This window comes from Cariama cristata, unplaced genomic scaffold (genome assembly GCF_000690535.1).
Source record: "Cariama cristata isolate BGI_N322 unplaced genomic scaffold, ASM69053v1 scaffold3991, whole genome shotgun sequence".
Classification (NCBI taxonomy): domain Eukaryota; kingdom Metazoa; phylum Chordata; class Aves; order Cariamiformes; family Cariamidae; genus Cariama; species Cariama cristata.
The window spans coordinates 15,465-87,553 of NW_009600871.1; the positions used below are offsets into that span (position 1 = coordinate 15,465).

A 72,089-nucleotide genomic window follows, 5' to 3' on the forward strand; every position below is an offset into this window, starting at 1 on the left:
GCTCAGAGAGATGCAGAAGTGCCCAGAAAAGCTGTAGCTGTTTAGATTGTATCTCTATTAGTAAATTAAACTCTGGCTGGCTCACAACAGCCTGTATCACCCTTGTGAACCCTTTTAGCCCCCGACCCGAAGGGGCTGCAGGCTCTGCTGCGAGCGCTACGGCAGGGAGTATTGGTACGCCTGCCTTTTACCGACTCCTGAGAACGCCCCGCGGAAAGCACGCTGCCGCAACAAGTGGGATGGGAAGGGACTTGCTGCAGATAAAACAGGAGCACATATTACTGATGAGCTTTTCTCCCAGTGCTGCGGCCCACAGACAAGCTGGGGATCTACTGAAATTATGTAGGCTCCTAAGGCGTCTATGGGGAAGCTACACTGGGCAGCTGAGACTGCGGTCTGTGTGGATCCATCTGACTCCTACAAACACTGGGAGGTATCAGAGGTGGGCAGTCCTGGCATGGCACTCATGCAAATATCCCAGTATTTGCTCTGGGCTCTGCAAACCTTTGGCACCAAACGCTGTGCTGGGGCGGCTGTACCTGCGGTTGTGTCGGAGGGCTGCTCTCACCACCTCGGCCGGAGCCCTGCCAGCAGACAGCGGAGCCCGCGCCCTCGCTCTGCAGCCCGATCGCCCGCACCTCTCTTGCCACCTTCTCTGAGCTGGCATCTCTGCTCGCCACTGTGGCAGGACGTAGCTGGGTCGCCTTGGGCTGCCTTTCCTGGTCGGGCTCATTTTTCAGCAAATGATCCCTGGGAAAAAAAAAAATCAGAAAGTGTTGATCAGAAAGAAAATTTCCCAATGGCTTGGAACCAGCAATATTTCTCATGAAAATGTATTTTAATTTAAAAAACAAACCACCATCTGCAGCTTTTGCTCTCCATTCTGAAGCACAGCACAAAAATCTATAGCTCATATCCCACACTGGAAACACATTTGCATTCAGAAGAGTATTTATAACCACCTCTGCTTCATTCGAATCATCTAGGTTTAAGCAGTACTTAACCTGACAAGTCTTACTGTCATGACTGAACTGGTTTTCTAGCACCCATTAAGTCCATCCTATCTTTGCTTTATCTCCAGATCTTCAGAGTGCATTAAGAGGTCAGCGGCACATTAAGAACACGATCCGTGTCATTTATCCTTAATGTGTCTCATTCTACAGGACATCCCATAGACATAGATAGAATAAATACTGTCAAGATCAACTTGTGTTTGCAAACTGTTTTTCAGCCTGTCACCTTATAAAATAGCTTTGTAAATGTAACACACGTAACACAGCAGCCAACAGTCTCTCAGCTGGCAGATGGTTCCATGTGAAAAAAAGCACAAAATTGCCAAGTGACAGTTTTACACGCACCAAAATTTCTGGGAAAATTCTGAATGATTTTGTGTAGCTTCATGAAGTCCTTTAATGTCCCCCACCAGGATGAGTTGGGGATTTCCAGCACCTCCAGGCTTGGACATAAAACTGTGGAAATTTTTACCTCCCCAAAATCACTTGTTTACAGGGAAGTTTGGACGCAGCCACCTCTGTGGCTCTCAAGCTCCCTGCCAGGTTCCTTTAGAGATTCAGAAGGCTCCATTCTTTTTATTTTCCCCAAATACGTAGTTTACCCTTGACTCTGTAGAACAAGGGTGCGACATAGAGGAAAGCTGGCAGCAGCGCTGTGTATCCTGGCCCTGGTCACCTTCAGTGAGTCAGAGTTACGAAAGGGTAACGGCTCCATGACTCCAGGCGTTATTTTCACAGCTGCCAGCCAGCTGAGGACAACGGGAGCCCATCCTGCTCACCATGGTGGGAGCTCATCTTTCTCACCTCTCTTGCAATGCATCTGCAGCACTCCAGCGTTTTGCTCTCCTGGGCTTGGTGAAGAAGTTTTTGGACATCAAGCATCCGAAGAAAGAGAGACTGTTTGGAAATGAGGCTAAATGGGAAGGAGAGGAGTGTCCGGATGAGGGAGGGGAAAGGTTAGAGAAGTATAGAGGAGTTGCAATGGAACACCTTGGTACAAATGGGATTGCGTGCAAGGTGAAGTACAGGCATCACGCAAGTCAGACAACTCTTCGTTCACCCTGCTTTGGGGATGGTCTTTCCACCAAACTGCATCTCAGCGTACGTGCTAATTTGAGACGCAAAGTCTCAGGATTCCATGCCCTACATCTTCTATTCTCACCGGTGAAATCTGTGTGGAGAAAGAAATACATAAGTCAGGCAATAATTAGATTTGAAGTAGAAGCTCAAACAACAATCTCCTAAAGCCAAAGTTCAGAACAAACTTCCTAAGCATGGAAGTGGATTATGCAATATTGAGGGCTGCAGGCTTATTTTTGTTTTAAAAACAAGACCATAAATTACAAGTTCCTGCTCCCAGTCCATGTGATAAGCACAGTTTTCCTCTTACATCTTGAGCTCTCAGAAACAGGTTCCTGTGATTCATCTCCATGCCAAAACAGCAGGTTTTAAAACCTTCTAATAGGCAAAATTAGTAAATCAGTGTCAGCCTGGTCCTGGGACACATTTCTCAACAATTTCTGGCTGTACCTGCACTCTCACAGTATCCAGGACGAGGCTCTGGAGGCCACTTTCTCTGCCACCATGTTTTCTAGCTCTTCAAGTCCCCTCCAGGGCACTCAGATATTGGGGGATGTACTTCTGGATGCACAGCCATCCCTCATGTTGTCTGCATGACCCATATGCTAGAGAGCCCGCTCCTGCCAGTTGCCAAGGGCTGCCAAGACACACGCCATAAGGCTGCACAGCTTGGCCCACACTATGTCAGGTCTCTCACCAGCACCTCCACCAACAGCATGTCTTCAGAAATACAGCACTACCCATAATAGCCTCATTTATAATGCTGGCACCGATGCAAACCCATAGCTCACTTTCATCCCAAAAGCAGCATGGAGTCCCGAGATGTCTTCTCTAGTCATTAAAAAATGGAAAGAGTAGTCACAGGTCCACACTTTTCAAATGGCTCCCCACAACAGCCAGGTCTAGTGAGAGACCTCAGCTTGAACGTGCCTGTTGGGTTACAGGTGGCCTGCAGCTCTGCCCCAGGCGGGAGGGATACAGGTGACATCGTAGCCTGTAGCAAAGCCAAAGCAGCACTGACCACCAGCTGGGGGGGTCAGCCTGCCCCAGGGACAAGGCGTAAGGCTCCATCCTCGCTGCAGCCTTTCACCAGGAGCCCTTGAAAAGCAGGACTCACCTCCGACCCAGGAGGAAGAGACAGGACGGACTTCCAAATCCAAAGATCTCTCTGGAGATTAGACATTAGGAGGCATTTCCTCACAGAAATGGTTGTTAGGCATTGGAATGGGCTGCCCAGGAAGGTGGTGGAGTCACCAACCCTGGAGGTGTTTAAGAAAAGATCAGACGTGGCACTTAGTGCCATGGTGGTGGTAGGGCAAAGGTTTGTCTCAATCCCAGAGGTGTCTTCCAACCAAATCGATTCTGTGATTCTGCAAGATGACAGCAGAGAAGCATCCAGCTTATCCACAGAAGTATTGGCAGACTCTGCCTAAAGACTAGTCTAGCCTAGACTAAAGACTAGCCTTTGATGTTCTCTGTGAGTAGTATGAGAAAGCACAGATCTAGTGAGTGGCCTCAGGAGCCCTCATGGCTCAGAGCAGCAGGACATGAATGCCACCTCCAACAGGAGATCCAGACGTGCCTTTTACACCTGGCTACCACAACAACTCATCCCCTGAGCATCCAGGTAGTCCCTCTATATCCCACACCTAAGGAAGGAGGGACCTTGGGCTTGACCCACAGGGCATGGGGTAGGGTGGCCACACACAAGGTCCTGGGATGTGGGGTCAGGCATCCTGCCCCTCAGCAGCTGACCCTGCAAGGAGGCAAAGGATTTGAAGGTCCCAGCACAGCAGCACTAGAAGATGACTGAGGGCCATAAGGCGTGTTGGGGTTGTTTTCTGATTTGCCTTTTGTGGCAACCTCCTTTGTAGCACGGGTTGGTCTTTTCTAAACTAAAGGTATCCGAGAGAGATCTGAGAGAGCTGAAGGGAAAGGTTCCCAAGCAGAAATAATGCAGTTAGTCAGGAAGAAGATGAGACCATCATTTTACAGACTTTTGCCTGTAACACAAAATTGAAACTACTTTCTTAACTTTGTTTCACTGGTTTCCACCACAGAAGCAGATTTCAGCTTAGCCTTTCAAAATGCTTTCTACCGCTTCCCCGGTGCTTCCTGATTTGCTGAAGATATTTTGTGTAAGATGCTTCCTCGATCAAGTTGTCATTACTAGACATAGATGAATTTCACCGCTTACTGCCTTATTTCAAACCAGTGCCACATGCTAGGGTAGTTCCAGATATTTTTTTAAATTACATCTATTTTCTGAATCCTTATCCAATCAGTCCATGGCTTTAGCATGAGACATCAGTAGTCACACTGACTGCAGCAGATACTGAATTGACACAGGTTTTCTGTGAGACGTTGCATAAATCTCTTAGCATGCTTAAGGTTGAGTTTTGCTTTTGACTTAGACATGTAACCCACTTTTGTCGTAAAGGGATACATGTATCTTTAATAAGCAGAGCATAAACGTCTTAAAGTTCCTCTAAATTTCTGCTTCTAAGTTTCTACCAAAAAAAAAAAAAAAAGGGTGTCAAGTTTTGTTCGAACATGCTAGAGAAATTCCAAAAACCATCCGCAGGGTGATGTGCAGTTTCTTCAGTGCCTTTAACACAAATTCTTCCCTTTTAGTCCAAATATGTACCTTCAGGGGAATTCTGACACACTACAATAATTCTTCGTTTGCAGGCAGCACAAAAGCATGGCTAGTCTGTGCTTTTTTCATTGTGCATCCAACCCGAGAAACCAAGTAGCACACTTTAAAAAGTCATTTTGCCGTGTTAAAATCATTTGGTGGAACTAGAAGATGGTGCATTTTCTAAAATGCTCAAGCCTGGGAGCGAGCAGGGCAGACACATGAGCAGACAAGAGCCATGGTGAGGGGAGGACAGAGGGAGGGAGTTGTCTGAACAGTGATTCCCAATGAGCCATAAAAGCTGTGCACCAAAATGAAAAAAATTAGTGCATAAGACATTAACAGAAACCAAGAAAGAACAGTGTAATGACCCTCATAGAAACCATCATCTGGATAGTCCGAATGACATTTTCTCTGTGAGTGGGTGATACGTTCTAAATGTATCTCTTCCTTAGCTGGAAGGGGCAGGTCAGACCAGCATAATTGATGGTTATCCTGCTGAGACAGACGAAAAAGTATAATCATTGCAGTTTTATTTAAGCTCTGAGAAAGGTCTGGCAAGTTAAATCACACTGTAGTTTTAAATAAATTACCTTCTTCTGAAAGAGCTCTGTGGAAAGTAGAGAAATCATTCGTCACTGTTACTTCAACCTTATGTTGGTTTAATTTCAGGGCATTGCATGAACACAAGATGAGTAGTGCAGGGCTGCTTGGGTGTTTTTATTTGGCGCTAAATTGCTGGGTATAGCATCTCTTCATTATACCTACCTGAACGGGGCTATTTTGGACTAAATTCTTCTTGCAAGCCTGCATATAAACATTTCTTAAAGCAGCTCTGAAAAAAAGGACTTCTGTGCCCAAAGTGCAACTTAGGTAGAATTTAGACCTGTGAATGTACCCGTACCTCACTTCAGTGACTCCACAGGTACCCCGCAAGAGGGTACTGGCTACCGGCCGTCCCCCCAGCCCTCTTCTGAGTCAGGCACCTCACGGAGCAGAGCAGGCACCATTTGAAACATGATGTGGCAGCCACAACAACCAAAGCTTTTGTAGTAAGGAGCAAGTCATGAGAACCCTTAATCGGGGATAACTGTATCAGGGCTCTCCATGACCTCAGAGAGTTTGAACCCTTCATCACCAAAGAGGTCCCCCATCATCAGGCTCCAGGTTACAAGAGACTGGGATATCCCCCACTCTTCATGATGAAGCAGGGCCCTCGTGCAACCAGGAACACCAAACGTGGGGTCAGAAAGAAAGCAAGTCAGAAGGGGCCTGACTTGCTGCTTCTTGCTGCTTGCTTGAGTCTCTGGCTTTGCTCCTAGAAGAAGCATGCGTTTCACAGTAGCTCGCTACTGCGTAAAAAGCAGTGAGTCCAGGAGAGGGAAGGTCCTAGGACCCTACCTCCCCCTCCCCATCTGAATGTCCAAAGCACAGGGCTGCCGCCAGGCTCCGTGGCCATCTTCACAGCTCTTGCCATCCCGGACGCACAGTGGTCTAGTTTCAGTAGAGAGGGGAGAACATGCCCAGGCATTCTTGGTACCCTCAGGGATGGCAACCTCGCTCTTAAAAAATCTCTTCCATCACTTTGTAGAGGGCCTCTGCTCTCTCCAGGGCCATTTTGAACTCCTGGGGCTTCTCCAAGCAGAGGCCACAAGCTCTGACCACCTGTGAGCTAACACAGCTGTGCAAGGGTAGCCAGGGTCTTTCAGGCCACACAGGGAAAACTTCCATGTTTTGTTTGTTAGGGGCAATAGGCCTACACCCATTTTAGGCAGCTGACAGACCACCCAGTAGGATAAAGAGCCCAACCGGCCTGTAGTCACCACGGGCTGATGCTAGTAAGCCAAGCCAGTCCTCTGACCTTTGAGAATCAGGGCCAGTAGCTATCTCTGCACAGCAGTACGGTGGAAACCAGTACGCATTCCAGAAACGGAGCGGTGTCCAAGCCCTCAGCACCCACCTCCGAAGCCAAAGGTCTAAAAGGCAAGGGGAAACTGCAGCGGCCATCCCCTTGCTGTCGAAGGGGTCACCACCGTGGGGGTGGAGGACCACCGGTGACCGGGAGTGGGATTTGTGTGGCCACAGAAAGCAGCTGGCAAACAGTCTGTAGCTGCTGCTTAGGTGGTAAAGGAAATTACTGTAAATGAATAGCCCCGACTGTAATCCTAATGCTAGCTGTGTATGTTAATGCAAAGACTCCGTAAGGTAAAAGCACGAGCTGTCCCCAGGCTCAGAAACACATTCAGCAGTGGCTTGGTTGGTCACTTTGTTAAAGGCACAACTGCCTGACGTGCGAGGTCTGATTCTCCTTACAGCTCCTCCACCACAACAGAAAGGCCTGCAGCCGTAAAAGCCTGAGTTTCCCTGTCAGCTCTTTCTGAGGCACTGGGTAATTCAGCAGAGTGCACCACAGAATCATAGAATCATTATGGTTGGAAGAGACCTCAAAGATCATCAAGTCCAACCGTGTACCTGATGCCACCATGTCTACTAAACCACGTCTTGAACCATGGTGCTCTGAGGCTCAGCACCGCCTCCAGGAAGCATTTTTGGGTTCTCAGTCCTGGTACCACTGGCCTCTGGCTGTCTAGCCAAGATGTGGGGTTTGCAACCGCAGCAAAGGCCCCTCTGAAAGCCGAGGAACGTTGAAGAACACACACGGCACGGGAAACCTTGAGGTTCCTATTGACAATTCCCACAAACAGTGTGGGCAATTAATTTCTTTTCTTCTCTTTGACAGCATGAAGTATATCACATCCTATGACCATCAGCTCTTGTTTATCCAAACCCGTTTACTCACACCTACACCAAGCCCACTTGATTTTCCCATAAAGGGCACATATTTAACTCAACCCACAGTGCTTAGAGGTCACGTTGTTAACTCCACGCTACTTGCTCAGACAGATAGCTTTCAAACAAAGTCCACGTCTGTTTTTTTCTGGTGCCAGTGCTGCTGCAATATTACAGCCCCTTGAGAGGGGGAACAAAACCACACACTATCGCGGTACAAAGAGAGTACACAAATTAATTTCTGCGGCACAGGAGATTACAGGAGATAAACTGCTTACTCCTGCAGAGACGAAGCACGTGGCAGCAGCAAAGAATTTCAGTTTGCACGTGGAACGGACAGCAGTGCCTGACACCAAAAATCAAGGACTCACAACCTACACTTCCATCAGAAAATGTTACAGTTCGCCATACAGTGACAATTTGTATGGATTTAAACCATCTGTTTGTTTGTAGCATGTAGCAGTTCTCTCGGATCTTTATAAAAGTCAAGCTGCTAATAGGTCAGTACAAAAATCTTACTTTATAAACAGAAAGAATAGTTTGCTAACTCTGTTCCCTGACATTCAAGCTTTTTCAAGTATTTGTGGTAGGGGAAAAGTAATCAACATTCCTTCAAATAGAAATTTGATTTTAAAAGGTAAAATAGGATCTGCACTGGGAAACACTGAAGGAGGTGCTTTTTACTACATTTGTACTTGACTTAGCTGGGTTTTAAGCACATGTTAATATAATGCATATACTTAACTGCTTTCCTGGCGTAAGGGTAACTTCTGTTACCGCAGTCTGAAGGATGCAAATGGGAAAGCCCACCCTGATAAACAAAGGTCCAGCATACAGTTTAGGAGATTTAATACCGAATGGTCACTAGTTACCAGTACTGACTAGGACTGCAAATATTGCATTAAAGGCAATGTGATAAAGAGAAATCTGAGCAAAACTCATACTCCAGACTAACCCAAAGTAGAAACTTTGGGGTTTGTTTTAGTGGGATCTATTCATTTGGTAAAGGAACAATAGCTTTGTGTTTAAAAGCAAAGCATCATGCTTGATCTACAGACAAAACATCCCCAAACCTCCCAGTGGATCTACACGGACTAAAAAGCCTGTCGTATGCATGGGTTGGAGCCCTGCTTTCTCTTTCCTTCCCAGAGAAACAAAAAACCCCACTGTTTTATTCCAGGCTGTTGCTCCCTTTACCAGTTTGAAGCAGCGGATGCAATGCTAGCACACAGTCTAGGAGATCTCATACGGCTTAAATCAGGTGACTCCCTGGGCCCCAAACACAATGAGTGCACACAGCCTTCCCACAGCGGAAAGCTCGGAGCCTCTAAGCCGGACCCTTAATGGTGGGCAGTGTAAATCCTCCTGTGCTTTCCCCCGTGTGACAGCCCCAGTTCGGAAGGCCAGGACCCCCCCTGAGAGTGTTGCCACCAGTGCTGTGTCACAGGATGTCTATGCTTTTTTCCTGGCATGCCAGTGCCTAATGTAGAAATTAATATAGTGGCAAAAATAAGTTTCTTTACTATTATAACTTATTTCCATCAGGATACTAGTATAAACTGCACCAGCAGAAGTACAGAGTCCAAAATAAGATGCTTCAGTGTGTAGCTATGACACCAAATCTGTTAAGTAAATCTAACCACCTTGTCTAAATGCCTCTGTTAACTCTCTTATTGATAAAATATCTGTTATTGCAGGCTAAGGAGTCTGCTGAACTCATTTGCTCCCGGCAGGCTTTACATATGAAGTCCTTTTAGATTTCTTCACCTCTTTCTGCAGGAAGTTCATAATATTTTAGGAAAAAAAGCCCTTGAAAAGCAATGCCACCAGCAGCCTGGGTAGAGACTGCAATTGCAGCCAAGCCTGGGGTAGTGCCACCCAAGAGGACTGGGACGGCTCCCGGGACGGCTGCCCTTGGCTTGGGGACGGCAGGGCCTCCCGAAAGCAATGCGAAGTCTTGCGCTGCACTGGTGGTACAGGTGGTTATCCATTTTGTGAGACATGAAAAGTGAAGTAGTATCGGACTCTCTCCACAAAGCACACAGCAACCCACCCGTGAAGCTAGCTTTTACGTGGATCCTCTACCATCTCAGATCTTTTCTGCTCTAACCTGGAGATGAAAATACCTCAGCACTGAGCCACATACTGTCAGGACAAATTCTCACAGCTCTCTTTTTGACTTTAAATAAAGATGCCGCTGCTGAATTTAAGGGCTGCAGATTTTAGGAATGCTCATAGTAAGATGCATCTTCCAAAGCCTAAGTCAGTGCCAGTACAGTCTTTAATGGTGCATGGTGGTTCTGCAAATGACTCGCAACTCTTATTCTATCTCTTCTTTTTCTGGGATTGACCTGAAGTGAGAACTTATTGCAGGGGGGCAATATTTTGATACCTCTGATGTGGTGATGGGTTGAGACATAGAAGTGAAGAAAAAAGCATCTGAGCTAGGTTCCTCTGAACATTCTTCTGCAGCTTCTTACTGTTTCCTTTAGCAGCTTCACAGCAGAAACACCCTGCAGTAAGTGCTTAAAATGGCTTTTTCTTCCAGGAGATGGGTGAGGTTTTTTTCACGGAAACTAACAGTGAGAGCAGAATATCACCACGTAACTCTGCTTTTGCCGCTATGGCTTGTACAGTCTTGGGTCACCCCACCTGCACTGTCCATCCTTTTGCAGAAAGACCCAGTCACCATCTTGAGCCACTTTCCACACCCCCAGGATTCAGTTCGGTATCTTCTGAGCAACCTCTGTTGCTTTCAGCTTTAGCAGCCTAGCAGCAGGACTGTTTGAGGGAGATCACTAAGGAAAGACACAGTTCTATTAGGAAGTGATGCTGTTAGTATGTCCTGGCATTTGGAGTTCTCTAATTGTAGCACGGAAGCAAAAATCAGAGGTACAGCTGGCCCATGTGAAAACAGTTATCAATTATATAGGTCTAGAACTGGCTGAATTCAGTTTAGTCTAGCATGCCATTTTAGTCATCCTTACTTAAGAAGCATGTGGCTTGCTTAAAAAAGAAGAGTAATTAAAATAAAAAATGTGGAAACATTCTATACGAAGACAGATTGCAGATTTTTTTCTCTCTCCTGTATCCGCCTTGTCAGCCTACATTTCTGGGGCGGCCAAAGCCCCGGTTCTGAGTACACGAACTGCTATGTGAAATCTGCCACTGTCATTTTTCCAGGAGGCAGACATCTTGCTTTTCCTGATCATTTGTAGCTTTAACATTCCATGTATTTTCTTCCTTGATAGCAAGTTACTTTTTATTTTAGCACAAATATTTCCATTTGTAAGCATGCAATCAGTTTCTTTGAAGTCCAAGTTTATTTTGATCCTCGAGTTTTTCCTGTACAACACACAAATATTTTCTCCCTCTCAGAATTTTTGCTCTGATATTTGTCAAGCATCTTGTAGTATTTTAATGACTGAGATTAATTATGAGCGCCCAACCCAGGATTCCCTCAACAATCCTCAAATAACTGCAAAAGTAGCATGGGAGGTGACGCTCAGGAGGAGCTGAGAGGGGTTATCTCTGGTAAGTTTGTGTTCATGTAGTCTGGTCAAGAGCTTCGGGAATGGCAGGGATCAGGAATCACATATGCAGATCCAGAAGAAAACATTGTCCAGATGTTCTGACCGAGTCCTCATTAAGAGGACTCCGGTGCTCGCACACACGCACATCGTCAGAAAAGGAAAGAAACTGGTAATTTGGCAAACAGATGATGGCACGATTGCAAGATACTTTACGCAATGCCCTTCAGGAGTGAACGGACTTATGTTGCCCGTATCTTTATGAGATTACACAGTGCGGTTTGATGTGCAGATAATACGATTCTGTGATATGTCTTAGAAGAGCAATGAATGAACTAGAATAGTTGTCGGAGCATGTCCATACCTATCGTGCCCTCTCCTGCCGCTGGCTTCAGAAATAAGTACGTGGAATGAAACCTCAGTTTCTTGAGGCAAAAGGCAAATCTTGGACAGAAGTAAAAAATTAGTCCATGGGAGTGCCACAGCCCAAACACCATCTCCTCTGGGGACATCAGCTGCTCTACAAAGCATGAGAAGAGGATACAGCATGTGAGGACTGTAAAAGGTCGAAGAAGAGCACACAGTCCCTCTCCCCCCACCATTCCAGTGTCATCTGCAATACCTCCGAATGCAGCCTGATGTACTTTTCTTTTCCTTTTCAGTGCTCCTTAGTGACACATCCAGATTTTTCTTTACTCACCATGAAGGCCACCGTCGTTGCAACCTTCTTAGGTAAGTACAGCTGATGTGCTGCAATCAGTAGTTTGTGGGTTTGTACTCTCCTGACCAGTGGCTGCTGGCTTCTTCTCTTCCCTTCGGACTCCATGGCTGATGAAACTCTCAATGGCAGGTGGAGTAAACTTTGGCACAGCTTTTCAGAAACGGGCTACCCAAACTTCTTGACTTTGATACAGAAACAACATTCATTACCTGCAGAGATCTCTAAGTACATGGACAGCTGCATGCAGTCCATACTGGGCCTGAAAAATGTCTGTAATGTAAAGATTCCCTCCAAAGAAAAATCAGCTGTTTCTTACATGGGAGCGTCCCTTCCCAATTTTTCTCTGTGTTCTTGCTCTTTCCAAGAACAAGAAAGTGCCAAAGGAAAAAGGCTATAAATGTCTCTTATTTTCTTTCCCCTGGCAGTCAGATGTGATCTTGCTTTTGGGGAATGTGTAGAGACTCCAGAATTGGCAGTAAATCTTACATGAACACCCTAGATGATCAAGCATTATTTCTTGGTGTACTTTACTTACACATCTCCCTCTGATGGAGATCCAGCCATCACATAGCCTAACAATGCTGTATGACTTTAATTGTGATATTCCCAAGCAATATTTCCTCTAGCTGGGAACCTCAAGTCTGGCAGGATACCCATTCTTAGTTCAAATTCATAGCTATCTATGTAGTTCTTCTGTCTTTACTGAGAGGCCAAAGTACTTTCTCCACATTAAATTATGCCACAACATGGCATGTAGTTGGGACTTTGCACTTTATTTTCCACTGGTTCTCTCCTTTTTTTCTAACTACAGTTTTGCATTGTTACACAACTGCACCAGTGACAAAAGGCCCCAATCCTGCCTCTGTGCACTGTCACTTCAGACACTGTGAGACCGATTTTTCTTTTGAGCAAGTTCTAGGAGTGATTAAGTCTGCAAACTCTCTGCAACCAGTCTAGGGGGAGAAGAGCATAAAAGAAGGAAAGACAACTGCTGTTGCACATTCTAGTAAGATTAATTTAACAAATGATGAGAGACTCAGCCAACACATCATAGAGCATTTCAATTCCCTCTGAAAGCTCAGAGAAGAGAAAGGTGAATAGGAAAGTCAAGAGATTTGTAATGAAGTTATTAATTACCCATAATATACTGCTCATAAAATAAGCACAGAGAATGAAGAGGTTTTGCATGTCATGCATTTAGCAAGTAAACCTAACAAGGTAAGCTACATGCATATATTGTGATGCATGTTTTAACATAACAGCGTATGTCTCTTTTTACTACTACACTTTTCAAATCATAATTCTACTTACTGAAGAAAATCAGTGCCCTTGCTGGGACAGGATACTGGGACATGACACACTAGAACCTCATATGATCCGTAATGCTGCCCAGTATCCCATATCCGCTACCACCAGTCAGCGAAATGCCACAACACACGATTCCAGGATAACCTCCCCGCCGGACTATTAAGAAGGATCTTTCTCTCCCTAACTTCCCAGGTGCTTTATGCACAGAGCATGTTGTTTCACTGACATCTCTATCACACCCATTACAAAGAGTTTCCACCGCTTGTGGAAATACTGGGGCTTTTCGTGGTTTTCTGGACCACATGGACTCAATGGCGTCTTTTGATGTTGAGTTCCACAGTCGAATGTGTGAGCTGAACTGATCTCTAATACCCTTCAAAAAACTGCCCCACAGTGGATGCCATCTTGAGAAGTTAACCAACAAGTAGAAACCTAGCTGTGGCTGAGAATATTCCTATTTCATTCCTTCAACCTGTTGATTCCAATTTGCACAGGAGCTTGCGGTGACTGATGTTATTAGTCCCCCTTTTTCCTGATACTATGTTTTCTTTGTTTTAGGTGTGTTCCTTGTATATACATATGCAGCTAAGGAAGCCACAAAGAAGACAAAAAAGGCTAAGCTATGTCTTCAACCTATTGATTCCAATCTGGGAAATCTCACGCACAGGAGCTTGCGGTGACTGATGATGATAGTCCCCCTTTTTCCTGATACTATGTTTTCTTTGTTTTAGGTGTGTTCCTTGTATATACATATGCAGCTAAGGAAGCCACAAAGAAGACAAAAAAGGCTAAGCTATGTAAGTGGCCCCAGTAGAATTCTTGGCTGTTTTACAGCAGGCATGTCTGATGCACGAAAAAAGTGCAAAGTTATATCCTGCTAACTCTTCACAATTGTCTGCGAGTCAGTGGGAGGGTATGTCAACTAACAGGTTGTTTTACAAAATCAAATCACTAAGCAAAGTGTGTGCTACTGAACACGTGTACAGGGGAAATTGTGTACTTCACTATTAAAATGTGCCTTCATACACACAAGGATCTCAAAGCAAGAGAGAGAGAGACATCAATATGTGCAATGGACCTGCGGTAACACAAAACATATATAGCTGATTAGCATGAGACGAGACAAGTGGTGCATGTCCTATGCACTAGGATGTATAACTTTCAGCTAGACTGCTGTAAAAGCATTTCTGTCCACAGATTATGTTGCTCATTTATTTGACAAACACACCTGCTGCCAGGCTGTGAGCTCACACTTAAACACCTTGTTCAAAGTAAATTGTACCCTGCAAATAGCTTTAAAAATTAAGAACAAGATAAGGGGCTGTGGCTGCAGCCTGGCGTTATGGATGGCACGGAGCTACGTGAGCACAGTGGGAGGCTTGGGAAGCATCCTGCCTCGTGTGTGCACCATCCTTCCCGGTCCTGACCCACAGCCATCTCTTCCCCTACCCTCTCCTTCCCACATGTTCCGCACAGCCTGGGTGACTATATTTCTTTCTCTCTCCAGAAAAATGTCATAATGGATATTTCCTTCAGAGTAGCAAACACTGAAGATCAGAAATATCCTCAGGCTTCTTTATGCCATCCTTAGTTACAGCCACATCCCTCGGTATAGGGGTTATTATGTGTTATATTGTAGATGCAGAACGCATAGACATGTCTCGTATCGCAAAACCATTGATACGAAGGCGTGAGAGGAGGGCATCCCTGTCACTCAGCTACTCATTATTTCATTACAAGATCACTCAGCTATGAAAACACTCAGTCTGACTTTACCAAGATTTTGCACTCACAGATGTACCCCAGATCGATTGCGATGTCAAGGCGGGGAAGATAATCAATCCGGAATTCATTGCAAAATGCCCTCCTGGATGTCAAGATGTGAAATACCGTGTTTATGGCACAGACATTTATGCTTCCTTTTCCAGTGTGTGCAATGCTGCAATTCACAGGTGAGTGAGTTTAAACGAGCAAGGCACTCAGACAAAACCGACATTTCAGTGTAGGGAGCTCTCAGCTTTTCAGACCCTTTAAAGTTCCCACTGCCTTGTAGGTTTGATTGCAGGCTGCTGTTCTAGTAGAAAACCTGCGAGAAAGACCACGTGTGGTGCAATGGATCCAGTCTTATAAAGTGCTGTCAATCCTGGATTCCTGTTGAAATCGGTTGTGTTTGATGATGTTGCTCAACCTTTGGAGAAGTGTGTTGAGATTTGCAGATCTCTCCTTCATGCATAGCAAATTACTATTGTACTATTATTATTCAACTGGAAGATAGGGATGGAGCTGCTGTTACTAATAAAGCTTCAGAAAAAAAATACGCATATCATCAGTGATGAATACATATAACTCTCATACTTCTGGGATTGGTTTTGGTTCTCCAGATTTGAATTTAACTGTCCTTGACATCAAAGGCTGAGTAATGTGCTTTCCTGCCACAGAAAAGGACACTGGACAAGAAAATGTATAATACAAATTTTATAGCACAAATTTTGCTGAGTTCTATTAGCCATGCAAAAATATGCATAAAATTTTAATGGAGAAAAACTTCACAACCAAAACACACCATCATTATAGGCAGGACACAGAGGCAGGATGCATTCAGCCGAAAATGCAGTAAGGACTTGTAAAGCCTGATTGACAACCTCACTTCATTCGGAGTTATTTGAGCTATTGCAGTGTTTTAAGTTCTATGAAATAGCTGGGATCTTGAGTAAAGCGGAATAGTTCAGGCTTTGGGACTTTATACCTTACGCTGATGTGCCAGTGTGCATAGGGCTGCCACCTCCCGGCTGCAGCTCTGTCTACTAGCCCCTTGCTAGTAGGGGGTGGTGGTCTTCAAGGTCCCTTCCAACCAAACCATTCTGTGATGATATGATGTGATATGATATATGATATGATATGACATGACTGCCAGGTGACTGGCTTTCAAAAGACAAATTCGTCCTTCAGATACTAGCGCACAATGGACATTTTTTGTCTCTGCACACAGAGCTTGTCTCAAAGGGAAGTTACAAAATATGGATAGCGACTGCCATTTCCCCCATAGTTCAAGTGCTGGCTGCCTGTACCGCAGTGAGGGTTTCAGTTTTCCTCATTTGCCAGCTGCATTTGGCTTTGTTAGCATATACGTTGCATTTCTGCAGACAGTAATTTCCTTTCCTTACACTTGTTTTACCAGCAGCTTCTTGCAATCATCGGAGAAAGCTACAGCTCTAACACACTCTTCACCACAGTTTGCTGCCCATTACCTGTTTTTCCTGCACGGTGTCGTTACTGCCAGTCCTGTCACCCCTCTAGTCACAGTCGCTGCCTGGTTTGCCTGCTTTCCTCACGGTGCCACAGCAGGTTGCATACACGGAAGGATTTCTGTTTGTCTTGTTCCATCCTATGTCAAACACCAGCTAATGTGCACCGCCCATGGAGCCCGCCAGGTTTCCTACAGCTTCCAGCACTATCGGGTTCAGTTTACTCCAGGTTGAGGTCAGAACAGGCTTAGTTTTTTGCAGATAACACATACTGGAAGTCAAAGAAAACATTAAATTTTTAGGAGGTTTGCCTCAAATTTGTATTTCTGTCACATGGTTGGCCTGAAAACTCCTCCGAGTACATCTCCTTGTATCTTCAGTCATTCAATCAAGCTTGCAGGAATTTTAACGAAGGCAGTAGCTTGTTCTTGTGTGCAACTAGGTCAACCTTAAACACAGGACCAGTAGATCAGTGGGAAAAGCAAACAGATCCTGACAGCACTTTGTAACAAACTGCTCTTCTCTATGTGGAAGAAGCACGAATATTTCTTAGGAACAGACTTAGTAGTTGCGTCACAGCTCCATTACAGCCCCTGGTTTCAAGGTAAAAGCGAACGCTCCATACCTCTTGCATTGCTGAAGAGTTTCAAAGTTTTTCCGGGGGAATTTCCACCTTCAGACACCGTGTTTTCCCCTTGCAGTGGTATAATCGACAACACAGGCGGGAAGATCCTCGTCCAGAAAGTCGCTGGTCACTCCGGTTACCGTGGGAGCTTCTCCAACGGGGTCCGGTCCCTGTCGCTGCCGCGCTGGAGGGAGTCCTTCCTCGTGTCAGGTAGCCGCCTGCCCTCCCTAGCTGCTCCCCGCTGCCCAACCAGTCGGGCAGCAACGGGCAGAGGAGGAAGCAGCCTTCTCATTTTCGAGATCTGTTTAGTCACCGCAGGCCCACCCCATGAATAATGCACTTGGGACAGTTTTTATTCTGGGCTTCCTATATAGCCTGCAAAGAGACACACACCCTGCCAGCAGTGTGCTCAGTCCAGGCCAGCGTGGGTCTGAGCCCGCTGCGGGAGGTGACAGGTGGTCTGGAGTGATGCGCTGAGGGCACCTTAACTCCTGCTATTGATGTGTAAAATCTGAGGCTCGGTACCGGTACCGGCGGGGAGGTCTTCCTGCTGCACTTGCTCTCCAGCCTGGTGAGTAGTGCTGCCAAGGGAACTAACGGGCCTTTTGGCCATTTGAAGCATCCTCAGCCTGCACCGGAGTTCACCTCTTCTGAAGCGACTTCTGACTTCTGTCAACCCATCTCAAGCCACACATAGCCACATTGTATTTATGCAAACCCTCTATTGAGCAATTCTATGGGTGCATCCCAAGTATGTTATAAATTCTCCCCACCCCTGATAGCTAATTTTGATATCATCTACTCAGTTGAGGTAAATCCATCTTAATTTAATGCTCATGCCTTTTTTCTCCCCATAGTATCTACAGCAGCTCATTTGCATTCACTGACAAAATTCACAGATTTTTTTTTTTTTTTGGTAAATTAGATCCCCTTTCCACCAGCTTCAGATTACCTTAAACCTACTTGCATGTATTCTACCTGTGTGAAAGGAGGGCCTAATTTACATTGCTTTACGTCCCATTTCTAAATCTAACTTCTTATGGCATCCATACAGTCGGTCAGTTCTTGCTGATCCGCACTTCTGGGGGTTTAGGATAGGTACGGCCAATTGGTACCAGTTAACTACATCATTCCTGGAAAAAATCAACAGCTCAAGCAACTGAACAGCCACTAAAAACAAAGAAATGTTCTTCTCATGTGAAAATTTGTGGACAGCAAAGGAGGTCTCAGAAACTGAGCAAAATGAACTGTCATCTGGAGTTCGCATTAATATAGTTGGATGCACTTTTTACAGCATTCTGCCATGGGTACACCACATTATGGGAAGGATTTATTTTGGATGAGTAGGAATTTCCTGGAATAGCTGAATTGCTACTTGTACTTGTTGCTGGTTTTTCCCCAACGAACAGCACATAGTAACTTTGGTACTTAAAAGGGAAATAAGATTTTTTTACCTCAGCAGCTGCTCAGTTGTTATCCCATAAAACTGTAGGATCTTTTGATTTATAGTAACAAATCTTTGTTCCTAATTAATGAGACAAAAGACACAAGAGAAAGTTACAAGCACATGTAAGAGGAGATGATGAGAAATCTGGGTATGTGTAGGCATGATGAGATTTGTCCCTCATGCACTTAAATTTACACGTGCTGAGCGCTCTCACTGATGTCAGCGGAACTGCTTCGTTTATAAACTAGCTCAAGCATAAATCTAACATAATATATCACATAACATATATCAATTTCATATATAAATAGGAAGAAAGCTCTCACTATACCTACTGAAAATGTGGGAATTTTAGAATTTTAGAGAAATTTAGAAGACTAAAACCCCAGGAAGGCCGTGCTATTCATCTCAGCAGCCTGAGGCTGAATGCAGACAGATCTCACTCTCAAAAAGAGATGTATTGGGTTTTGGGTTTTTTTTACAATTATGAGTCATAAAAAAGACAGAGCTACATAAAGCATTCCCCCATAAAAATACAAAGTCACCTAAGGCATTAATTTCAGGACAGCTTTAGAGGTTGAACTGAGTCCCCTATTCTCCAGCGAATTCCCTTTCAGCAGACCAGACCTATATGCGATACGGTACCCTGGAAACGTGCCAACAGTTTATTCCTAGTTCGGATATTGTCACCAAGAGTTTGTGATGTTTAAATAGTGAATGAGCATCCGCACAAAAGAGCACAGAGGAGGAATCCTCGGGGGACCCAGGCGATGAAGTGGCGTGATTTAGGGGCGGTGGGGAAGGAGGTCTGTCCCCTGGGATTAGAGCAGCCAGCGCACCAGGAGGTATGCAAATGCGCTGGTATTCACTTTCCAGCACTGAGATGCCTTGGCACTCAGTTGAATGACTCCATTCAGTTTAGTGGGAGTTCTGCAGCTAGTGGGTTAAGAAAATAGAGTCCTAAACCTCTGGGTTTACTAGTCACAAATAAGCGTGAGAGGGTGAGCAGCCACCACCCCATAGCTTGTGCTTCAATGGCCAGAAGTTGAGGTTTTCAGCCCAGATATAAACCCATTTTTAAGTACGTTAAGCAAAGTCCAACCTAGATGTAACTTTTTCCAGACAGTGAAAAAGCCGTGTTATCACTGCCCCAGAGAGCAGGGCCACATTGAGGTCAGGCCTCAGACCTACCTCTTGGTCACACACGGGATGCAATTTGCTGTTGATCAAAAACCTCAGAGTCCAGGAGCAGCCAGCCTCCTTGTGCTAGCTCGTTTATTTGCCCAGCAGCAGGCTTCAGGTTTCCATTAGAAATCAGATTAGCACAGAAATATTCGAAATTAAAATCAGATTATTATGCTATTGCTGCATCCATGCACCAGCCATTCATATCTGACAACTCTGCCTCTGTTGGGGATAGAGAAAGGCATTTAGAAACCATCTGCAATGCTCTAACTTTTCCACCTTTCTTCCAAATTGGCAGAAGATCTCCCTAGTCCTGCTTTGGTTCCTGATCCCAATTTTAGCTCGGGCGGGAAGTGGACATGAAAACCTGCTGCCCTTCACTTAGGCCAGCTTCTGTGAGAGACCCGAGGGCAAGAAGGAGGCTCTTTCCAGCCTGTCCTTGCACGCTAACTTGCCAGCTCTGGTCTTTGGCAGATCTGTGTTGACTTCAGTGGAGCTGCTCTCAGTTTATACCACTGTAAATGAGAAAAGGAATAGCTCCTTACATCGTTGCCTTGTCAGTAACTCAAACTAACTTCTTCATCTAGAGTTTTTTAATGATACCTGAAATTTCAAAGAGGAGTAAAACAAAGGAGATGATAGAGACAGGAAAAGGGACAAAGAACAGTGCCTTTCCAGCTCCATGGCCATCCCTGCACATAGAGGATCAGTTTCCCTGGCACATACCCTTCTTCGTGGGCCACCACGGGGGAAGCAGCGCCCAGTTCCCAGGAGTGGCTCAGTCTGTAGCAGCTAATTCTGTTCAGTGCTGTTGGTCTCTGGATTAATCACCCAGGATGACAACTGACATGCTCGTAGTGCCACATAAACCTTCTTAAAGAATCCACCGAGGGAATAAAGGAAAGCAAACCTAGCATCACCATCATGACTCAGGTTTTGCAGGAGGTGGAGGTAGGTCTCACCTGAGGTGATCCAGATGCATGACACAGCACAGCATCTTGTAGAGACAGTCACCAGGGTCTGGAAGTCCTACATCCACCAGCTCCTAGAGGCCTGAGCAGTCTTCCCAAAAGGCTTCTCCGCAACACTTTTCATTCAGTGATATATGGGAATATAAAAACTGTCCCAGGAGATGGAATTGCATAGCCACATGTACCAATAGAGACAGCATCTGCTGCAGCACTGAAAAGATTTGTGGTTTAAAGCTTAACTGGGAAACGTACCTCATTGTTTTAGGACAGGACCCTCATTTTAGATCTAAATGTAGGTACCATATGTTCCCACACACGAGCACAGCCTTCTCTCACTGTTATTACTGCAAAAGACTGTTGCCAGAAATGGCATCTTGCAAAAGTGAGGTCGAGAGAAGAATGCTGTGTGCGTGACGAAATGAATCCCACATCAAACATGCTTCCAAAGTCAACTGCACAGTCAGGCACTGGAAAAGGCTGCCTAGGGAAGCTGTGGGTTTAAGTACAGGTTATACAGATGTCCTTCACGAATGGTCCCCTTATGCTTAACACCACTTGAGAGCAAAGGAATGAACTAACTGATCTCTTCAAATCCTTCCCAGGACTGGATTTAGGCATTGGTATTTTTAGTGGCATGGTTTTGAGATTCTGCCATCAGATGAAAGAAATCTTCAAGAAAATAAGTTGGGCAGTAAAGAAGTGGGGTCTGATTCTGAATGCATATGTTAGATGGGAATTCTATTGCGAGAAAACTTTGAATATTTTGTGATGCTTTCTCATTATTTTTTTTGTAGAAGGCAAGCCAAGAAAGGGTGTGACATATCCATCAACTCTTGAATATTCTTCTTCAAAAAGCACAGCTGTTAAATCAGGCAAGTAATTGTGATTGACTTTCCCTTCCATCTAGTCACAACTATCTGTTGTAACTTCTCAGTTGTGTAATACAAAGATACAATTATCCAGAGTCAGAAGTTCATGCATCCCTTAGTATCTCATCCAAATCCCTCACGGTACTTTTTTATGTTAAGCATACAGAAATTATCCCAGACAATGTCTATGTTTTGGTCCTACGATGTTTCACAGACTTCTGCTTCCAAGTGGTTTTCCCCTTGCTTTAAATCTGTTAGTGAGTATGATGATTTACTGACTGTATGAAAGCATTTAAGGTTATACATGTTGACTTTCTCCTAATGTTATTCATGTTATCTTTTGCCATATTCAGTGTTGACAGTATAATAATAAATAGGAATATAATACTAATGATACAGATGGCAACGCACAGCAGCTTTAGCTAAGGATGACAGGGTAAGGAACTACTCTGTATAACCATTTCAGTCAGCAGCCTACTCTGTAAGACTCAACTCAGTTTAAATAACATAGTTGTTTGTAGAGGTCTCTGATCAAGTCTCACACCAGGTAGTAGGTGATACTCAAGGGCACGTGAAGTGCCTCCATCACTGAAATGACACTGGTTTGTGCCTTCTGTAACAACTGTGTGATGTTCAGACTCTTCTTTGGGGGTGTGAACGAAAATAAAATGAATGTCTTGTACAACTACACACTTCCCTGACACGGCTTTTTTGCTGATTGCTGAGCCTGAGCCTTCCCGAGCGTATCCACTGTGAACTGGGGTATAACAAAATGTGCTGTATCTTCCCCATGACCTCAAAAGCCTGTCAGTGGGTGCACCCATGCAAGGCCACACAGAGGTTACTTGGAGTCCTGCTCTTCTCCTGTACATTATTGTTTAGTCCTTGAAAGCAAAGTACAGAGCTCTCTCCTCATCTTTAGGCTTTTACTTGCAGAAAGGCAATTTGAAATCTGAAAGGTGTAGTTGTTCAGACCGAATATGCATCACTCAAAGCTATGCCTTTAGTTTGCAACGCCTTGGCATTTACAATCAAATAGGTACAAATTTGTATATATCTTGACCAGGTACGCAGAAATTACTGACCCAGATACTATGCACTGCTAGAAGGCAATTAGAAATCTTGGCTTTTTCTAAGAAACATTTACAAAACCCACATCTCATCATTCCCAAATCTACCCACACTTGAAGTATCAGCCAAAACGTCTCACACCAGACCAGGGACAATCTCAGGCAGAGCAGAGCTCAGCAGGCTGCAAGCAACGATTTCTTCCACCAGTGCTAAAGCCCACATTATGTGAGAATCAGTGTAAAAATGGGGAGCATCATCAAGTCACCTCTCAGTCATGGAAACAAAATACCAGGAGTCTGTTCCTGCAGCAAACCAAAGACACAAGCGCCTTCCTTCACTTTGTTCTTGAATCAAACGCTGTGAAGAAAAACGTTAGGATCCTAGCAACAAAGACTGTGCATTCACGCTGAGAAAACCCAGGATGACCAAAGGAGCGAATAACAACTGTTACATCAAACCTAGTGCTTGAGGATGCCACTGTCTTGCTTTGCTCAGCCCTGTCCCACCAGTAGCAGAGATCTGATGGCCACAATCCGTCTTCCCCAAGCCCTGCTTGGCCCCATCAGCGCTGCCACCTCAGCCCAGCCATCTCAGCTGTACTCTGTTAGGAACAGCTTGTTCTTAAGATAAAAATCTCTGTAATATGGTGCTGGGGCCATCTTGTGATAGAGGATTTCCTACTTCTTTTTTAATTTAAAAAAAGCTAGCTTTTTCTTCTGATTTAAATTATAGAGACCACATTGTTCACTTGGATACTTAAACCCATTATCTGTAGGAGGTAACGGCAGTCCTTTGAGGATTACGCTCACTTGCTGCCTGATTAGTGAAAAATCCTGCTTCACACCTGATCAGCAGTCGGAGGCTCAATTTTGATCCTCATTCCAGGGACAAGAGAGATTCATAGTGCCTGACATTTCTTTAAATGCTGCTGGTGGTTACAGTGCTTCCCAAATGCTGGGCACAGCAAGAAAAACCTTCCCAAAATTGTAACTATTCACAGCTGGTAAAAACAATCAAAAGATGTTTTTAAAAAGAATACAATTTTGGGGAAACCATTAACCCCGGAGTAATTTCTCAAATAGGTCAATGCTGCCAAAATAGCTAGAGAAAAGAAAAAAAATGGAAGATCAAAATCCTCTGGTATTCAGTCAGACATAAAAGCAGAGGCAGATTCTTTTGCAGGGTAGCAGTAAATGAACTGTATGTAATAAATGTTCCAAGTCCTTTGATGACTTTGAGTCTTAGAAGAAAAACTTAGAAGACTAAAAAAATCTCCCTTTTCCTTCTAAGCCAATCCGTGGCATTCAGGATTTGGCCCCATGATGCTCTGACAATGTCAGGCAAGAACGAACTACATCTGAATGTGAATTAGTGACTGAAATATTGCATGTTAGTTAGTAGTCCCCAAACACCCTACACGCACGGTGACCCTGATTCTCAGGACACACCGCTACTCAGAGGAAAAATCAACAACATGGTGCATTAATCTTACGAGTATCGGTTTATTAGTGGTAAAAACCTGTATTTATTGCTCACTTCAGAAATTCTATTGACATTGGCAGGAGCTTTTGGGCAGTAAAAATGCCTAAATTTGGCACCAAAAATCTGGGGACGACTACTGTCTAGAGGCACCCAGCCATCACTTTTTCTCACTTGGAGAGAAAGCTCTGGTTAGACTGACTGACCTAATGCCAGGTGATGGGGTGCCTTCCTTTGGGGACTGATAATCTCTAAATAGGGGACTTGAAATTATTTTCTTCTGGAGCTGCCTTTCCTAATGTGTTTAATTTTGCTTCAGAGCCTAAAAAGCCAGAGCAAGACCTAAAAGCTACAAAGAGTGCAGATACCGCTAACGCACCAGAAAAAGCATTGGAACAAGGTATGGGTTAGGGACCTCGGTGCTCTTTTACAGCATCTGTTCCAGTCTAAACTGCCTGCAGATGCTTATAGGAAGCAGTTTGACACTGGTAACACATCCAGCTTCACCTCCCCAGTCCAACCTCCTCTGTACAGCCTCTGTCCCACCAAACCGATGCCGTTACGTGAGCGCCTGCAACGGTGCTTGAAGGGCACGTACCAATTCTGAGAAGAGAGGGCACCCTCACAGTTCAATTTCTGTCTGTGCTTTAGGTGACTTCAGGTGTCATTAACTTCAAAAGCTTGCAACACGGCTCTTGGCAATTTCCTATGCAGGGCATGTGCCCTGCAAACCCTTTGAAGATACTGTGAGGGAGATGGGCACCCTGCCCGCAGGAGCACTGGGAATGGCTCCACCAGAAACCCAGCCAACGTGCAGCAAGACAACATCTTTTCTCTGCTCTTACTATTCTGCTTCCTTGGGTTGCCTGCTAATACTGTTAGCTCCCAGCTTCCTTGCTCCTTGCAGCCTGGGGTATAGAGCCGGCCGACGTGCCTGCTCCCCGCTCCAGCAGCACCAGACGGCAGGGGAAGACTCCCTGTGCCCTCTGTCTTCTTTCTTTTAGTGCAGCGGCGTGGAGCAGGGCACAGCTCAGCCCAAAGAGAGCCATTCATACAGATTTTTTTCAGCTGAGTTGTTTTGTTTCTCTTCTGAGCTGTCTTTCAGCATTATCCCATTAAAACTGTCTGAGATCTGGGTTTTTCACTGCCTAGCATTAGGTGGTAATTAATCCACCAGACAGTTTCATGACGATGCTTTCCAAAAGGAGAACATCCAGCAATAAAATACCAGCTTGTGCTGTGTGGCAATGAAGAGACTGCACACCGTTCCCTATCAGCGCATGCAGTGTGTCAGGGCATCCCAGGGCTATGGGCAGGGAGGAGAGGAACAAGACTGAGGTGAACATGGAATATACTGTAGGGCGGCTTTTTGTAGATAGATGGAGAAGATAATGGTGAAGGATCTCTTTTGAGACAATGACTTCAAAGAACTGTAAGCACGTTAACAATTTTGCATAAGGATATTTAGGTTGCAAATTTTGCAACTAGAATTGTCTCTCTTCTCACAACAGATGATACACTTTAAAAGTAGTAGCAACTGTGAGATGAGTCAAAATTAGATGCAATCGGCACCTCCCAGGTGAAGCCCTAACGCTCCCTGCTCCCTGCTGTGGTTCTGACCTACTCCCCAAATCACCGTTACCTCAAAGCTGTCTTTCTGCCAAAAGCATTTCAGGGCTGTGCTGGGCAATGCGTATTTTATTCTGGTCTATGACTCAGAATGGCCATCTTTTATTACCAGATGTCAGCTGATTTCCATTTATATGGACTTTCTAACTGCTTAATTATACTGAGAAAAAAGATGATGGCAAAACAGAAACTGCAACTGCCTGGCTGAACCACTTCCTAGCTCTGAGACATCTGAGAGGTTGGTAGGTGGTCCTGGCCAAAGCAGAAAAGTGTAGGGGAAACCCTAAGGCTGCAACAGGCTGCTGTCAGCACCCTCGGGAGAGCGGTGTAATGCTGTGTTACGCAGGCACCTGTGCTACACAGCAACAAAGGCACTAACGGCTCCACAGATGAGGATGTTTCCAGACATCCTGAGGAGAACACCGGCGTCTGGGTTGCCTTAAACAGCGAGCGCTGTTAATGATGCTTCCACGCGTGTCACGCATCCAGCTGCAGTGATCGTGTCAATGTTCCTGCAGGCGACGCAGTCCGCAAAGCGTATCAGACGTCGCCGGTGCCGACATCAGCTACAGCAATGGCCACCACAACCCCAACCCCAACGACCGCGACGACAGATCCTTCCACCACAACGCCAAAGCCAACCGCAACACCTGCAACAACCAGAACCACAACACTTGCAGCTGCAGCCAAGACTAGACCTGGAGTGCATAGGGTCAGAGATACAGGTCAGTGGCACGGATGTTTGCATTGCTTTCCTCCTGACCTATAGCTTTCCTAAAATTTCAGGAAGAAGATATGTAGCTGAATATACCATGATTTAGTGGATCAAGAATTCAGTAATTCAATGTAGAAATATTAGGAATGGATAAAAAAAAAATAATTCTGGCAGATGGGCTGGAGTTAGAGTTGTGCCTTTGAGATACATACAAAATTAGTGTGTCTGACATAAACAAAAACTTGTGCAGATTCTCTGAGAGTTCATCTGCAGTAAAATTATAGCTAGTCTTTATCTTTACATATAATATATTAGCATATAAACTGATTCATGTGGGTGTAAGCTCTCCATCCCTAAATACTGTCATGATTTTCAGGTATAGGAGTCAATAAATAGTTCTTTGATTCATGTGTCTGGACTGGGAGCTCAACAAATAGGTCAAAACTCATTTTAGAATTAATTTTGTGATAACTTGCAATAAATGAAAGTTGTAATATATTTTTTGTAACAGCTTTTGGATTTTAAAGATTAAAAGACTGTGAAGGAGTTCTTACATGATTTTTGCACACCCGGTTTTCCTTAATCTTTTCTTCCCCGTTTATTCTTATTCATTAACATTGGGGGTTTTGGCTCAGCAGCTGAAAATTAAAATCTCTTATTTTTAGGTTCTAGCAGTGTCCACCCAGCGTACTCATCTGTGGTAGCTGCAGCATCAAGTAAGTATGGTGAAGTAAGTATGCCACAAGGCATGCAGTACAGTGTATTTTAAGGCAGCAATGATTCAATAACCTTTCAAGCTTCAGCAAACTCAATGACTGGATCCAAGTCTGGATTTAAACTGAAAAACAGACGCTTGGCCCGAATGTCAGAGGCGCTGATCACCCACAGTTCCGGGGAAGCCTTTCCAGTGAATATCAGCACATTTCAGCCCTGACAAATGCTGGGTTTCGCAACACTTGAGACAGAGCTTGTGCTGTTTGAATCATGTTTTCCTAGTGCTTCCTTCTGTCTTACTCTCTCAAAGGGAGATCGGATTTAGTTGTAAGATACGCAACGCCGAGGCCTGCATGGCCATCTAAACTTAGGGCTGAGAGCTCTGAAATGCCGACTTACATTAAACCAATGCTTTTTTGAAAACCTCAGGCTGTGATTCTGAGCCTGGCATAAAAGTGATGTTATCCTGGCGTGCTACTTGTGTTATCGACAGCAGAGGAGCGGCTGCACAGAGTTCTGCATCTCAATCCAAAAGCCTGCTCCCATTCCAGCCCACAGCCTGCAATGAAAGTATCGAGAGGTGTTTTCCTACACAATGTGTAATTGCTCAGCAATGCGGTCAAGTAAAGGAGAATATTTTCCACTGTTTGCAAGTTTCTGAGCATGGGGATATGATTGCTTTAGAGCGAGAAGGGAGCTGGGCCATCCTTAGGTTCTATGCTCTGCCACTATTTCCGAGTGCCTTGAGCTCAGCCTTGCTCTCACGTACATAACTGCGGCCATCCCTGCTGCCACGTAATTCAGAGCCAAGCACGTGGCAGGGCAGGTATCAGGTCTTGAGGGAAAGCATCCTTAAGTCAAATTGTGAGCCCAGAATAAGGGCGGGGCTGGAGGGTTAATCTTACTGAGTCAAATGTGCAGGTATGTGTATGGCAGGATTTACAGAAATGCCAACACAATTCAAAGGGGTTTAAATTCAGTGGGAATCTGCATCATTTGGTACCCTGCTCTACCTCTTGCAGGGCATTCGTAGTTTGCCTGCAAAAGACATCTCAAAAGTAAATAGCCTTGAAATAGAGCACAGTCAGAATGAGCACAGTTGTGGCTGCTGTTACCTCCAGTGTTTCCAAAAGTTCTCAGGGGCAAAAGAAAAGCAGGACTTGCAGATTAGAGCAGGGCAAAACTCATCCATCCTAGCTCTTGCTGTTCTTTACCCTTCACCTTCTGTTTGTCAAAGACACAGAAAAAGGAAAAGTATCTGAGACTCTGCTCCACTGCAGGACCCCTGCTTTAAAGACTTGGTGTGGCAAAACTGCCAAGTGAAAACCCACCGATGTGACTAGCATGATGTTTGACAGCCTGTTCCAATCTGCCCTACCAGCAAGTGCAGCACTTCACCAGTGCAGTATGTGGTAAAGGACGATCCTGAGGGGGAACCAGCAACGGCAGCAGGTCTTGAAAGTGGATGCAAACTCTCTCCTGCTCTGGGCACAACTTCAAGTTCAGCCACAGTCTGGTACAATGACGGCTTCTGCCTCTTTCCAACAGCAGTTAACCAAGCACACTCCCAAGGGCCACAAACTCACTTGCTCTCTTCCATCCCAGCTCTTCAAGCAATCCTTTCTTGCACAGAAGCTTGGACCCTAGATGAGGACTGGGAATAAATCCCGTGCTTCTGTGAACACCACAATCATAAGCCACATCACAATCCTCAGGTGAGGTGCTGAGATGGCAACCAAGCATCAGGCAGCGAGTGCCTGGGCATCCTCAGGCGAGGGCTGCCACGTACTCCGTGCCCAGCTGGGTTCAACGGTTGCATCCCTTTTCAGACAGGGACTCAAATCTGGGCGCTGCCTACCACCGTACACTGCACTGCTTTCATCCCTAGCTGTGACTTACTGTAGTAGTAAAAAGGAAAAAAAAGAAAAAAACAAACCAAAACAAAGCTTGGGAGACAAGGGTGGTGTCAGTGCCAGAGAAAGGACTGAAAGCTCTTCCCCTGCAGTGCCAGACCACCGGGGCTCAGACCTTCAGGAGCCACTGGGTAAGGGCTCCATCCCAGCACTAGGGACAACAGTTGGTGTTTCATTTTGATGCTGCCTTTCCCCCCCCAAGTTAACCCTGACTACTTAGTCCATCAAAGGTGCTGACCAAGTTGCAGAAGGCCAGGCGTGTTTTGTGCATGGAGTAGCTGCTTACCACCTTCTGGAATCAGTTCCCACCATTTGCAAGGTCCGCTCCAAATGGCGTTTCTCTGTGCTGCCCCCATCCTTTACTGCCTCCACACCTCCCTGCTCACTACAGGACTTGCTCCCAACCAAGGTTTTTCTACTCCACTGCTTTCATTTCTGATCCAGTTCTTGGTATTCACCTAATGACTGTCCATCCCCAGTTTGTTACAGACTTCTAGTCCTGCCTCAGCCTCCAGCTCGCACAGAGCTCTCCTTTAACGAACAGACATTCACATGCCGCAGGCATCTCAGATTTGAAGGAAGAACAAGCCTCGCAGATCACGGAACTGCAATTCCAACTTTTTCTCTTTACTCCACCACCAGGGTGTTTGCCCCAGCCACTGCACAGCTTACTGCAGGGCGGGTGGTAACACGCCTTTGGGAGGGACAGCAAGAGGGAACAGCCCCAAGGCCCAGCACGGTCAAAGAGAGCATAGAAAGAAATCCATGTTGCTAGAATGGGTGTGGAGGGTAGGGTTAATTCATTAAACAAGTGGCACAAAACACTTCCGATACCAAGCTAATCTCTCTCTTACCCTCTTGTACTCTCTTTCTACTGACCTCATAAAGAGTGTTACATACACATTCAGGCTCAGCTGCAGCAAACCTGAAACAAGGCAAGCTCTCACGCTCAGAGTTCATTTTCTTCCACCTCTTTGGCACGTACCGATCTCCCGCCTGCCCTGTACAACCCCATCCAACGCTGCTGCACAGACAGACTTTTCCCCCCACGGACTGAACACTCAGCCTGGGCTAGCTGTGGTCCATCCGGAGCCAGAGCTACAAGCTTACAGAGTTTAAAAGCCTTGCCAGTTTTGGCAGATGAGCCTGTTATTTCCTTAAACAGGATCTCTTTGGCATCTGGAGTTTACAAGGTCTCTCAGGACAGCTCCTAGAAATCCCATCAAAGGGCTTCCAGTAGCCTGTGAAGGTTCGACTTTGGGTCAAACACAAGCTGTTTGCCGTCACCTAATTTTGCAATATCAAGTTCCCAAGGAGCAGCAATTCCTGTTTTCTGAGACAACCATTCAAAATGCTCTCATTTATGATCTCTTATTGATAAAAATATCTCGTGGGCCCCTGTCCAGCGTTCACAGGAGTGAGCTAGAACATTCCCACTGACTTTACCAGGCTTTGGAATTAATCTTTCTGGGAAAACTAATGAATAAAGGCTTGTTAAAGGAGAAGTTGGTTAACAAGCTTCTTAAGAATAATTAATGAAATGAAAGGCATGATTAAAGACGTGGTTTTCAGCTGCAAATGCTTTGAGCCTTTAGTATTTCTGAACAATGGGAATTTAATAACCCAATCACCTTAAAAAAAGCCTTTTGTGTAGTCAGTGGTGAAGACATTTCAGACACATGAATTCTCCCACATTATTTTTGTTGCTGTCTCATTATTTACAGTCTGCCTGCTTGCTCGTATCCACTCACCCTCCGCAGAAAGGGTAGTATCTGGTCTGGGGGGTTGTTTTGGGCTTGGGGCTTTTTTTAACCTTCCTCACACAACCAGCACAATTGGATGGTACTGAAATAGAAATAAACATAGATAACCAGTGTGAGTCAGAGAAGGAAAGTTATAAGGGAAAGTAAGTCACAGCAGTAACTACAAACCTTTTAAATACAGACCAGAGACCTGTACAAGTAATATTCATAACTGAAGGGAATGTTAACTAGGCTAATCTATATGACAGCCAGAGCAAGGCAATCTTTTTTTTTTAAGCAGGCTCAAAATATATAGTTAACATCTCAGAAAGCATATTAATGAAAAATCTCTATATATGAATCATTAATTCTGACAGTGATAAAATGAGACTCGGTGAAAAAGCCAGGTAGTCCTGAACCAAACGTGGTATAAATCACACTTTTCCATTTTGATATCTACTTAGGACAAGTTCAGGCTGCACAAGGAAGAGGACAGAATACAGGTATGTCTTAAATTAATAATAACTAGTAGACTTGTATTGCTCAAATACTAGAAAACCTTGTGTTGAAGTTCCATGTACTAACCAATATAATATTTTCAAAGCATTCAGGGGCTCTTCCACCTCTGCAAGTAACAGGAATATTTTACGACCAAATGCAGGTAAAGGCATTACAATCCCTTCTCTAATCCCTCCCCGTAGCCAGTTCCACCACTTACATCTACTGAGTCATGCAGTAATGCACTGGTTTTCACGCCTAAGTATGTTCATAGCAGGATGCAGTGAGAGCAGATATCACACTGGTCATCGCATGACAATAGCGTAACTTTTAGGAAAGAAATGAAACAGGAATAATTAAACTTGTCCTCAAAATAGTATTCTAAAACCATTTATAAAGGTCTTTTATAACATTTGCTGTTGCAAAATGAGAGGGGAACTTTGTGTCTGTATGAGTTTGGGGGATGAAGGCCTGACCCTGAGAGGAGACACACGTTTTCTGTTTCCAGGCCCTGAGCATGGGCAGCATCTCAGGACCCACTGCCAATTGTTCCAGTGCACCAGTGAATAGCTGCACTGTGCAGCACCTACTAACATTTAAACTCTTCTGCTTTTACCAACCTCTTTCAGCTTTTAAAGTCTTGGGGTTTTAAATCCATAGTTTTCATCTTCCTCTTCCATTTGCTTTGAAAACATGTGCAGAAAGACAGATCGGGGCCACCGCATCCCTTGCGATAGTGCTTCTCTCTCCCCGCCCGCCGGTGTCTAACCTCTCGCTTCTTTGTTGGATCATGCAGGTCTTCAGCGCCAAGAGCCTGTTGCCACCTTCCAGAGGGCTGCCGGCTCTCCAGCCCACCTGGGTGAGCAAGATTGTTAGCAGCAGATTTTCCGCTCTCTTTCATACTTTTAGCAACCCCAAATTCACCCTCAAGCAGTACTGCAGATCATTTTCCTGTGTCCTGGAGGAGGACCAGGGCAAGCCTCACGCACTGAATGCCAACTAGCAGCTTTCTGAATGAGAAAGGCAAAGGACAGCTCGGTCACTGGTGAGCTGTTGTTTCAGGCCGTGGGAATCAACATCTACCGCAGTGTTTGCAATTTTCCTTATTTGCTAGTCAAAACGAGAAAGAAAAAAACCGGCTCTGCACAGCCTATCAGGTCTGCGAGTGAGTTAAATTTTCTGTTCCTGTTGTTCTCAGGAGCCTCCAGGCTGATTGCGACCGTAGAGGTTGCCTTTAACGCTGAGGGTAGAAAGATGACCTGTACTTTCCTTCCTCCCTGGCTGTGCAATTCACCATCCTTCACCGGCAAGGCCACCAACAACCTCCCAGGGCTCCAGAGCACTCGGTGCACATACAAACACTAACTCGTCCTTGGTGGGACAGCAAAGTTTCTCAGAGATGGATTTTGTCTGGGAGCAGCCAGAACGGGGTGAGGGATGGGAGTTGGGTGGCAGCAAGGCAGGCAGGGCCGCCCGTCACCAACAAGGGCTGCAGACCCACAGAGCCCCAACAAGAAGAGCAGGTCAGTTGAAGCAAGACACCAGATCAGCAAGACAAGGTTAAGGTCAGGATCAGGATAGCAAGGATACAAGACTAGGCACAGGTACAAGGAGCAAAGGCGAGGGTGTGCACTTACGTCCCTGAGCAGAACGGGTGGAGGTCCCCACAGATGCTTCCCACAGCCCTTGCTCACAGCTCCACCAAGCCCAGACCAAGGCGACAGAGCTGACCTCTAGCATGGGCAACCAAACCCCCCGGGAAGGAGAGGCTGTGGCACATAAGGGTGCCCCTGGGGCCCTGGGGGCTTTGGTGAGAGCTGGGAAGCACAGAAGGAGTATTGTAACAGGAGAGAGCAAAGCGGTTGTTGGCATTGAGGTTAGACAACATTATTATGCAGTAGGACTTTCTGGATAATACTGGCCAAGTAAGTTTACCCAGCAATCTCCCCATCAAAATGACAGTTTGTAGTTGGCCTAGTTGCAGCATATTCAAACTGGATACACTTCTCCTCCTCTTCCTCAGATTTATGCTGTTCCCTCACTTTTCTGCCTCTCCTCCTTGTTCCAGTCTCCCCCTCCTCTTTCTGGTTTCCATCCATGTTTGTCTTTCTCATATTTTTTTGGCCATATCAAGTTCACACCCATTTTTTTTCTAATCTCACATTTTTTGCGCTCCCCCAATTCCAGTGCCCACCTTTGGAGAGGAGACAGGGTGGCAATGTTTTCCTGGATTGAACAGCAGAGTAAATATGTTGCCTGTAAACATGTGAGTCATGGCAATGCACTAATTATGTGACACCACATATAGGGTGAGGACAGGCTGGGGTGGCAGGTCTGCCTTCCTGGCAGGGCTGAAATGGGAAGAGCCCTAACACCTGGACCAAAGGATGTGCTGGCTAATCCTCAGGCTAGCCAAATCTTTGCCAGAGAAGCACGGGACCATAGTGCTGAGTCTTGTTTAAATCAAAGTCAGCGCTTGACCCCACCTAATTGCTTAAGGTCCCCCCAAAGGTGATTACAAAGCACAAATTTCCCATCATGAATGATTCTGTCTTCTTCATCACAGAACAAAAAGGAAGAAAACCCACAAACACATACTTGCCATATTCCCTATGACTCCTGATCTTTTTTTCAGCCCAGGTTTTGGCAGCTCGGATGTGTTGCTTCCAAGCAGCCAATTTTTCTAACGATCAAAGGGAAATTCCTGAACAAGTCCTTCCTTTCTTGGAAAGGAGAGTTGTTTTTCTTGATCCTACCAAGCGCGCACACGCTGCTCTGCAAACAACAGCGATCAGTCCTGCGGGTTTGGCCGGGCCATCGAGGACTTCCTCTCACCAGCTCAGGTTAGCAAAAGGGTGTGCAGGGAAAACACCCTCCCCGACACGCCGGTTGCCTGCACAGCTTCTCGCTGCACATTTTTCAGAAGGTCTCAACTCTTCCAAGCTCTTGACAATACACATTAATGCTCTTGAAATCCCACAATCACTTAGCCCAGAACTTTTTTCAAGACAATCTTCAAGCGTTGTGGTGGTGGTTTGGTTTGGTTATTTTTTTTAAAGACCAGTCTTGGAGTGTTTTAAAAATCAACCCTAGATTTTTATGGGCGTCATCAAGTGGGAAAAAAAAAAAGCCCTAGCTACTTACAAGAATAATCATTTCCCTTTCAGGTACGCATTTCATTGAGAGCTTTCTTCACGACGTGTCTAGGAGTACGTGCAGGAAATAGAGCTTTTTCCTGGATTTATGGGTCACTCAGGAAGGCGTATATTCTGCGTATTTGCAGCCAGTTACCCAAAACCCTTGGCACTTACCTAGTGCTTTTCTTCATTAAGAAGGAAAACACAGGGGCTTTCCCACCACATAAAGTTTTAAAAGGGTGTGAGCCATGAGAAGACTGCTTGCAAAAGCAACAGGCATCTCTCACCCAGAGGGATTTGGACAGACTAGAGCACCTGTGGTATCTGAGTTGAAGTAATTCTTGAGAAGAGTGAATCTAGAAAAACTTGAGCATTGCTCCTACTGACAAAAGGCAGTCTTTCCCTTTTTCAGCATCTATCCGTCGTTCTGAAAAGCATCTATCTTTTGGGGGCTTAAACAGTCAGAGAAGTTAGAGGAGCCTGTGCTCTGAGGATAGTCCCTGGCAATGAGCTGGTAGCAGAAGCAAACCTGTGATACGTGGGACGGGCACGTTCCATTGCTCTGCGTCCTTCAACTCATGCCCCTGCTTACGAAGAAGAGAAAAGATGGGCAGATCTTTGTGCAGCTCCTCGGCTGGTTCCACATGCCATGCAGTTCCTACCACTTTCAGCATATTTTCCACTGCAAATTCCACTGCGGCATATTTGTACAGAAGACTCAAGAAGGGCCAGGTCTTCATGATTTGCTGTTTAGCTGGGTTTTTTCAGCTGGTCAGGCTGAAAAGTAGCTTCATATGAATCTTGCAGTTGCTGGACACTTCTCCACCGTGGGAAGGTGAAGCACACCTTTTGAGATTATCTACTCAAGCTGGTTTCACTGAACTCTGTTGTTCTTCTCAGTGACAGCGTTCAGGAGACACCTGGCAACTCTGATAACAAGTGAGCACCAGCTCTTCTCCGTAGATAGGGTCTCCCTGCTCTGCAGCCAGCACCCCGAGCTCCAGTTGCTGCTCTTTCCTCATGACTCTGCTGAGGAATGTACAAAATTCTGGCAAATGACCCTGCCCAGCTGGATGGTAAACTAGGAATATTCCTCCTGTCTTTCCTCCCATTTCATTCCCTGTTACCCAGGCCTGCCTTTCCTTCACCCCTACTTCTCCTCCTAAGCAAAATCACAGTGAAACTTCTGTGTGCAGCATGACTGACGTCTCAGCCCTTTGCTTTCCTCAGTTTTTAGATTCTTCATAGGGTGTCTAAGCAGCGCTCAGCATAAGGAGGGAAAGGCATCTGGAAAAATCACCTTAGCAATGAAACATGACGGGGTTCCTCCTACCCCATGGGAGACCACACATCTTATTCAGCCACCTGTCTCATGCAACAAGTCTCCTTCCCAAAGAGAAGGTGATAGCTCCTTGTTGGGATGGCAACCTAAGGACCAGTGCTCTCACTAGACCGGAGGACATGGCCAGCCCATGACTTTTTCCAGACGTACGCTGTGGTTCACCCACTGGCTGTAGTCACCAGCCCACCAGCTGCCAGTCTGAGTAGGGAAACTCCGGCACGGCAGGCAGTACGGATTCAATGGGCCCGAGCTATACATCTTTGTACACCACCCTGAACAAACCTGGAGATGGACTGTGAGGGGTCAAGGACCTCACCAGTGCTCCTGGTACTGTGCTTAGCCTGGTCAGCTGCAAGGGCTGTCATTGGGCTGTAACCCAGAGCCAAACATCACTTTTGGGGAAAGCTCTTCAGCAGGCTTCAAAACCAAAGACACTTCGGGGCTTAGTTACGAAAGCAGCAATTTTGATGACGTTTTCCATGCCTGATAGGCTGCGAGCAAAATTTAGACAATTTCTTTATGTTTGGATGGGCTGAGGGGATAAAGAAATCTGTAGATGCAAGGTACTTGCAGATTTTCAGTATAAAACAATCTAAGCCAAGCAAAAGTAGACTAAAGTCAGTATACTTGCCTCAGTATCAATGCAATTTAGAGGAACGAGACCAAAAGAGATCTAAAGGGGCATATTTTAAAATCATAAAAAATACTAGTGCTCTGGCAGCAGTGATACGAGGCTCCTAAATATGGCTTGAAACATGCGCATAAACGTTTCCAGGTTTACTGATTTCCTTAGCTCCTAGTTGTTAATGATAATTCACTGCATGAATTGATCTCTCTAAATTGAGTCAGGACTTTATAATCTCTAGTAATTCCATTATTTTCAGCAATAACTTTTCTTCTCTTTCATGTGTGAAAGCAATGGAAACAGACTCGTGGAAACCTGGATTGAGCCTTTTTGACACAGGTAAATATTTAAAGCATCCAGTAACTAGTCTGGGAATAATTCGTTTCCATCACACATGAGAAAAGTTAAAACTATTCATCAGGCCCATAACACTGCTGATAACAATCTCATTTTAAGGACTAATTACCGTATTTAAAATGATACATGGGGTATGGCATTTACATCTTAGTAGTTAAAATTATTCTGTGCTTGCATCAGCCTCAAGTTCCTGCCTAAAGCATGAGCAGAACAGATGAGCTCTGGAAAAAGTTGGCAGCTACACTGCAGGAAAGGGGTTCTAGCTACTGAAACCCATTTGTAAATAAGAAGGTATTTTGGGAATGCCACAGCTGGGATCGCAGTCTAGAGCTGCAATCAGTGAAGAAGATGACAGATTATTCTGATGTCAATGTACTCAGGAAAGACATTCAGATAAGAAAAGGAGGGTTTAAACTGAGCGTAAAGATTAATGAGCATCATTGAAATTTTCTGACATTTTAGCCTTAAAAACTGACAATATGGAAATGACGGCATTTTCATAATTACTTGTGAGTAAGGGAAAAAAACCCTACATTTGTGGCAGGCTCAAGTAGCAACAAGACCAAGACTTGTGCAACCCTTAATGAGGAGCAGTTACCACCTGCAGATTCTACACGTTCAATGTTTAAGGGATCCCTTTCCTCAGGAACATTTAAAGCGGACTCCACAAACTACAGGTCAATTCGTGACAGGGTACTCTCTCTCTTACGAGGGGCTGAACCATCCAATATGAGATGTCTTTTCCATCACCGGTTTTGTTGCTGGGGAGGGCTGTGCTGGTGGCCCTTGCAAAGACCATTCCCTTGAACACGCCGCTTACTTCAAAGCTGAGGCATGACTAATTCTTGCGCTGGCTGCGACGAGCAGCATAGCCCATACACATTAGCTTGTAAATCCAGCGTCAGCAGCGGTGGCTGTTGAGTCAAAATTTGCATCGTCCCAAACACAAACAGATCTCCCTTCTCCAGCAGCAGCCGTCTGAGCCAGCGAGAGGAAGGGTTTCTATCCTCTGTAGCTTAAGCTATCAGTGTGCTTATTTAGAAAAAAGCTACAGCACTAGGGCCAGGGGTGCAGAGGGGTATTTTTGAGGCAGAAAATGACAGATTGCATTAAGTGCAATGCGAGGTTGGGCATGGGGGGAGGGACGTTGTATTAATAGTTTCTCAGCAACTGAAGTGCCTGCGTAGACGAGTGTGATAAAGTCTGATGAATTCAGATTGTCACTTCAAAGGAATGGTTTCTGGCGTGGATGCAGTCACTGCTGTCTTACTTAAATGAATGGGAAGTTTAATCAGCATGGACAGCTGTGACAATCAGTGAAGGGACCTTTAATTAGCATGGAGTAGACTGCCCATGCAGGGAGGTGAAATTCCCATGGCAATAACAACATTAAATTGGACTGGCAGAACAGGGAGGCCCATAGAGACTGACCACCTCCCCAATTAGTCGGGGAAGATTATTTGGTGGGTGACCTTATTGTTGCACTAAGCACAAATCAGCCAGCTGACCCACAACCTTCAAGAACTGGTAATTGCACTGGCAAATAAAAATGAAAAGTGCTGCATCACCTACACTTGGGTTTTCCATACCGACAAAGCTAATGTCAGCTGTATGCCTGGGTAAGGAATATACATTTTGTTGGATGCAGATAAATGCATGAGGCAGGTAACTATAAATTAGCTTCCCTATACAATTTAGTTGCTAAAATGAATGGCAAATGTTAATATCTAATTTCACTACAGTGTTAAATCCACCTACTTTCTGTTCTGCAAATAAGGCAAGTGGGGGGAACTGCACATATGGGATACCAAGCTGGCACATGCGAGGTATGTGGTGCGCAGGATTGAGCGTGCCTTCGGTCTGCTACTGACGAACTGTTATGTGCCCAGGTAATCAAAGCCTGTACTGGAACATACACAGTCAGGAGGGCAAGCTGATGACTATTTCAGGTTTTAAAGAAAAAAAAACCCCACAATCATTCTCATCCATGTGGGTGATAAAGAGAGGCTATGCATGGGTCCACGTCATTGCTTCCTTTGTCTCTCTCTTTCTCATGTCACCTGTAACTTCTGCATCAGATAAACCCACCAGAGCCAGCGCTGCCAGCAGAAAGAGCCACCTTGCCTCCCAGTCACCCTCTGCAGGCACCTGTGTGGCCAGAGGGTGAGCTGCCTCAGGGAGCTGGTCCAGCCCATCATTAACCTTCTTCTTTCTTCCCCCCTTTAACTCCGCACTTTCCCCCTTCTCCTTGCGTCCCACCGACGCCAGGCAGGTGCCTGGGAGGGCTCTGCCTTTGGGTGGTGGGGCTGGTCTGCACCACCTGAAAGTGTCCGTGGGACTCTGCCTGCAGGCATTTACCCACAGGCAAAGCAAAGGCGAAGAGGGGGCATTGCCAAATCACACGGGCGAGCTTTTCCTCTCCCAGGTTTGGCTGCTGGTAGAGCGGCAGGGTTGCCATACGCGAGCGCACAGCCCAGCCTCAACCCGCAAGAAACACTTGGCCCCGTGGCCACTTCCTTCCAAGTGCTCTCCCGCGGCTCCTGCCCCTTTCCTTTCCTTTCCTTTCCCTGGCTGCTGAACTGCCCTCCTCCGCATGTATCCAAGGAGCAGCCACGGACACGCACCAGCCTAAGCCCAAAATTCACTCGCCTCCTCCAACCCCGTTCTGTTTCCCCTCCCTGCCCCACCGCTGCTCGCACCCCATGCCACTGGTGCCTCCCCGTGCCGGCAGCTGGTGGGCTTGCTCCCCTCACGTATTTTCCGTGAAAACACTCCTCAGGCCCCGCAGTACCTCCCACGGCAGAGGGTTTCTCTCTCAGCAGCAGCAACCACATCTGCACAGGATTTGCCTCGTGCCCTTCCTCAGGCCAAAGACAGATTTGGTCTTTCAGGCCTGAGACAGGTCAGAAATGTTTGCTGCAGCAGATGTCTCTGGACAGAGCCATTTCGCATCACCTCTGTTTGAAAAAAAAATCACTTTTCCTCAGTCAGGAGCCAGCGCCCGGCCTCAGGCAGTGCTGGCCCAGCACCACCGCTCTCCTTCCCCCGGGTGATGTTCCCCCCATCCAAACGGACCTCCAACGGGCAAGCGCACTCCCCCAGGAGCCCTCTCCCCGGTTCCTTGCCTGGGAGCTCATCCCAGGTGTGCAGAGGAAGGGCAAGACAAGAGACACAAACCAGCAAACGTACTGGACAACCGCTCCAGCCGGGAGCTAAGGCAGCCGGAGCCCGGCTCACCAGCCCGCATCCGAAGGGGGCCAGCCTAAAAACGGTCCGGCTCCACTACCCCACAGGTAGCGGGCATTTCTGAGGCATTTCTGGCACAAAACCCAGTGTGGGGGTGGGTGGAGAGCCCCAACGCCCTCTCCAGAACGTCTCTGCTCCAAAACTTGGGTAGGAGCACAGGGAGGTGGCGTGGGGTCTGCCCGCACTGCGTCTGTGGTGACAAAGTGACACCGGCCCTGGGGCTGTCCTAACCTGGCCGGTCATAGCCAGGGAAATTCTCAAACAAAACACACAAAGAAATCGCTAGTTCTCGCCGTAAAAAAGTAGGTCTGATCTTTGTGCTCTTTACCTTTGTCATTCATACATGACCATAGGGGCTCCTGTACAAGGCCAAGCCCAGTGCTCCTGCTAGCTTAGTGTCCTCTCTCTAGTGACAGGCAACAGCAAATACCTGGGGACAAGCAAAGCAGAGAGAAACCACGCAGTGCTGCTGTCAGCAGGTCTGTTTAGTCCCTGCAGTAGAAACTATTCACTGGCAGCTGAATTGAAAAACGATAAGCCAAAGCAACCTTTCTGTCCCGTAAGGATGCTGCAAGTGTGCAGCAGGGATCCCCGTCCCAGTGGGGTACCCGGTATCATGTCAGCTTTACATGAGGCACGGCATACTCAGACCTAATATAAGCTTGGCCCCTGACCCAAAACTATGCAGAGCTTCCAGCATGCAGGTGGAAGGACTCGAAGTAGTTGTATTTGCCCCTTATGAGGGGTTACGTTGCTAGGCATAACCAGAATGGAAATAGGAGTGGTGATGGAGGGAGCTGGCGCGGGCAGTTCCCCCTCATATTCTTGGCTCTTTTCTGCATTGTTACGGCTTGGTCATTCATATCTTCAGCAACCAGCTTAGGCAGTGGATGTGCTCAGAGCTGTTACACTTCCCGTCATTTTTAGGTGGTGACCTTCGCTGATGTCCCTTTGCCGCCCGCTTTCTTTACCTACACCGATGCTCTCATGCTTAGCTTGCTGGTGGCTGGCAGCTGTGGAGAGACAAACTCTGTGGCAGCTGCTCATTTCTCATCTTTTCTCTATATTAAGCTCACACTTTCTAAAGCTACCTTTTTACTGTCTCTGAAGTCTGTATTCTTTCCTCAACTTCTTTGGTGATGAAGATTTAAGGAAGTCTACCTCCTCCTTTTTTTTTTATAAAAATCAATGTGCAATTTACAAAAATAATAAGCCATTCTGCTGTTCTTTTGACCAACTGCTTCCTCAGTAAGCGTTCAGTTTGGGGCTTGTCTGATCATTGCTATCTCTTCTGAGAATTATCCCAGCTAAATCCCCTTAATCTTGTCATGCTCTAGGGAAAAGAACCCGCTCTTTGCCCTTGCTTGGGCGGCAGATGCTGTACTGTAGGAGACTCCCACCAGACATTCAAGTCACAAGTGAAGTCTGGCGTTTTCAAACCTTCTGACGCCAGCCTGACGATGCCCTGTGAGTCAGTGCATCTCACAAGGACAAACGCCTGTTCCCAAGGCTGCTACCATCCAAATATCTCAGCTGGGGCCCCAGCTAAAATCCACTAGTGACCCATAAGACCGTTTCCCTTGACTAGACTGTAGCTTTCTGCCACCCTTTACCCTGTTTCTTTTGTGCTTTCCAAAATAACCCAGCCCTCTGGGAGCACCTGAGGAGCTGTGGCTTGCATTGCTTCCCAGCTGTAACACGGAGGGGTCAGTCGCTGCCCGTGCCCTCCTCTCCATCCAGAAAAGCAACGTGCTAAACTTGTCGCTCGTCTGCTTCGGGCATTGTGCAGCTCATTGCAAAGCACAGGCGAAGCACGGCAAGACGACGGTTCTCTCGGGGGCAAAGTGCCGGGAGGTCAGCCCCCCGCACCACGGCCACCAGCCCCTCTGCACCCGAGGAACCCTCTACCTGTGGGTGCTGCTCTCAAGCCCGTGCAGTGAGGGGACCGACTCGCCAAGGGGAGTCAAAGTTGGTGCCTGGACAGACTTTAGGGGCACTTCTAGAAATGCCTCCGCTCTTGTTTTATCCTAGAAGCGATGGAGGTGGAAAAAGGTAAGCTCCAAGGACGTGATCTCCACCCTGCTTTCCATCCCACGTCAATCCTCAGGCCAGGGGGGACTCTGCAGCCACCCCGTTGCCTGCTTCCTTCCAGAGCGAGGGCAGCCACCGGGCAGCCACCGACGGAGCCTTTCCTTCCTCTCTCTAGGCTTCAGCTCAAAGGAAGAATTGAATCTGAAGCCGCCGGAGTCCATCTCCCAGGGGAACCCAAGTATGTACTTCAGAATTAATTTCATAATTAAGCAATACCATTTTATTAATTACACATTGCTAGAGTGCATTCAAATTAAATAGCAAAAGGTAAGTTTTCAAAGAAGCCTAAGAAACTCGAGGAACGCATTTTTCCCTTGCAGAGGAACAGCGGGCGCTCCCTGCCAATCCCTCTCATACACATAATTGACTTTTGCTTCTACAGGGAAGGAAATAACCGCCAAGATTTAGCTTACCTGGGCAGGGCGATGGTGGCTGCTCACCGTTAGCTCTTCCCGGGCACGATCAGCTCCATGTTCCTGGGGCGCAGAGCTTCACTCAGGGACTTCGATGGTGGAAGACAGCAAACCAATGTCTTGCAGCCAGGGTTAGACGAGCGAGCCCCGCTGACCAGCGCAGGGTCCCGTGGCCATGCTGAGCACGGGCATCCTTCCCACAGCAGTGGAGGGGAGGCAAGGAAATCACCTGAGAAAGGGACCCGGCGCCTGCTGCAGCAAGGAGAGAGGGGATGCAGAGGGAGCATCAAGGATCCCTCAGTCTGGGGACAGAGATGTAGGGTCCCCTGCTCTGAAAAGGAAATCTTCTACAGCCCTTTAGAATCAAAGGCAGATTTGCCCATTAACTCATCTTTAGATGGGGCCCAGAGTAGAAGAAGAAAGAGGCAGCAAGCTCTGAGTGGAGAGATGGGGTCGTCGCCGCCTCTCATGGGAAGCTGCCCTGGAGAAGGGGCTTCACCCTCCCACCGGCGCCTGGGTCCTCTCTTGCCCATCCTCCAGCAGCTGAATGCCGTCTGTCACAGAACTGGCATTTCAAGGACTCTTTACCTTAACTACCGAACCAAAGGTCTATATACTCCCAGGTGCTCCTCCTAATACTTAAAAGTATTTCTTTTCCCTGATCAAAGATGTCAAATACACCTAAACCCGACACAGAAATAAAGGAAAGAAGGTGAAAAGGGGAAGGATCCGCCCTGCAGACCCAAGTGCACCGCAGGAAAGCAGAGCTCAGCGTAGCAGAGACGCAGGCAAGCACAGCTGTGTTTCCAGCAGTTGAACTGAGATAAGGCACACCAGAATCGAAACTCACATCCCACCGATACCTCTAGGACCAGAAAAGCTACGATTCAGATCTCGCCTCCCTGCAAATCAGAAAGCGCTCAGCTCCCTGCAGAGCACCTTTAGCCTGTGCTCTTGCAGAGCCACACTAACGTCCCAGCACTGAAATACTCCTGCTGTCTGAAACCTCCCTAGAAATTCAGTCTGTACATAAGCGTATGTAAATCTCGGCATGCCCAGACCCTGCCGGCTAACAACATCCCCACTTTCCACATATAGACCGCATGGCGTAGCTGCCTTTGAAGGACAAGAAATTCAGAACTTGGCCGTTAATTGAGGTATTATTTGTCGTGGGTTCCCGGCCTTGCCTCACGATCCGCTGTGAACAAACACGGTTCTCAGTCACGCTTCTATAATTCAGCATTATTAAAATTAGAAAAACAGACAGCTACGGGACAAAAAATTGAAGGTAATGAGATGGGAGGCAGTTGCATAAGCCAGTAAGAACAATTGGCGCTTTGTAGCCCTGGGGCTACCTAATGATTAAAACACACTATTTTGGACAGTCTGATTGGTAGGAGGCATCATCGGAGGGAAATCGAGAAATGGGGATGACCCGGACACCCGAGGGGGAAAATGTTAATTAGCGCTCTAGTTAAGCCAAATTTTGATCCTGCTCCTGGTTGCAGTCCAACCGATGAATGTTTTACCACTAACTTGCGGAGCCGTAAAAGCAGGCTGGCAGCAATGAAGACAGCATTCGCAGAAGCACAAAGATGAGGTTCATCTGTGTAATCCGAGGGAAGCGTTTGTTTGGGTGCAGGCGTAGCTTTTCTAGAATATTGCCTTCAGCCCAGAGAGGCGGCACACAACATCACACCGCGGCTGCTGCTGCTGCACGCAGGTACAAGCCTACACGCGGAAAGAGCCCCCGCGCAGTCTGAACACACCAAGCAAAATCATCATCCCCGATGTTAGCTCCAGCCCACAATGAAGCTGCCGAACGATTCTCATTCAGAAGGACGGAGTTGCCAGGACTGCCGTCAGCAGCTCCTTGAAGAGACCCCACGATGTCCTTTGCCCCGAGGCACATCCCGGGCATCACCCGTTTAGGGAACCGAGTGGGTCTTCCCTCCCTTCGGAGCAGCATTAACACAGTATGTGAAGAACTGTTCCTGTTACGCCCGCTACACGAATTAAGCCCACAAAAGCGTACCCAAGGAAACCCCTGTAGTCTGTGCCCTTGCAGGTGGCCAGAGCACAAAATCCAAGGGTCACATCTGGCTTTACAAACACTCAGCGCCTCTGGGTCGTGCATAAAGCAGGCCGAGCCCAAGCCGCGGCGCTGAGGGCAGAGGATACGAGCCAGCTTGCTCCTGCCTGTCTGACCTCTCCTCCCCAACCCCCAAACACGGCGCTCCCAGACTGACCCCTGGGCACAGCTTCTTGCCCTTCTGTCACCCAGCCGGGCTTGGATGTTGCACGGGAGAAAATCACCCCAAGGACCATGTTTACCAGTGAGCAGGACAGACTTGAGCCCCCAGCTGTGACTTGTCCTCGTCATAGGCTTTTTGGTAGAGCTTGCACAGCAGGACAAGTCACTGCATGCAGACTTTTTAGGCCTTTGCCCCTCACAAGAAGCACAGCTATCAGAAAGGACTAAAAATACTTTCCATGTTTCTGTGCCTCTCCTCAGATTGCAAGGTTGATTTGTCCTTCTTGATGGACGGGAGCTGGAGCATCGGTAAACGCCGCTTTCAGCTCCAGAAGCAGTTCCTCGGTAACGTGGCCCAAGCCCTTGGCATCGGCAGCGCTGGTCCTCTGATGGGCATCGTTCAGTACGGGTAAGAGCTTCTCGTGCAGCTGCTCCCATTGCCGCGGGCCATGACTGCACACTCTGGCACCTGACCCCTCCTGAAGGTTTCGCTCCAGCTCACGCTCAGGAGCTGGGTAGCACAGAGGGGTCCTACAGCTTTTGTATTGTCGCATGTGAAGTGAAAAACTGAAAATTGCTCTCATTTCTTCTTTTAGTGATGACCCTTCCACAGAATTTAACTTAAAAACTTACACCAACTCCAAGGACCTAAGAAATGCCATAGAGAAAATCCTACAGAAAGGTGGACTTTCCAACGTTGGTAGGTAACGGGGCTGCTTGCACGTCCTCACCTGGTACGTCCTCACGTACCAGCACGTCCTCACCAGGTACGGAGGCTGTGCCCCAGCGGTGCTCAGCGCTGGGGCAGGGATGGCGAGGGGGTACCGCTCCCACCGTGACCTGCCTGCGTTGGTCCAGGGCGCTCCCAGTCCCTCGCAAGTGGACAGGATTTACGTTTCTCCTCGTGGGCAGGTCCCACCGACGTGTCGGGTATCCTTGCTAACCCAGCTTGTCACCCCCAGCCCCTCTGGGGCACAGGGAGGGGGCGGAGGGGCTTCAGTGCAGGAGGCCCTGGCACCGAGAGCAGCGACCTCCCCTCCTGCTCGCACAGCTGCAGAAACCGCTTTCCCCACCTCTCGGCAGGGCTCCAACACTTGAATCGGCCTTTGCCTACCGTTTCGTGAGATGTTATCAGGCAGAGCGCTTCCAGACCTGTAACTCATCCTCATCTCCTCTTTTATTCCAGGGAAGGCACTTTCCTTCGTTAACAAAAACTTCTTTTCGGATGCTAATGGAAACCGCGGTGGAGCACCCAACGTGGTTGTAGTGATGGTGGACGGGTGGCCAACCGACCGAGTGGAGGAGGCCTCCAGGCTGGCCAGAGAATCAGGGATCAATATTTTCTTTGTCACTATTGAAGCAGCTGCTGAAAGCGAGAAGCAGAACGTTATTGAACCAAACTTTGTGGACAAGGTACTTACTGGGCTGGGCTCTGGCCAGGAGCTTGGCTCTGGCTACATTTTCCAAGCTGTTTCATTCAGGGCATTTCTCTTTCCTTCTCACTACTTACCGTTATTTCTCGTCCTGCTTTTACTGTCCTGAGGTCTCCTGTACAAAAATCCAGGCAGAGAGGGAATGAAGTCAGTAAAGTTCTGGTTTGAAGTGCATCCAGGAGCAAACAGCTTTTTACTGCCTCAACATTGGCACAAACCTGGAGTCGTACCGAGATGAGCGTTTTTCCAAACACACGGCAGCATGACAAAGCACAACTGCAGCCTGAGCTTTCCACCAGCCTCCTGCTGTGCATCTCCCGCCCGGCAAAGGCTGAGCAGCCCTGCCAACCCAATGTCAGGCTTGCACGTACACACAGGTCCCATAGATGCAAAATGTTGGGATGCTCCCAACGCAGGCACATCCCAGTTGTTCAGCTATACTGGATAACTCAAACATTTTGTTTCCACTGTCCATCGGATGCAGGTTATTTTTCTGTTATTTGTTTGTGCTGCTATGGACTGGATGGTAGCTCTTGGAAAAAGAGTACATCCCTACCATGTGCAGCAAAAAAAGAGAACGCAAGCCTTGAACAATTTGTATTTGGCACGAACGGTAGCTGCCTGCTCAACGGTGCTCCAGGGCAAACTGGCACCCAGTTTCGGCAGGAGGTATCTACCGAGTGCCAGACCCGGCTGGGCTCAGGAAGCAGGGTCGGGTTCTCTGGTATTTTCAGAAAACAGATTCCCATCTGAGCTGTGTCGCTCTGCCATGAAATAATCTCCCATGAGTTTCAGAGCTGCTCCAGCGAGCTGCGTTATCTCTGGTCAGCGTTTAATTGGATTGTAGTCGCATTTGCATTTAATGTTTTTTAAAACGGCAAGGCTACAGCGAGCCTCTGCAAACCTGCCAGGGACAGTAGCGTGGGCTCAGAATAGGAAGGTAAAGAGGGAACGGTGACTTGATAGTGCTGCACCGTAACACTAAAAATGCAGCAAGACAGTAAGAGCAAACGGGAGCAGGACGCGGTGAGGAGGAGCCCAGACGGGTGGGAGCTGCAATTCCCTTGGAGCTGTTAGGCTTTGTGCAAGCCAAGACCAGGCACCAGGAAAACAGGGCCTCAGTCTTTTAAAACACCCATAGACACACAAAGTTGATAGATAAAGCCTGGCTTAACAAAATATTCTTACGCAGAGACTCGAGGCATTAGCATTTAAAAGGCGGACAATTTGATCCAGTTTGTCCGCTCCTGCCCCCCCCACTTGACTTTGCCCACTCCCCCATCTGTGCCACCCCGGCTTCCTACCCCCACTAACCCTACAGAAGCCTCCTGCAGATCTGCTCCCTACAAGTACTCAGTTATAGAAGTTAGTGATTTTTTTTTTTTTTTTTTTTTTACTATTTGGCAGAGCCAGCACAGTGGGGAATCTTTATGGGCTTTTTTGCATTTTCACCAAAATTGCCTGTTTTTTTAATGCTTAGAAGGGTATGAGCCAAGGATAACCCAACTTCAGTCCCAGGTTTCAGTTCAGGATAGCAGGGTTCATCAGCAGGCAAAACCTTCCTTGTTGCCCTGAAGGATGGGAGCTGAAGTTGCCACCTGGCAAACCCACAGGCTCCCATAATGCCCACTGGAGCCACACCAACAGCAGCTCTGGGATTTGGATGCTTTTTCTGCAAACCATACAACTCATCTAAAAAAGCTTGGCAGGTGGCAAACTTGCTTATTACATTTCTTTCACTACTATAATATCAGCTCCATCCCACAGTTTTGAAAAAAAAAAAAAAAAAAGAAAAAGCAGGAAAAACTGTCTCTTTACACAAGTATCTGTGATGTTACATTGACATCACTTCCCAGGGGAGCAGATGGTGACTGGAGGAGAGGCCACTTCAGACCCCAGCATTGCTCTTTGCAGGAGCCTCTCTCTCCAATGTAGCTACATACCCCAGCTGAAACAGGCCGACTGACTTTCCATTGCGTTCGTCCTTGCAGGCAGTGTGCAGGACAAACGGTTTCTATTCCATCAACGTGCCCAGCTGGTTCAGCCTCCACATGGTGGTCCAGCCCTTGGTGAAGCGGGTCTGCGACACCGATCGGCTGGTTTGCAGCAAGACGTGCCTCAATTCCGCCGACATCGGTTTTGTAATCGACGGCTCCAGCAGCGTCGGCACCAGCAACTTCCGCACGGTCCTCCAGTTTGTAGCCAACGTCAGCAAGGAGTTTGAGATTTCGGACACGGACACCCGCATCGGAGCCGTTCAGTACACCTACGAGCAAAGGCTCGAGTTCAGCTTTGATAAGTACAGCACGAAGCAGGACGTGCTGAGTGCTATTAAAAGGATCAGTTACTGGAGTGGTGGGACCAGCACGGGAGCAGCCATCAGCTACGCCTCAGAGCAGCTGTTCAGCAAATCCAAACCCAACAAAAGAAAGATCATGATTCTCATTACAGACGGCAGGTCTTACGACGATGTCAGAGTGCCGGCCATGGCAGCTCACCAAAGCGGTAAGCTCTTCTATCGCTACCTGCTCTCCCTACATGCCTCGGCATTTATCCAGGTCAGAGAAATACAGTTTGCTATGATTTGAAGGCACTGGATGAAACTTTATGAAGGAAGAGTAGCACCTCACCCTGGGGTCTCACTGAGCTCAAACAAGCCCAGCGTCTGTTTAATGGCTGAATGAGGAACTTAACAAACCCCCCCCCCCCAAAAAAAAACAAAACAAAACAAAACCAAAACTAACCCACATAAATCTAGCAAAATGCAGCTAGGTCTAGGAGATCTCAGGGGATTTCTACTGCCTTAGTAACACATGAAGCCTCCTTTGGCTTCCCAGTCAGGACAGCCGTCCATTTTCCAACACAATTGTAAGACATTTGCATTGGCACAAGCACCTGTTGTTCAGGAGCCTGCTGTTCAGACCCAGAGCAGAGGATTTCCTATTGTTTAAACCTTTTTGCTGTTGGCAAAAGGTACTTCCAAAGCTCAAAGGAGACCTTTCCTCCAATTTGAAAATACCATTTTTAAACAGAGAGAGAGCACTGCAACTCACCGCCCACATTTTTGTGGTCTGGCAACTACGTTTGCAGTATTGGTCTTAAATCAAATTTAATGCAATGACAACTTTTACACTCATTCTAAACTTTGGGTTTCTTTTCAGGAGTTATAGCTTACTCCATCGGAGTTGCTTGGGCAGCCCAAGATGAACTGGAAGCCATCGCAACGGACCCCGATAAGGAGCATTCCTTCTTCGTGGATGAATTTGACAACCTCTACCGCTTTGTTAATCAGCTCATCCAAAACATTTGCACAGAATTTAATTCCCAGCCGCGGAACTGATGGACTCGAGAAGGCGGGACCCTCGGGCGCCGTGCTGAAGGCATGCCAAGTGTCGCAGGAGTAATGCCAGCCCTCGGTTCAAGAAATACTGGAGGTGTTTTTCGCTGGCACTTTCCAGTCAGCAAGGCTGATTGCAGCTCTGTCCCTATGCATGATAACGCTCTGTGTAGACTGTTGATAATTCTTTTTTTTTTTTTTTTTTTTTTTCTTGTGTAGTATTACCAGACAGCGTTTCAAATTGTGGGTAGTGAAAGAGGCAGCAAACCTGGAGGAAATAACTGGAGTCGTTTGAAAAGCTGCTTCCAGTATAGAGCCCCGGGTTGTCCGATTCCCACCTTTGGGCACAGACAAGCTCCTTAGGATGTACGTCCTGCTTCCCAAAGTGGCCAGGTCCCTTCAGGGAGCAGCCGTGCTGCCCGGCTGCTGGGGCAGAACCATCTCTGTCTGGCACTGCCCGCCAGACAACACCCCGGTCAGGGCTGAAATACCAGCCACTTCTTTGGGGGAGGACACACAACTCAAAGTTGGGTACTTTCTTACAAGCAGGCACTCTCTCCATACAGCTGTCTTGCCAGCAAGTTAAGCTTCAGCTAGTGTAAACTCAAGGATTGCGATTTATCCAGGCCCAGAGACTGGAAAGCAAGTGAGAGGAAAGAGTCACGCTGTGGGGAGCCTACAACCCTTTGTCAACCCCCACAAAGCCCCAAATCCCCAAAGCACCCAACGGGCAGGAATTGGAATCTGGTCTCCTACAGCAATGCATCAGGATTTGATTTTGAGAAGTGTCTTGTCCCCTCAGCTCTCTTGCTCCGCTCTTGTGCGGCTCGAGGCCTGCGGGACCACAGGAGAGCTGCCAGGACAGAGGAGACTCTTTGAGAAAAATTGTGGGTTTCAGTCGCTCGCAATCAGAAAAGCATTTGAGACCCACCGCTCTGTCGTTAAACCGCAGCTCAGAACAGCTTACGGCAGTCTGTAGTGTGAGGAGAGCTGCTCCAAAGCCATTAACAGGATTTGAAGTTCTGTATTACACACTGGGAAAAGCAGCATTTTGAGCATTTATGGACACCTTCTCCCAAATTTGGGATTGAATTCTGGTTTACGGATTGATTTCAAAATGAACCTACTACAGCCCCAGATTACTCAAAATACACGGTTGTTTCTTAAGTGACGAACTGGTCGTATCGCTAGTCAGTAGGAGAGGAGCGACACATTAAGAGGGCCAAAAGAATTGCACTTTAACTAGAAAGCAGCAGTTACTGGTTATGTTCCCATCCAGTGTAATTCAAGAAAACATGATCATTAAGCACCGTTATCAAAGGGAAGGGACGGAGTTTCAGAGCCAACAAAAACGTGTATATTCACGCACTTCATGGCAATCAAAGCCACTCCGTGTCAGGCTTATGGAAGTACCAGGAAATGGGAAGAAATTAAAACTCAAATTTCACACCTTACTTGCAAATCAGGTTTTTAATAGCAGTTGTAGTTTTAATAACCATGACCCAGGGTATTTCTTATTCACATAAAAATGTTAATTGAAGTAAATTGCCATAAGGGAGCCTCCTTTCTGTCAACAAAAGCAGCACAATCTTTTAAATCATTATGTTTCGAAATACAACTGAAGTAGCTCAAAAATTACCAATTAAGTAAATGTAATGCCAACTAATGAGAACAGCAGATTCTGCATGATCTCCCTGGTGCGGTAACACAAGCCTGGCTGGGGCTCTCTCAAGAGGTTATCAAAACCAATCCTGGACAAAACCGTGGTTTTACATGGGAAAGTTCGGATTTTCCTCTCAGAAGGAAGATTCAGTTCCAGCTTTAACTGAACTTCATCAGTACAGTAACACTACCCAGACAGAACACGCAGGGCACTGCCAGCTCCAAAGAAATGCAAAGAAAGACATAAAATATATTTGTATGCAGCATTTTTAACACTAATCTGTGCTGCTGCACTTCCACAGCAATCGCCTCCGGGCTTGAACAAAGTAAAGATTAAGGATAGAGGGTTAGGTAGCAGCAGAGCAACCCCCGATGGCCCCCATCTCCTGACCCACCTCCCTCACTACCGTTGTGCTGAAAGCAAGGGACATTACACGGGCTGGACAAAACTCAAACGCAAAAACTGAATTTACTGGGGACTTCAGACACCAGATTTCTTGTCTGAAAACCTGTTTGCTTGGGGTTTAATTTGGGGCTAGCTGAAAAACCTGTTTGCTTGGGGTTTAATTTGGGGCTAGCTGAGAAAAAGGCCCAAGTCTTACCTTTTAGCTACTCTTAATATTGTGGTTTCATTTTTAAGGCAACAGCTTACCACTGCATATTGTTTTCCATACTGGCCATACTCCTGCAGCTCAGAAGACTGGTACTCCGCAGAGCCTCCCCAGTGTTTCACTTGTGCTCGGCCGAAAGCACAGTACGGACAGCCGAAACATTAGGAACAGTTAGAGCCACACGTGTTCTTTAGGATATGTATTTTAATTTCTTCCAAAAGTTTAAACTTCAAGCAATGACAGTGTGCTTTCAAATCCGCTTTCACAGGGCAGTTGCACAGCTGTCTTCTGTGTCAAGCATTTATAAAGGGCACTTCAGGGTTTGTCGTGTTTTAAACGGTTTATCTTAAGTTTACAGAACAACTATGTGCTTGGTTGCCAATGTGTATTTTTGTAACTTCTCGGGATGACCTTGAAACTGTTGGAGCTCGAAGTGTGAAAGTGGTTTAATGTTTAATCCCACTCTCATCTAAACTTTGATGCCCTGTTCATAAACACTGTAAACTTGAGCTTAAGCCTCAAAACTTGGGAGAATACACCCTTCCATTAACAAAAGCAAGTGGATCAGCACGGAACACACTCCTCTTAACGTTTACTTTCATAGAAATCAAAATACTTGCCATCTTCTAAAGTCTCTAAATACTGTTTTATTAAAAAACAAGATAACTTACGTATAAATCTTCATAAATGTTCAAGGGGGTATATTTGTTTGAAGAAAGCAGCAGAACTCCTTCTGTAATACATACAAGCTATTTTGAGCTTAACAATACAAGTTGCTGTATCTTTTGCAATAAAATTGTCCCAAAGGCATATGCAGTACATGTCATCTCGTATGTGGTTAAAAAATAAAACACCAAATATGGTCCATGCCATTTTAGTTTCTGAAACGCAGGTGAGATTATGGAAGATTATATATATACTAGATTATGGAAGACCTGGCAAGGTTGGTAAAACCACCTGCAATAAACACCGACGTCCACGCTCTGGAAGCCTTGGGCGAGCTCCACGACAGCACCTCTTGCCTCCAACTCCAGCATTAGCTACTCACATTCTGGGTGAACAACAAAACTCAATTCAAAGTTCAGCCATCCCTTCAGAGAGAGGTAACACAAAGCCCCATTTCCCAGCAGTGTGGTACCTTGCCAGCTGAGAAGTGGGACACGCAGCACCTCTGCCGTCACCGTGCCACCCGGCACAGAAGGCATCGCCTGCTGCCTGTCCTCTCCTGCTCCTCAGCCGCTGCCGCTTTGCTGGTTCAGCAAGAGGAGGGTTGCCTCACGGCAGCTGCTGAATTTTGCTTTTCTGACAGGCGGGCAGACGAGTTTCCCCTTCCTCCTTGTGTTCCTTCCCCCACGGCTCTCCAGCACATGAGGGGAACCGTTCCAGTCACCAGGAAAAGCTCTGGGATTAAGCACCCAGACAGGACCAACCCAATCCTAAACATCCTTACTGGATTTAATACCCTACCTGTAAACTCGACACAGAAAATTATCCACGTTACCTACTTGGCAAGTCAAAGCACGCAGTAAGTATCAGAAATGTCACCTAGACACCAAATACTAAGTCAATCTTCCGTGGTATATGGACATTAAATTACTTCATGGTTGAACAAAGTCACTATTATTCTTCTAGTTATTTTTCTCCGCCCATCAGCAACATTATGGAAACAACTTGACCCCTTTTCCATTCCCATCTCAGTTTGAGAAGTCTTAGACAGTACCAGGGTGTCTACATTTGCTAAATCACTTACATATTGAAAACATTGCAAGTGTACATATCTATATAGCCAAGTGCCTCAAATTCCTCAAAGTAGGTTTTTTTTTCCTTGCCCCTCACTAAAAACTTAAACTGGGGGGTACCACAGGTTTTAGCACTGCATCAGCTGTATCACCGCAATCAGCTGTCAGTCACACTGAACGGCAAGAGATCCAAGTGTTATTTTTCTTAACATCAGTTTAACCCCTTCTCCGATTTCTAATAAAAACTCTGATAATGCATGTCAAGAACTCCAACACTCACTCACAGAAATGACTTCTTTTTAAGCACAAAGTTAGAAATGGTAGTTAAAAGTTTCACCATATGGCCAGAGGGATTATACTCACTTCTCTCACCCAAATCATTACCGGGACACACCCTGGTCACAGGCAGACCCGTAAGGATGTTAGGAAGGCCTCCTGTGGGAGGGTCACTCCTCCACTGGTCGTGAAATCTTCTTTCTCCCTACCTCAGGAATCTTCGACTGACCCTCTCTGGAGGCAGAACGCTGGGGTGAATGCAATTGTATTGCCATTTCCTAAAGGAATTCTTCCTTTCCTACCAGGAGGGAAGAAGAGCAGGACTAAGTCAGCAGGGTTATTTTACCTACCATGAAGAGGAGATGAGAACTTCGCTTATCCCCACCTACAAGCTCGGAAAAAACAGGATGGACTCGCTAACAAGTTGTTCTGCTCACTTCCATGTAGGTTCCCATACCACCCCCTCAGCATCTTCCCGTAGCAACACAACTACCATCTGTGATGTGTGGTTTGCTCTCCCCCATCCTCTCCCCGAGGGCAGAACCACGCGCTTATTTTTTAAGTCAGATGAGTGCTCTCCCCAGGAAGCACACCGCTGACAGACCAGGCCCTGCACAACGGCACCATACCCGCTCTGCACGGCTGTGTGCCCCACGGAGGAACCGGGGACCGCGTGCCTCCGTGCACGGAAAAATGTAGGGCTGCCAACAGTGCCACGATGGCAGAGCGGTACAAAACCAAGACATATGGAGAACAGAAAAACGGAGACGCTGCTGTGAATGGTAACACGTTGCACAGTTCCAAAGGATGCTCACGTGAAGTTACCTCATGCCCCTCCGAACGCGCGTCTGCTTGTCCTAGGCTGGGTGCACTGCCCCGTCCTAGCACACGCCCCGAGACCACACACATCTGGCCATAAAACACAGAAGTACAAACACGATACAAAATGTTGAAAAATAGTATTTATTAGCACCCAATTTACATAATTATATGGTACAAATGACACTTACTTGCTGCTGTAACATTAAATAAAGCTGCTCTTAAAAACCATTGCTTATTTCTGGAAGTCCATGTGATTTTGCTTAGCACAGAACGCGGGTACAGTATACAGCTACCCCACTTCACTACTGTCATACCAGTACAAATGCCTGCATGGTTATCTCAATGTGGTCTCATTCTTAACGGCACACTAACATAAGCAGATCTATACAATTTTAATGACAAAATATTTACTTGACTTACTCAGGCAAGTGAACGTAGCTTTAAATATAACCTATCCAAGAAGTTTCACAAAATATGACTTGCAGTGAAAAAGAGAAAATTCAGGGCTGCAATTGAGAAGCTCAAAAATATACCGGTGTATTTCAAAATAATCTCCCTCTGAATTTTCTATCTTTGCCATTTTAGATATTTATCCAGGATTTTAAACTACTTAATTTTAGTAAGAAGTTTAATAGTAAACGTTTGAAGAAGCAGTTCCATTTAAAGCAAAAATTTATACTTTTTACAATAAATGCTTATCAAATCTTTGGAGAACGAATCACTTTTTCACTTTTCTCATGTCCCATGATTAAGAAGCCTTTCTGAAATCATGAAATACATTAAATTTCAGGATGCTTACTCCCAAGAAAACCGTTTCCTTCACAAGTTAGAAAACAGAATTGGTCATTTAAAATAACATTCATTTTTGTACGACAGTAGCATTTAAACAAGGTAATTTGGTGGTACTGAAATCCTGACACAGCCTTGTACCGAGCCATACGCAAAAACTGACAAGCAATTACTCAACGAGTAGGTATTTCTCATTTGCATCCACCACTCAGCAAGACACTTGAAGCCCAACATTGTTTCAAAGTAGTCATTCAAAACTGGCGTGCAAAATCATAATCTCAACATAATTCTGAAGGAGAGTCTTAATTTCCTTTAGCTGTTTACATATCAGTCACAGTAGCCTTTTCGTATCAACTATCTGTCAAGGAAGCGACCCAAAACAGAAGAGGAGCAACTGTAATTGCTAACATTTAAGTGGTTATCACCTGTGGTATCTTCTCCAAAAGAGAACTGTCAGGTAACTCTAAGTTCAACAGTTATTCTTGCAAAGAGGAAAGAAAAAAAAAAGTATTAATACAAGCAACAAAAAAAAAAAATTCAGACTATGGTCCATAAGGCAAAGAAATTTGTCTTTTTTAACCTGACAGTTTCTTTTTTAAAAGAAACCAATTGAAGATATTTATTCGAAATACAACACAGGTAGTTGATATGCTGACAAATGTCAGCAAAAAAAATCTTACCGCAACAATAGTCTTCTCATCACGGATTTTCTGCTGCAGGTTTTTTTCAGATGAATGATTCAAGGAAAACATAGCACAAGACCGCTTTTCAGTCTGCTTGGGCCATAAAGGTACAAGAAATTATTAGCTAACATGCTCAGTTTGCATTTCCAGAAAAAGTGCTAACGCATATGAGACAGTTTTCAAAACCTATGCATGTTTGTAAATGTCTGACTGCAAGGAAACAATTCTAGGAGCCGTACATCTGAAAACAAGCTACATTCAAAAAGCACTATATCTTGATGACAGGAAGAATAAAAAAATAAATTCTTAATGGAAAAATATTAGCTTGAAGTCCATCGTTTATCCCTTATACAATGTTTTTGGCTGCTTTTAGTAAGTAATCCAAAAACAATGAAAATATTTGGCTTGGCAACAAGTTACCCCTTCCCTTTCAGAATAGTACAAATCCAGCTGCATAAATCTTTTCTCAACATCCCCATCTAATACTCCGGTGCGAGGAGCAAGGGTTTCTTGGAATAGCAAGGAAGTAATTTTGGGAGCCTGCAATTCAAACTGAGGGAATGCAAGTAGACGGGGCTTGAGGACCGTGTCGACACAAGGCTTTGAGCAGCTTAAACACACACATGCAGACAGGGTTTAAACACGGGTGTGATCTCCCAGGACCACAGCATGGCTTGGCAACACCAGCAGGGCGAAACTAGTTTAATACACAATACCACAACCCAGACTTTATCACGAAGAAAGCTGGGCTAAAAAGCATATATTATTATTAAATGCCCTTTTAGCTCAGTCATAGTCTAGGATTTTGTCATCTAGCAACAAATCTCTCCTGACAACGAGCCAGCTGAAACCCACAGATTGTACTATTCAACTGGATTTACACCTTCTGTAGCGGAATTCAGAGTCTCAAAAACATCCTAAATAAAACAGCACTTCAGAAGTTATCACACAGACTACAGAGCAGCAAAATTAAGTCAGCAGGCGGGGCAGGAGGTAACTCAGTAGAATTAAATGAACTGGGAATGAGGTACAAACCAGCCGTTTGGTGGTGGGACGGGTAGGGCTGAAGCTGAAACCCCACCACCCTTCAAAAAATACTTTAAGAGAAAAATCAATAGTCCTTTATGAAATCCACCCTGCAATGAGACTCTGCTGCAGATAGGATTTTAAGATTCTCAGAAAACGTAGCCTAAAGGAACATTTAAATGGGAAGATAAAAAGCAGGTATCAAAAGGACAGACAACCTGCACAACAGGTATGTTCATTAGCAGAGGCAGAGACACCATTTTAAAGGTCTCATTTCCCCCCATCCTCCCCCCTCCGGGATGAGTCCCACCAGCTGAAGAAGAGCACTTGCCTGAGCAAGGACTATTTAGACAAAGCTCATCCTGCTGTGTCCCCCCCAACCCCCAGGTGTTTGTTCCTTCGCTCTGTTCGCATCTTTTACAGGATGGGTTCTTTCTTGTAAAACACCCCCATATAATGGATGAATTAACACTGGTTTTCATCAGTCTCTCCGCTGCTTAGTAGAGACACTGTGGAGGTTTTGACTAGCGGTTTAGAGACCGCCTGGTTCAGTAACAGTGTTAGTCTCTAAGCTTAAAGACACTGCTGATGAAAGAGTCAAGACTTCACCTATTGTAACTCTCTTCAACTAAACACAGTAGCAGATTTCTATAAAATATTCTCAATGCTCTCATGTCCTTATGGAAAAAGGGACCTTCCTGAAACATCTGAGCAGTTTTTTTCAGGGAAATCTTTGCCTCCTCTCTGTCACTCAAGACTAACAGCTACACTAAGCATCCCTACAACACTCACCGACAGCTGATGCCCAAGAAAACTCAAATTACCATGTCAAAGATTGCAACATCTTATACAAACTGATTTACCACATTTAAGTGGTTTCCTATCATATTCTGACTTCTTCATTCTTAACCGTGTAGAGTCCAAAACAATTTCAACTAAACAGCCACAAATTTCAGTGTTTTTAAATGCTCTATTATAAGCAGCATCATGTTTTCACAGTTATTTCCATGAATCTTGTCAGCTCACCCGTTAGAAAACCGAAAGACAAACATGCTGAGTGAGTCACAACCTGGAACCACCGGTCCCATTCACATCTTGTTTGTATGAGACAGTACTGAAGGAGTACTTTTTACAGAATGGGCTCTTTAATGTGAAGTGAGTCATACAGATGGGACTGTATGTAATATATATAAAATATACAGATTATGACTGGGAAAAAAAATAAAAAAAGAAAAATTATGAACATGCCTAAAATTCTACTCTGCTGTGTGGCTTTAGTTCAATACTAACGAACATCATGAGACAAAGTCTTTGTCCTGCAATTTTGTTATAAATAAATGTTTATCCAGAAGCAAAAGAGTAGTCCCACTACAGTGTCTGAGGAACTTATCTTTGCATAACTGGGTCCCCAACATGAAGACTATGTTAGCAGAAGAGTAAGTTCTGTTCTTTGAATATAAGTAATAAGCTACTACAAGTCTCTTGCCATCTCCTCATCTAAAGTGATACAGTTTTGAAATTTGAAAAACCTCCACCTTCTACTTTGACACAAGAGTGCATACTTCGGAATCCGGATATATACTAGATTTTATCCTTCATACAACCTGCAACCAATGGACAAATGAATAAATCTGAAGAATCACTATAGGGAAGCCTCGCTAAACTTGTTACTCTAACCTTTTAATGTTTTCCTTTGCGATACCATCGGGCTAAACCCTGCACTGCTCCCCAGCCAAATTCTCCCATGGTGACAGCAGTCACATGGAAGGCTCATCGGTTCTGACCAGTTAATCTTCTATCTATCCCCTACAGAGCTCAGCAAATGGTTTCCCCGCTTCCCTCGCCATTCAGCACACAATCCAAATGACCGCTGCCTACAGATTTTCAAAGTAAAAATACAAATAATCTCATTTGCAGATACTCCAATGCTGCAGAAACTACTCATGTTAGATTGCAAACCTGATTTGCTTCAGCAAAGAGGACTCCAAGGAGAACACTGCTATATTCTCTTGTACCAGCACAGGGACAACCACCATGGCTGCATTTTCTTCCTTAACTCAACCCACGTTACTAGGTTTTTACTAGGTTTACTAGATATTTCACACAGGTGTGTCAAGTGGGCTCCCTGGGACAGTCTGCAAAGATACTGCCAAACCACAGCCTTCAAACGCTTCCAAATACACATCTTGAAAGGCATTAAAAATACCCAAAACTTGCTTATCTGTTACGCCCGCTTTTTTATTTTTTGTTTCCTTTGGGATGGACTAACAGTTCTCCCAATCAAACGCTGCTCAAATGACACATCAGTTTATGGAAATTGCTGCTCCCCAAAATTACATTGTTAAAATATGAGGAAGGAGGTGGGGAAAGGGGACACACCTGTGATCAAACAGGTGTACTGAAAAAGGTGGCGTAACTACGTCCTTCAGCTCTCACACATTTATTCAAAAGGACAAGTTTCTGGCTACTTTAAATTCACAACCGCAAAATGGTGTTGTATGACCTAATCACAGAGCTGCACGGTGAACAGCACACACTTACTCAAACCTATTACATATGGGACTGCTTTAACGTAACATTATTTGAAAACGTGGCCTAAAAAATAACCTACAGTACGTGGCATATAGTTCTACAGGCTTCTTTGCTAAAGAACATATTTGATCGAAATGAAGATGAATGAGATCCCACTCATCGAGTGATTTTCTTACGAGTAATAAAATCTTTTATATAGTATGTCAAAAGTTTTCTCTTTGAGGCACAAAAATAAATGCAAACACTAGGATTTTGTAAGAGTGAAGAAAATGTTTTCCACAATATAATTATATCTAGAGCTTCTTCTAGGCTACTTCAATCATTTTGTGCAAGCGTTTTGGTAACTGAATCAAATATGTGCAAGCAAACAGCACAGTGAAGTAAATAAGAAATAAAAAATGAGAGTATTTAAACCTAGCGGACCAAATTTCAACACACAGAAGGACTGAAAACTCTCCCATTAAATTAAGTTAGTAAACCCAAAATCAGTAGCACAGGCTAACACACAAAAAATTACAGGAGTTAATCATTAAAAAATGTACCATGTAAGAGATACGGGGAAAACAGTAATAGTAAAATGCCATATACTGATGTTGCACAAAAACGCTTTTTTGCAAGAATAAGCCTTAGGTCCAGTTTTGTTTACATCTTCAATAGATGTATGTATCACATTCATGAAAGCTACCAATTACATTGAACCAGGAATAACTGCACATAAAAGGGAAAAAAATAAAAACAATTTAGTGCCCTCAGAGATCAGAAGTTCAAAGCTTATAAAACCCAGGATAATCATGAAACAGGAGTTAAGTATCTAGCTGCAAAAGAATCATAACATACTGAAAGTGAAGAAGAAACTTGAGAAGCAACAATGCTCAAAGTTATTTAAAACAGTTGTCAGAAACAAAGAGATGCGATTTGGGTTTGTGAGACACTAGCCAGAAGACCACGTTTGGTCTTCCTACACAAAAGCATCATCTTACAGAGAAAAAAAACAATCAAACACAACCCATACTTAACAGATGACCTTCAGACTGAGTCCAACAAATCACGCACATGGAATGGTGTTGTGGTCACCGATACGGAGAACTGAGCTAAAAAGCTGAAGGCAAGAAAAAGTTGTGTAAAAAGAGCAGACTAAAAAATAGTTTGAAGAAAGTGGAAAGGAATGGAAATAAACAGAACCAAGTGGAAAAGAATGGAAATATACCACCACAACTAGCGCCTGCACGCAGGTTCCAAATTACAAAGACAATGAGGAATACGTAAAATGGCACAAAACATGGCTTGGCATACTGGCATGAAGTTAGAAAAAAGAACTACTGAACATCATGTAAATCCTGCTGTCAGTAAGACGTAATCATTGAAATACTCTTCCAAAGGAAGCCTAATTGTTTAGAACATACATAAAACCTCACTGGCCAAGACAATACTAAAACGCACAAGTCTACAACCCTGCTTTAGCTAGCAGATGGACTAGATAACCTAAATGATTTTTTTCATCCCTAACTCCTATGATGATGTTCAAAAGATCTGACAGGCTCATGCACAATACCCTGCAGTCCTACAAGTATGTGAGCAAGTACAGTAAAAAGACATTGACATCAATTATGAAGACCAGCACAAAAATATATATACTCCACAACCTCTTTGTAAGGCTACATTTGTTTTGTTTTTTAAAGGCACCTCATCCTCTAGCTATTGCCAGCTTTTAAAAAAATCACTTTTCAGTTTGAGCAAGAGCTCAATAGTGAGAAGGAAACATCTTTCAATTCACATTTAAACAGCCACTTCTTACATTCCAATTGTAATCAGAATGACAGTCTTTAAAAACAAGCATGCCGGCCTAGTAGTTTTATGTACAGCAATTTAAACAACTGTAACTACATATTGTATTGCGTAAGCAAAAGCACAACATTCATTTCATACTCACACCATTATCTTTTGTATGCACAAACCCAAGAGAACTCTTAATACTAAAACATTAAAATGCACCCATGGAGTCTTCCCTTACTAGACACATTTAATACATGTTTACAATATATGTACACATATATAATATACATAACTTTTAGAATTTTTCAAATAAATCTTTGTAATTTCCTTTTCAAAAAGAAATAAAATAAAGACACTGAAAGAATATGAGTCAAGTACACAGAACTCTCACAAAGTTGAATGCTCAGTTTTACAGCCAAGTTTCCCCCTCTCCATCATAACCAAACCCTTTATAAAAACTAAATAATCTGAATTACTATTGTAGTCATCTGTTTCATGGTAAAAGTTCTAATCTTATCTATGGAAATATATTGCATATATCAATATGACAAAGTGACATATCTGAATATTCTGAGCAATAAAAGGTATTCCAGAATATTTTAGCAGTAAATATAATGTGTGCAGGCTCAAACAGCACAGGTCAACCTTTTATTCTAAATAATATAGTTGATTTAAACTCTGACATCAGCTTCAAATGTGGTCCCATCCCCAAATGTCACTCTTAAAACCATCCAGTCAAACCCTATGTTGATATCTTTCAATGATTCCTTTTTAAAAAGTGTCAGTTTAAAGGTAAAGATTTATTTATCAATTTCCAGTCTTACTCTCAGGCTGGTATGTGGAAGAGTTGCATTGGGTTCTTGCCTGCCCACATCAGCACCAGAAACCATCTCCAGCAGAAATTCTGCCTTCCATTCCCATTAGAGGAAAACACCAACTTTGGGCTTATGAGCAGTAATAACTCCGATGATGACACATAATAGAAAAGAATCCGCTCACCTTCCTTTAAGAAGGGATAAAAAGACTAAAAGATTGGATTAAAAGCTGTCATTCGAATCAACAGAGAAGCTCTGAATACATAAACAAAGCACATCTGTTGAATAATTATGAGCAGCACTCATTCTTCAGGTAACCTAATCAATGGCACGAGACGCCCAGTGAAGCAGACAAGTTAAGAAGTTCCACAAAAGGTGAAGCGGGAAATACCTCTAGAAGTGGCAGAATCTCTCAAACTGATGGAACTTTGTATAGTTCCCACCTATTGCTCTAGCAGGACTCATACAAAGCATCAGGTATATGATGCTTTAATCTTCAAAAGAAGTATTTCACTGTTATCCTTAATGCCCAGAATGATACCCTTTTTAGCAGGAACAGAAAGAGGAGATGAATGTTTGATAGTTAAACTGTAGGACAGCTTCTTTGGAAAGCTTTGTGATAATTTCTTGCGCCAGATCTCCAAGAACAAACAGCATTATAAATCTGAATAAGTTAAATCTGCTACTACAGTATATACAGACTGCTTCAGTCTGTTGTTAATTAGGACTAGACTAAAGGCTCAGCTTCCAGCCACACGCTAATACAGTCTTTAAAAAATTATATAAATTCTTTTGCAAACTAAATATTTACTGTATAACACAGAAGATGTAACAAAAAACTTTACTGCGTTTTAATTTATGTTAGTGATTTGCTTTCCTTTAATTGCATTTATCTTAGGCTAGCAGCCAGGTGGCTGAGATTAACTATCCACTACTGCTCTGTGAACAAGATCTACTTTATTAATACCAAAGGGATGACAAAGTGCCCCTCACACGACACAGTAATGGGCATGTGACCTGACACTTTTTCCAGGTGATTTAATTTTAAGTACATTAAGATTCCTCAATGAGAAGCATCCTAGGAAGTTTCCCTCTTTTCCTACTCCCTTCTTTCCAGTACTCCACTTTATTAATAGAGAATACATAAGACCTAGTTTCACCCAAGGCCTGCCTGGACGAAAATTCACACCCTCTGAAATAAAAGCATTTCTTTTGTTTTTTATCTATTTGAAACTGAGAGTTTCCAAGCTCTCAGCACCAGCTGAGCTCACAGAAACCAGAACAAACATCAATTTAGAAAACAGCACCCTGCAAAACTAAACACTTACAAACATTCTCTGAATTACAGGGCAGGATAAGAAGACTCATGCCCTCCTCTTTTGTGCAGCTGGTTAAATATATACAAAGCTAGAGTTGAAAGGGAAGCACTCTGTCATACAAACACTTTAGCCAGGGCATCTGCTCCTGCACTGGCAATATAACATTTGGAGGGGTGGAATGCCACATCATGAATGGACTCATCAAATTTTTTGCGATGAGCAGTAAATTCCTGGATGCAGGTCTTGCTTTCAAGATTCCACAAGCGAATCGAACAGTCATGACCTAAAGAAAGGGGAAAAGTTTTCTCTATAATTCTCATGTCTGCCACCATTATGAGAAAAAGAAAATGAAATCTGAATGTACTTACTGCCAGACATCAAATACAAGCCATTAGGATCAACAGCTAAACTTGTAACTGCATCTAAGTGAGCTACCATGGAGTGGATCAGTTTTCCTTTGAAAGAAAAGATGTATTTAGGTTATTTTCTGCAATTTGCTTTGTTATCCTTATTCACTACTTAAACCCTACCACATCTTGTCCCATGATTCAATCATTAAAATTAGGCGAGAAGTCATTCTTTTAATGTTTACAGTCTCAGCAGAGCCACAGTACCAACATCACTAACTTTGTTAGATCTTTGTTTTATAACCACTGTGAAGCTGCAATCACTATGCCCCTTTAAATATTTGCCTCTTAAATGAATTAAGTAAGTTCAGGACTAAGATCTTGTCTGGGAAGGAGGACAGTGACTGAATATACTAATAAGCAATGAATATAAACTACATAAGAATATGGCATAATTTTAGGCAACTCAGAATTAATGTTCTATTACAGCTTATTTTTAACATGAAATCTTTACTGTAATTGTAATAAGAAATCATGAGTCAAATGTGGGGGTTTTTGTTGCAGAAGATAATTAAACAGAAAAAAAATGAGCGCCATTTCCTCTACTATTTATTACAAAACTGCATCATCAAACAAATCAGCTATTTTCAGCTTTTTCCTCAGCTTCCATCGGGTCCTTTCAGCTCTTCTTATTTAACACATGTCTGGGGAGTAGCAAATTTAACATCAACAAGAATATTGAAAGATGTCAATTTAACTTTTAAGACAGTGCGACCTGGAAGCAGAGAAGTCACAAACTGAAGATTATCAAGATTCAGAGTTAGAATACCAGACTAATACTACCATTCCTATCAAAAAGTCCTTTAAAACCTAAGAGATTTATAATCACACATCTCAGTGCAACTCTCACTACAAATTAGAAGAAGTTTTATAAGCTGTCCAGCTGTTTCTGCAGAAGTGAGCAATTTGGAGAAATGCAGTGGATCAAATTGAGAATGATGCATACAAGGGAACTTCTACCTCTAAGTCATCAGGCAGAGGTCTTGGAAGCACTAAAGGAGTGCCAGAACTTCCTGCCCTCAGGTCAAAATAACACAGAGAACACAACGGAAGAAATGTGACCATAAGCGCACAAAGATTTTGAAAAAGCTTCCTTTTATGTTAAATATTGATAACCCCCATACATAAGGTATTTTAAAAGAACGGACAGAGAACAATGCAGGTTCCTTATCACTGTGCCAACAAAGTTTTAACTGGCCTAGCAATCTTTGGGCTCTAGTGGTGATGAGAGATTCCCATTTCAGAGGATATCCAATTCTTGACATCCCTCAGCATTTACATAAATAATATTAATCATAATGAAATGCTGTTTATGTTTTATGTTATACAACCGCTATGACTAGGACCTGCTGAAAAAGATGCATACCTGTATTGTTGTCGTAGAATTTGATGTGTCTGTCTTCATGAGCAGTGATACTAATTGGAAGAGTTGGATGGCTGATGACTCTGTTTATCTGACAGGAGGAACTGACTGCTAAGAAAAAAACCCACACATGTCAATACATGTAAATTGCTAAGTTCTTCGAAAGGTTGCCACTAAGAAATAAATATGTAATCAATCTTACTTGCAAAATAATTCTTACCTTTTATATAATGGAAACTCGCAGCTAGCACCTTCTGTAATGTGGTTTATTCTAAAATACTTTCCAAATTACACACACACAGAGGCATACATAAACCATATGTATGAGTGTAAATACAAACAAATAAGGTCCGACTTTTGGCCACGGTCTTAGATGGGCTAGCTCATCAGGCAAGAATGTGAAGCCAAAAACTGAGTGAAAATACCTTTTTTTTTGCACTTCCCCACCTCCACATTGCTCCTCTTGTCAAGCCAAACTTTCTTCATAACATACAGACAGTACAGGAAAATTAACACTCCAGGCAGTATGTTTCCAAGCAAACAAGATCCCGTGCCCTCACACTCAGAAAGCAAAACCCACCTACTATTATTTAATATACCTGGATTAAAATTCTTATTGAAGAAAAGGATGCCAGACTCTTCACAGGAGAGTCATTTTCCTAGCCTTCACCTATACGTATATATACACACACAAAGTATAGGAGTTTTTTGATTAGAAATCTAGGCATTGCTGTAGTGTACAGACTAGCACAAGAATGGTCTTAAGAGGCATAGATTACCACAAAAACACAAATAGCCACTCCACAGAACATCAAAATACAGTTATCTTTCATGTGGGAGTTGACTGTATTTAGTTAAACTGCTGCCAAAGAACACTCACATCATCTAATCTAAAATAAACAAAATAGAGTACTACTATAGGATCGCTTGCTACTGAGGTGGTAAAGACCTCAATTTATATCTTTCTATAAAAATCTGAATCCTCAAGTAGTGTCAGCATCCACAGGACACTTAAAAATTATGAAAGTGTAAATTAAGGAAAAAAAACCACATTCATATTAATAAACTCCCCTAAAATTACTAAAAGCACATGAGACTGCATCACAGCCAGCTACCCCGAGTTTTAAAATGCCAGCGTGAGGCTTATACTGAACAGTGGAGTCCCTAAGTGGTGGTGGTAGGGCATTTCAGGTGACTCATTTTCCTTTTGCCCAGTTCCTGTAGAAATAATTATATATAATTTTTTAAAATACATGTAAGTTTTATAGTGCTGTTACATAACTAAAGATACTAAACAGGGACTGCTGGTTGCCATATTGCAGTCTCATTTTCTTAAAGGAATACTACAGATATACAGTAAGGAGGTGGTAGAAAAAATTACCAAAATTTTAAAAAAGACTGACTGTTTATATTGTTATCAGGTTACCATTTTGGCCTGAATATGAAACCTCATGCTTCACCTCATTCTGGTCTCTTTCCTAATGCCAGGGTAAAATAATTTACTGATAGAAGATTCCTTACAGTTTCCTCTCAAACTTCTGATATAGGCCATTGCCATGATCCAAGGCATTATACAGGACCTTGTGAATACTCTTCCACTGGAACTGTGCTTTTCTCCTACAGTGAAAATTTCAACTGAAGCCCAACTGCAAATGAGCCAAGATTGTATATAAAACTTAGAAAAGGGATACCTCTGAGGAAAAATAAAACAAGAATACACACACACACTCCCACATTTTTAATAAATTCAGCTTTAGATTTTCCTGATATTACCTCTAGCTTGCACTTTTGGACTGAAGAGAGAATAGAAATCTTGAAGCTGCTAAGATCACTTGGCTGTATTAAAGAAACCTGTGCTTTTCCTTGTGCTACCGTTCCTCAAAGAGGAATTCAGATAGTGTGGGCTTGTTTCTTCTACCTTCTTTCAAAAGTGTGTGCACTCTTCTGCTACTGAAATGCCCACGAGGTATGTTGTAACAGTAAATTACTACTGCTACATCTCAAAACACAGCTTGTAACATAATTCATTATCATGACACTGCCTAATTGTTTGGAAACACCAAAAAGACTATCAACAGCATCAATGTTAAACAAGCAATATTTTTGGTTTTGGGTTTTTTTTTTATATACATACTAGTATCCACACTGGACTCCAGGGTAAGAATTCGTTGCCTTGTCTCCATGTTAAAAATGCTAGTGTGTCCACTGTTAAATGCTGCTACCATGAGGCTTGGGTCACTGCTCACAAGATCTACTGATGAAGGGATTCCCATTTCTAGAAAAAAAAAAATAAATGTAGAGAACATTTTCATAAGCTTTAGTTGGTGTAAAGAAAACCAAAAACCAAACCCAACCAGTAAGCACTTTAATACCAAAAGGTCCATGATTATGGAAGGAAATGTTACATTTTAAAATCTACATTCTGCCAATCTAAATAGATTGCCCTGTATGATCGCTATTTTAAGCCTATTTTTCCAATATGCATATCAACAACATTCCTTACTAAGGTGCTTTATCTAGAACTGCAGCTGGACAGAAATCTACTTTGAAATAAGAGTCTGGCAACATCAACAGGCTCATTCTAGAGCACTTACTCAGACAGCAACTTCAAGAAATCAGGCTCTAAAGAGTAGGATTTTGATTTGTGCATGACATTTCAGTAACTAAATCCAAAAGAGTAAGTTTTTTCAACTAGCAGCATTTAGGATGACTAGGCTATTGCTATTTATGTAACATGCAAACCCCGAAATTCAACTGGAATCTCTGTGTTAGAGGCACAAGGAACATAATCTGGAAGGTACAACAACACTGGCCTGAAACGAAGAACTGACTACTCCAAACCTCTGTTGGGGGAAGAAAGGGTTTTTATTCTGGACAAAACAAAAGCAAGGGCCTAATGGAAACTCAGTTTGAATCTGAACTATGGAGTTGATACATTATACTCCATGGTTCTAGTAACATCAGCAGATCATCTGCAGCAGTTGGCTTTTAGATGTATGTGACTGTCCCATGGCATGTAGGTATTCAGCTGGTGTCAAAGGAAAAGGGACCCAAAATTTACTCTTCCCAAAACATTCATAAAGATATAAAATCCAGCAAAACAAACAAGAATTTCTATTCAAGTAGCCAAAATTATGGCAGTCTAAACAGTGATGCTCATGAACTTTAAGGTAGGGCAATTTTCTGTACCTTGATTATCATTAAATATACTGAGAGCTGGAGCAATTTCTGTAGCTTTCCATAGACGTATAGTGCCGTCTGCTGAACAGGACAGCAAACGCTGGTGTGTTCCACTGTAAACCAGACCCCACACTGCATCGGTATGGCCTACAAAAGCACCTCTTAGAACAGAAGGATCTGTGAACAAAACACAAACAACTACATTTCAAAACAAAATTTGAATTAAGTCAATAGTTGTACCTTGGTCTGTGTTTATGGGCCAACCTTAAGAAGCTAGTCCATAAAAAAACCCAAGACCAATCACGTCATATCAATATACAAGTCTCGATTATTCTTGTATGAAGATGCTTGAATTTCATCAGCATACGTGGCATTCAGTTATCCGGTTTAAAATTAATGGAACGAAAGAAGGGACAGTATCAAAGTTGGCAAAACACACTTTGATTTTAAAAGTCAATCTCCAACAATCATTTATGGCACATCAGTCCCTTTTTTCCAAAAGCCAGCTTTGAGGCCAACCACATCCGAAGCTATGAGAAGTGAAAAATGTTTTAACAAAGACATAAGGCTGACATATCCATTCAGATCTTGTAAATCTTACTGAACTGGGTCTTTTTAGCTGTTTGCAACAACATTAACAGCTTTGGTCTCAAACTATACAACCTCTTTTTCGCTCAACTTCAGAGATTTGCCAAAGAAAAGAACATTAAAATAAACATTTGCTGTACTTGCCAAGTATCAGGTTTAGTCCTGTACTTTTTCAACCTAGCTGTTTCTCAAAATTGTGATGAGATCAAGGCCCTTTTTAAGAAAATGACAAATTTTATCTTCTCATCAACCAGCATCAGTATTGAACCAAAAATTTAAAGTAATTGAAGACAACATTCAATTTTCTCTTTCAAATTTTTAAAGAAGCATTACCTACAAATTATACTCTTTTAGCCACATAACATTCATGTCACAAAACATATCATTTCACTGGTGTGTGTGACAGCAACGTACCGTAAGAGTCATAGGGGTCGATGTTTGGGTTGGTCGTGTTCCAGCCATGGATGAGGCCATCCGTTCCCCCACTGTAACACTGTTCACCATTACTGCTCATCACCACACAGAGCACTGGTCCACTGGAAGAAACGCTGACTATTAACATTTTCATTATGTGAAAAACAGCGTCAACAGAATCTTCAAATTTCCCTGTTAGATACAATTCACTTGCTGCACAGACTGCAACAAAAATTCTGCAGAGTCAGATCATATGCTACAACACTCCTCACAAAAAAAACGCCACAATATTTGGTAATGTAACTACAATCAGGACAATTTAATGATTATGCACATGAAATATGAGAAGTGTCACACTTTTAAACTATAGGCTTTGTTATTTTGCACAAACAGCTTTTTTCACTTTCTTAAAGATCTAAGGCTCTTTCATTAAATCAATTCAGTAGTTTCAAATTCACTGCAAACAGCTTCATTTTACAGATGCACATATCTGACAAAATGGCAAAAGCTACAATGACAAACAGAACACCTAATGAGATTTGAACTGTATAATTTGTAGGTTTTCATTTTTAAAACTGTGGCGTACATAGCTCCAGACATAAATAATTCTGCAGAAAGGAAATTAACATATGCAGATATTTTAAATAACATGGGAACTAAAAGCATCACATGAAATCACTAGTTGACAAGGTGGAAATTACTTTTTAAAAAAATTCTGTGTCTGTTTAAAAATCATATATTTCTCAAAATATGACAATGTTTCTCAAGAAATACTCACTTGTGTGCTCTGAAGGTATATATTGGCTCTACATCAAGAGAAGCACTCCTAAATGAAGCACAAGAAAATGTTAACATGTATATGATCTTACACAATGCTAAGGCAAAAGAAGTGCCAGAATCACTAATTTCTTAAAATCTCTGCTACATCTTTTGAAGTGTTTCTCCCACAACTTCCTCTCCCACCTTGTTTTCATATCAACACTGTAGCACAGTTACAAACCACTTCAAAAACTGCTGCTCTGGACTTTACCAATTCAGTGCTTGTTACAGACTGCGGGAAGGCCACATGCTTTGCCCAGTCCTCCTAAAAGGTATGATGTACTCCTTTACCATATCAGCCCCACTACGAATTGAGCTGCTCTCACTTCTGCAAAACTCCAGCAACACGCAAGAGACAGTGTATAAAGGAACCTAGCAACATCTCAGTCAAAGTTTAAAGCTGCACACGTGTATGTGCATATATGTGTATACATATATATGCATATATATAAATGTATTTTTATACATTTATATACACATGCAAGCACACTAACAGGCCACATCCAAATATTTCCACTAGTAAATTAATTTGCCATGTTATCTACAAGGAAAATACAAAGAAGTGAATGGTTTTCATTTTCACAAACAGAATGCATTCACAAACACACATGGATTTCTTCCTGCACTCTTTAAAAGTCTCCATCCTCCTCTAAGAGTTTGTTTTCCTACTCTTAAATTCAAGGAACATTTTCCATTAACTCCAAGGGCCATCCAGTGAAGTTGCATCTACAATTATTTTTATTTTCTTCATAAACAAAAATGCTTTTTGAAACAAAGCAAAAAAAAAATAAATCTTACTTTTTTGCTGGGGCTGTTTTTTGTAAATTCCACATTTTCAATGTATGGTCCTCTGAAGCTGTTATTAAGACTGGTTCAACCGGATGAAAAGCAAGACCTCTTATTCCATCAAAATGACTTCTTAATGTGAATTTGGGGTTCCAAGTCTTTCTCAATGCATCCTTATTGTTTGCTATCTAATTGAAAAAAAAAAAAGCCAAACTTGTAATTAATCTGGAAGGCATAAGGAAAGGAAGAAATCAGAAATTTAGTTTGGTATTTTCAGAAGATGTCAAATTACCTCACCCACTTTTCATAACAACCTGCTCTTGAGCAACAGTCCATTTAACACTGATCAGACAATTCAAAATGAGAAGGAAAGCAGATGTATTCCACAATGTCAACAAGTAATGGTGCGTCCACAGCAATACATTCTGTGCAAATCTGAAATATTCCACGTCTGTTAAATGACACAATTTAAAAGCTCAACAGTACCTTTCTGATTGATACCCCTGTGAACTCAGTTTGGTATTTGAAATTTGATCTCTACCTACTGGCTTATTTCATTAACACTGGGTCAGACTCAACCAAGCTCTGGTCACTGAATATCCAAAGTATGACTGACATGGCCTCTCTGAAGTAAAGATCCGAGAGAAACAGAGAAGCGTCTAGCAGCACAGAAAGAAACACAACCTGACTTACTCAGCTAAGGCAACACAAGCTCTGTAATAATGCAAGACAAGTAAAGCTTGCCAGAAGAAAAGAAGAAAAAAAAAACCAACAAAAACCAAAAACCAAAACTGGCAAGCAATAAGCTATTGTATATACAGACACAATTATTTGGCAATAAATGCATTTTAGCAGACTCAAAAAGAAAGTCGTTTAAAAAATAACAGTTATTTCAACATTGCTCCTCTGAAAAAATGTTGATGTAAAATGCTGACCAGACTGTTATCACTCTGTCAGTCAACACTGCCACAGTTACATTCACCTTCCCATGACCACTGCTGATGGTGCTTACAGAAAACCAGGAAAACAAACAATTGTAACTCTAATATTGATAATTTAATTATGTTGAA

General features: G+C 44.3%; 2 protein-coding genes across 2 annotated transcripts; one reads left to right on the plus strand and one right to left on the minus strand.

The window, feature by feature from the left end:
• Positions 1-11,752: 11,752 nt before the first annotated feature.
• Positions 11,753-49,492, plus strand: VIT (vitrin). The gene is made up of 18 exons (XM_009710198.1): positions 11,753-11,783; positions 13,639-13,704; positions 14,876-15,032; positions 17,027-17,160; positions 21,345-21,422; positions 24,289-24,369; positions 26,117-26,323; positions 26,979-27,029; positions 31,147-31,185; positions 31,287-31,343; positions 31,977-32,039; positions 36,576-36,623; positions 42,094-42,156; positions 44,907-45,054; positions 45,242-45,345; positions 45,832-46,058; positions 48,070-48,583; positions 49,240-49,492. The coding sequence occupies exons 1-18, from the start codon at positions 11,753-11,755 to the stop codon at positions 49,416-49,418; spliced, it is 2,247 nt and encodes a 748-aa protein (XP_009708500.1). The 3' UTR covers positions 49,419-49,492.
• A 13,861-nt stretch (positions 49,493-63,353) lies between these two features.
• On the minus strand, positions 63,354-71,244 carry STRN (striatin, calmodulin binding protein; the record flags this gene model as incomplete). Its single annotated transcript, XM_009710199.1, is given in 8 exon segments — positions 63,354-63,745; positions 63,831-63,917; positions 65,236-65,343; positions 67,367-67,507; positions 68,422-68,589; positions 69,415-69,536; positions 70,193-70,240; positions 71,032-71,244. Coding segments are annotated over 8 exon segments (1,057 nt in total), but the record flags the coding sequence as incomplete, so codon positions are not given.
• Between the last annotated feature and the right edge of the window lie 845 nt (positions 71,245-72,089).

Coding starts and splice junctions, on each gene's coding strand:
- VIT (XM_009710198.1), top strand. CDS start 11,753: ATGAAGGCCACCGTCGTTGCAACCTTCTTAG. Junction 17,161..21,344: donor GGAGTCCTTCCTCGTGTCAG/GTAGCCGCCTGC, acceptor TTTTTTTTGTAG/AAGGCAAGCCAAGAAAGGGT. Junction 21,423..24,288: donor AAGCACAGCTGTTAAATCAG/GCAAGTAATTGT, acceptor ATTTTGCTTCAG/AGCCTAAAAAGCCAGAGCAA.